The sequence below is a fragment of the Acipenser ruthenus genome, chromosome 6 (assembly GCF_902713425.1).
Source record: "Acipenser ruthenus chromosome 6, fAciRut3.2 maternal haplotype, whole genome shotgun sequence".
Taxonomy (NCBI): domain Eukaryota; kingdom Metazoa; phylum Chordata; class Actinopteri; order Acipenseriformes; family Acipenseridae; genus Acipenser; species Acipenser ruthenus.
The window spans coordinates 27,655,389-27,727,477 of record NC_081194.1 but is presented as its reverse complement, the minus strand read 5'-3'; the positions used below and the strand labels follow the sequence as shown (position 1 = coordinate 27,727,477).

Here is a 72,089-nt window from a genome sequence, read left to right as displayed (position 1 = left end):
GTGTGAGAAGGAGAGCGGGTCGGGAGAGGGAACGAGTGAATGGCTGGCTCCGGGGATCAACCACAGTGCGGTCTCCCCAGCGCATCAGCATGACAACCGTCTGGATTGAGCTAAGTAGGGTACATCTCTGGGGTCTTTAAGTGGGCACCTTCCATCCTCTGTGTTTCGTCGACTAGCCCACGACACCTCAAGAGGGCTCGACGGTGATTCTGGCATCCCAGAATCACCCCCCTCCGTCCCCCACTCAACTCAGCCAAGCTTACTTACCTGTACATCAGCGTTTCTTTCTATTGTGCTTGAGATCCCCAGCCAGAATCTTTCCGTCTCAACCACAGCCAGTTGCTACTCCTCTCTGCTGCTTCAGATAAGTTCTTCACTGTGCGATGCAACTCTTGGCCACTGAATCCGACGTCTCAGAGAAACCGGGTTGTAGAGTGTGCCACAAATCCTCGACAACCCACCTCCACTGGGTAAACCCAGACTCTCCATCCTCGCTGTTCCGCTTCAGTGGCTAGTTGAGCATACCGCAGTTTCTTCTCATCTACAGCATCCTCCCATGGCACTGTTAACTCTACCAGGTGAATAAGGCGTGCTGATCCAGACCACAAGACAATATCTGGTCGAAGGTTAGTGGTGGCAATCTGAGGTGGAAAAATAAGCCGTTGACCAACATCTGCCAGCATTTTCCAGTCTCTAGCAGCTTCCAGTTGTCCTGGGCGAGGATTGGTTTTAACACCTTTTCTTGGTGGTTGCTCTCCTGGGCGGAGGAATGTTGTCTTTTGTGTGTAATGTTTTGATGGAACAGGTGGCAACTTATTGGTCATGTTACGCTTGTCTTCCAATGCTAAGGCCAAACATCGCAGCACCTGGTCATGGCGCCAAGTAAACCGTCCTTGGCTAAGAGCCACTTTACATCCTGTCAAAATGTGCCTTAATGTTGCAGGTGATGAACACAAAGGACATGAGGGATCCTCTCCTACCCAGAGGTTTAGGTTCTGTGGTGATGGGAGAACATCATATGTTGACCTGATGAGGAAACTGATCCTGCTCTGTTCCATTGACCATAGGTCTTGCCAGCCAATCTTGCGTTGTTCCACACTCTCCCATCTCATGCATTCTCCCTGCTTGGTCTGGGAAATGGCCTTTATACACCTCATCCTCTCCTCCTGCTTTTGCACCTCATTGACTAGCATCTTCCTCTGTTGAACTGGGGCTGCCTTGTGCCATGTAGGAGGAGCTGAACTGAGACCAAGACACACTCTTCCATGCTGAACTTGCTCCACAGCTTTCTTTGCCTCCCACTTTCTTCCAGTTTTCAGCACAGGTGCTGCCTCCATTATGCATTTGTCACGTGACTCTACTAATGTCATTTCCAGTCTGACCTTGGCGCACTTAAACTCCTCGGTTAGAGCGGATGCTGGTAGCTGCAGTATTCCTTTACCATAAAGTCCCACTCTACTGAGGCAGCGTGGAACTGCCAACCATTTCCTGATGTATGAACTGATTAAGGCTTACAGCTTCTCTACTGTTGTCAAAGAAACCTCGTACACAGTCAGTTGCCACAGCAACCTCAGCAGTAGACCAAACTGAAAGCACCAGAGTTTTAGTTTGCCTGGTAAAGCGCTGCTGTCTATGCTCTTCAACCCTTCCACTGCTTGTTGTCTAACTTCTCCCACACGAACTGTGTCCTTTAGATCCCTGTCGTACCATCTCCCCAGACTCTTCACTGGCTTCTCAGACACTGTTGGTATTGCCTCACCATTAATGAAGAATGTTTTATCTACTACTTTACCTTTAATTATAGAGATGCTCCTTGATTTAGTGGGCTTGAATTGCATTCGTGCCCATTCAATGTTAATTGTTAATTTGCCCAATAACCGATTAGTGCAGGCTATTGTTGTAGTCATGGTTGTCATGTCATCCATATATGCTCGAATTGGTGGTAGTCGCATTCCAGAAGCCAAGCGCTCTCCTCCCACTACCCATTTCCAGTGGAGAAATGGTGCATCCTGCCATTATTCCAACTTCTAGGCATTGCCATGTAGTGCTGAATTCTGAAGTTGAAAAACTAAATTGCAAATTTCCAAAGTAGGCTTTCACTAAATTTAGGTCTAATATTTATTTAGTTATAAAATGAATGCTGAATAAGATGTCTGTGTTATAAAGTGCCAGCGCAGCTTTCATTCAATTCTGATACTGTATCAAAAGGGAGAGACAGAAATGGAAGTTGCCTTTCAATTCGAAGACCGCCAAATTGAATACTTTTGGGATATGCCTGCTTGTCAGGTATTCGCTGAGCATTTTATATCAAAGCTGCAGATAGGCCCCTCCGCGGATTGACGTCCTCGATCTTGCCTCACCAGGGTAATAAATAGTCACTGTGCGAAGATCCCAGTCTCTTTTGCCTTTCACAGACAGGTAGGTAAAGTGAGTATTACTCTAACCTTTTCCAGTTGTGATTGGCTCTTTGGATCTCCTGCTTCGAAGTTTTAGTTCCCTTGCAATTAATTGCTGGAAGTAGGCTTGCCACTTCCCAGCCTACATTAGAGTGACATGAAGACTGGACTCCCGCGGTACGGGAAAAAATGGTGTTAAATTTTGCGGGATGGGATGGTACAGGAGTGAAGCTCATGGGAATGGGCGGGACCGGGAAATAAAAATAAATAAACTTCTCAGGACGGGTAAGAACGGGATTTAAGCTTCCGGGAATGGGAAGGAACGGGACTACTCTGCCACCAGCAGACAGGAAGAGTGTTTTTTGCTCTTTAACCCTTAGCAGTCCATTTATTCTGCGCGTCTCAGGCGCGTCAGGTCCAATTTATTTTCATACGCGCAGTTTATTTTAGACTCACTGTTTAAATGTATTTTTTTCACCGTAAAACAAGTTTAAAAGGCACTGCATATCAACAGGACACTCAGTACTGCATCTCCAGCTCCGCCCCACCCCACCCCTTGTTTGCTGTATTTTTCACATACCTCTTCATAGTCGTGCATACTGATAAATCTCCTGATCACTCGTTTTATCACCAAACTCCTCAATAATTTGATCCAAGTCATTATTTTATTACTATAACATCTCAAAAAGCTCTGCAAATGTCCATGATATTCTTTGAGCGCTGGATGCAGAAGCAGCTATCTTGTTTGTTTATGTCTGTGTTATTGCTGTGGTGCTGGGGCTATGTGTATTGCTCAGATCCGCCCCTTTTTTCAGCTTCTCTCGGCTCCTATCGGTCTCATTCGGCCATTGAATGGTTTTCTTTGCTTTTTCCAGAGAAAAAACGACTAGAGACCTGTGTTTTACATCTTTTTGATGATCGGAAAGGGAAAATTGTAATGTCGGACCTGGTCTCACATAGGATCGCAAAGGGTTAAAGTCGTAAAAAAACCTGGACCTTGGAACTTGACTGTTACCATAAACATACAAAATAATATTAACAGGTCTCACTTGAACATATAATCACATTAATTTTACCAAATTATGTTTAATCGCGCTACAATGAATCAAATAATACCCGGAGTCACGACCCTCCAACGAGTCCAGCCTCGCTCTACAGCCGCTGTTGACTCGTGGGCTCTGGGTAGCCTCAGTACGCCAACTCGGTGTGTGCGGCCTAGCGCCCATACAGGCCACCAATTACTTTTGATTTTACTGTCAGTAAAAAAAAAAGACAACACTCCAGCTTGCTTTCGAGTGTCTCTTTTCTACTGCATTGCAGTTTTAAAAATAAATAAATAACCGCACGCTTCCTCCATTAGGCCTTGGCCTTACTGTTGAGCAGACCACGTGCATCACCACTCATCCATAAGGTGTGTTAGTGTGTAAAAAGAAAAAGAACAGGTGTGTTTCCTTTTTCTTTCTTCTGTTTCTCTCCTTTCTTCAGGTTTGTGACTACACTACCCCGCTGCCAGCATGATTGCATGGTGCTTTATGCACTGGTTGAGGGCTCCACGCTGTCCGGACACCATCTTGGGTGCTCCACTCCACTGCAAGCTTCGCGCTGCACTGGTTGTGTGACTGCACTGCAACTGTCTGCAGGCTACACTCCACACTGTTGCAAGCTACGCGCTGTTCCTGGTTGTTTGACTGCAAGCAGCCCAGACACAGACACGCAGCCCAGTACCTTGGTGCTTTGCCCTCGGTACTTGGTGCTCGGTGCCCCCGTGCCCCGACGCTCCACAACCTTGGTGCTTCGGCATCCTCGGTACCTCAAGGGCTACATGCCTCGGCGTCTCGACGGCTCAAGATTTTTCAAGCCTGTGCAACGGCGCCTTTGGTGGCACGCTGACCCAGAGCCTCGGTACTGCAGCGAGAGGAGGTTCCAGATGGTCACACTTCGCCACATCCTCCAGTCTTTCCGGCTGGTCGACTGGTTTACAACAGTGGACCTGAAGGATGCGTATTTTCACGTTCCTATCCGTCCAACGCACAGTAAATATCTCTGCTTCGCCTTTCAGGGGAGCATCTTCGAGTTCTCTGTGCTGCCATTCGGCCTCTCCTTAGCCCCCCGCATGTTTTCAAAGTGCATGGATGCCATCCTAGCTCCTTTGCGGCTGCAAGGGATCAGGGTGATGAACTACCTGGACGACTGGTTGATTTGTTCCCAGTCCCAGGAAGGAGCAGTGGCCCACACAGCGATTGTGACGGAGTATCTGTTGAGGCTGGGTCTCACCCTCAACGATGCAAAAAGCCAATTAACACCGGTGCAGAGTACGGTTTATTTGGGTCTCCGCCTGGATTCCCTTACAATGCGAGCCTGCATGTCGGACACTATTCGCAACTGCCTGGCCCTGTTTCAACCAGGGTCCACAGTGCAATTAGTGTTGTGCCAGAAACTACTGGGTCTGATGGCCGCAGCGTCCTCAGCTATTCAACTGGGGTTACTTCACATGCGCCCACTTCAGCCGGGCTTGCTTGCCCCTTTTCTCGTTCAAGACACTGGTGGTCTTGTTTTATTTTGTGTACTCCAGGTTTACGAACCCAGCTCCCGCTGTCGTTTCTCCTAGAAGGGCAAGAGTGAAGGAACTGCAAAGAATCATTTTTATTGGTCGATTGACCCCCCAAGATCTGCCTCCCGACCACTCAGAGAGAGAGAGACGCGACACACCCTCACTCAACCTCTCTGCGTCATTGCCATGATTGGCAGGCAGATCCCACGGGGCTCCCGACCACCCCCTGCAGGATCATGCATGCGCCTGATAGCCAGCACAGGTCTCCCCTATCACAGGTACCGATGCTGAAGCTTTAGAGCGTTCATGTTAAACTGCAGCGGTGTGTTAAGCAGTTTGTACATTGCAGTTCAGCAGACACAACTTGCAAATATTGTTACACAGTTACCGATATCTGATTTGTAGAAGACATAAAAAAAGAATCCTCCCTTGGCATAATTAGGAATTCTGCTCAAAATAAAAAAAATAACACATTCAGAACAAAAATGATTAGGGTAATGGTAAATATTACTAATACAATCCTATATATAGGCTACAAATGTAAGAATACATTTTATTTTATTATATTGAAAAAAAATGCTGGTAAATTTTGTGGACACTAAAAAACACCAATAAACCTTTTGATAGGAAATATCATCTATGTATTGTCTTCTCTGTATTGTCCATCAACATTATATCTACAATTTCTACATACTGTAGAATAGTGTTCCCTGAAATTTGAATTTGAACAATGTAGAAGCAACAGATTTAATTCTACATTTTCTAGGAACATGTAGACTCGTGTCCCGTTGGCTTTAGGTTATTATCATAACCCTGGTTCCCTGAAATAGAAATGTAACCATAAACCTTCAAGGTCACTGCGTTCATTATTGCAGCAAGTCTTGAAGGAAAAATGATGACGATGTCAATGTTAGCTGTCCTTTTATGCCCTCAGGGGTGGGCCGACTGTGTCACTGGCACTATGTACAGCTTTGATATTTCTATTCAGGTTAGACAGTATTAGAGGATTAATACCCATGAGGTAATGGTTGCATTTCTATTTCAGGGAACCAGGGTTATGATAATAACCTAATGTTTTCTTCTGTTGAATATCTTTTTGCTTATTTTATTTAATACTTCAATTTGGAATATAGACAGAAATTACTATAGACAGAAATTACTGCTGCTTATTTCACAACCACTTCCAAACCTTTGATGGTTAACTTTTACTACCTCAAATATTGATTGATATCCACCTTGCTTATCTTTTTAAAGACCCAAGGTAACAAACTGCTGTTTCTAGCAAGAAGTGCCCAGGAAGTGTCTGTCTTACAGTAAGTGCTTTTAATGGACTGTGGCAGGATAGCAGCAAGGGAACACTCAGACACAGAAAATGCAGTGAAACAAAAATATTTTGATTGACAAAAAGCCACAAAATAAAAAAGCACGAGGGCCAAACAAAAGGTATAAACACCAAACAAAGGCTTTCAAACAAAACACGGAACAAAATAAATCAAATTAAACAAGTATTTCTACAGACAACACTTACTCTGTGTCTCTTTGAGCAAAACCACTCCAAACTACACTCCCAACAAAGGGTTACAGCTGTCTTTTATGGTCTGTGGCTAGCCACATTCTCACATGTATTTTGCAGGGAGGAATTTAACCCCGTCCCTGCCGATCCAAACCAAACAAGAATTTTAATAAAACATACTGAAAACAACAAAATAATAACAACACAAATGATAGGGGCGAGCTGGCACCCCATTACATGGACCATCAAGCAAAAGGGTTTTACATATTAGCACTTAGCATCACGTGAGAAAATGGTTGAAAATTCCAATTCCAATACAGCATCATAGTGAATTGGTACCGTCTTTCACTGGACATGAACATAGATTTGAGAGATCCCTGAATGGCTCACGTGGTAAAGTCATGAGCTTGTAGTGTGCAATGTGACTTACACAGTCAGGGGAGCGCAGATTTGTATCAATCCCTGCTTGCCTGGAGAGCTTGTCTTTGTCCAGAAGACCTTCATTTCACCTGCACTGTCCTGGCAGGGAACAAAATTGGACACACTAAATTGGGGAGAAAAATAAATAATATATTTTGTGAATAATTTAATTATATGTAGCTGCTTTTATAGTGTCTCTTTATACCACATGTTATATTTTTTATCAGAGGTTATTTTTATTGGTTAGTGCTTGTGAAAGTTGAGAGAAATGGCACTCTATATAATGTGGCACTCCCCATGGGATTGCTGTGAGTGCGCTTCAATATCTATCCACCAGAACCACTTCCTGCATTTTCCTTAAAAGTCCCCCATCCAAATACATGGAAACTGTGCAGACTGTGTAAGGCTAGAACACCTCTGAGTAAGAAAAAACATTGCCCTAGCCACTTCTTACATACCAGGCAGTGACAACATTGATGGATCACCTCAGCAGAGAAATGAAATGCCACGAATGAAGAATGATCCCCAAAGAATGGGGCCTTCCAGAGATAGATCTATTTGCCTCACAGGAAAACACTCAACTACAAAGGTTCTGCGCAAGATTCCCTCAGGGGATTCAGTAACAGTAGATGGTCTAGCAAGATCTTCAAAAATAACAATTAAACAAAGCATTCCAAAAATAAAACTAGACAAAGCAGAGATGATTCTCATCGCTCCTTACTTGTCGAAGAGCTTTTGGTTTACAGATCTCATCACTAGCCATTCAAGCACAAATTCACCTACCAGTTCAACAGGATCTTCTGTCTCAGGAGCAGGGAATGCTTTGCCACACAACCCACCTTACTTCAAGCTAAAAGCGTGGAGATTGAGCGGAAAATTTCTCATGTCTAGGACTATATGCACCTGTTGTAAATGTCCTTATGGCTTCCACCTCGACCTGTTGTGCCCTTATGGAATCTTTCCTTGGTTCTAAGACGCCTATCAAAAACACCTTTTGAGCCACTATTGGTGAGTTTTAGGCTGTCGTCATAGACTGGCCTTATACCCAAATCCTTTAATACAGTGTAATCTACAGGACAAACATAACTTTCTTCAATGCTGCTACTTGGTCTTCTTTTCATACTTTTTTAAAAGCACTACATTCTTGATGTGACAAATTCCTTTGCTAACATTGTTTTGTGTTCTGTTTAATTACTAACTGAACTGTATGTAACTTCCTCCACCTTGCTATATTTTGTATAGGACTTCATGCATGGAGTTTATTTCCATCTAGTAGAAGGCAGGATTTACCTGTAAATAGATTTCTTCCAGATGCATAAACATGCCAATCTTTTGCATCCTCCTCTTTCTCCCTTTTTGTCTAATATTGAAAAAATGGACAATGGCACTGTGAAAGAGACAGAATGATTCTTGGTGATAAAACTCTCTCCCAACCTGTGAGGGTGCTGTGTAAAGGTAACAGAGTGCCCTGGACTGGATGGCCAAGCAATTCTTTCCCAGGGGTTAGAAGGAAGTTGGTCATCTAGAAAGGGGGCAGAGCTACGATACACTAAATCATTGATCCGGAAGGGAAACGACGTGGCACCTGCGGATTGGAGGAGCCGTTGCAAAAGGGGGCGTAGTGAAGTGATCTTCTCCTTTGTATAGTTAAATACTGAACCGGAAGGAAAACCCGTATTGTTGTTGTGTGTGTTTTGTTTGTTTTGTTTGTTATTATTAAATGGCTAACATGATCTGGAGCTGTCGCCAAAGGCCAGCACTTACCTGGACAACACTTCAGTATTGCTTCACGAATAACTGTATTTACACCACGACTTGAGTTTATGTTTTGTGTTACTTGTGGGTGTTTAGGAACGGGACTATTCATATTTAGGGGCCGCTGTATTGCCTGTTAGCATTGTTATTGTTTTCTGTATTTGTGTCATCAGACCATTGGATTTGCAAATAAAATTTCATTGCACCTGGATTATTGTTGTCTGTCTGTTCATTGATCACTGCTGCATTCCTGCACCTGCACACTATTAACCAGGCACTTAAATTGATGAGGCATGTCCCTGCCAAACAACATGGGTTTTAATGGGGAATTACTCTGGTTAAAATGGACTCGCTTATAATGTATATACCATTTATTACCTACAGTTTTCCTGTTCCACAGGCAAATCTTTTGTGTTTAATACGTACAGTTTAATACATACAGTACCGTTTAATACGTACAGTTTTCCTGTTCCACAGGTAGATATTTTGCTCAAATAAGGTACATCCAGGGCAGTAAATGACCGTCATGGTGGCGTTTGTGACGTCAGGCAGGAAAACAGTTGCTGTTTACTTTTACTCTTCTATGTTTTTGTTGGCACAGTCGTTGCACAGTTTAAACATATACAATTTTAATTACATTCAGCGAAAATATCAATTCGTAAAATGGTACTACTTATTACATTGTACGGGCCACAGGGGCGTCTTTTGTAAAAAAATAATAAAGTCCCGTTCTTTGGCAGTTAAGCTTTCTTGTATTGTTGATATTTACCGGTATTTGTGTATTTATTTGACAGAGACAACTAACATTTTTTTATCATTCATGACAGAGAGTAAATGTTTAAGGTACTTATGTTTGCAGTTACATACAGAATTTCGAATTGTGTTTACAACATACTTCGTTTATAAAGTACTGATTTCCATTGTCCCTTGGAGTCCGTCATAAGTGGAGTGCACCATCATTAAGGCATCTTTAACCCATAAAAGATTTCAAAATAATGCAATGCTTTAATTAGTAGGAAATACACATTTTTAAAATAACTATTTTACCCTATTGACAGGAACAGACATGAGTATTTTGTGCTTATGCATATCCTCTAGTTGCACAATTAAATCTAGAAAGGCTGAATGTTGACATTTTTGTTTATTTGACTTGGCTTAGAATTCGGACTGAGCGTTTTAAATTTATGGATGCCATAATGAAACTGCCTCATGTTTAATGTATTTGAGTACTGTATTTTCATACGCACAGTCTGTGACAATGGCCTTCATAGATATAGGTTTCATTTTTTGTTTATAATTACTTGTGGCTGCTGTGGGACTGCACGTTTTCTAGAAGCCAGCAGGTTGACTTATCTATAACTAGCTCACAGGCAGATATAGTGATATAAGGCGCTTTTTATGGAATCCAAGATAATTCCATGACTTGAATTTGAAATCATGAAGACACACTGGATATCAACAATAAATGACTGATATGAAAAATTTGATTTTTGAAATCACATGTATTATTTGTAATGTAACTAACTGTGAAGCAAGGCTTGTTTTAATTATTTTTCTGTGTAGTTTATTGCTAGTTTTATACTGTTAAAGTTATTATTAATCTCTGCGAATATACATTTGCCATTGCTTCCATTGCTTTCAAGTGAGCTCTATATGTTAAAACAGAATGTCATAGCCCATAAACCTCAAACCTCAATAGTTTTGTTTTTTTTAACAAAACTAATACTGTTAATATAAAGACATTATTTCTCCAACTTGTCAAGGTCTTTATACTAAAATGCAATGTGTACCTTATTTTTTGGATGGAAAATAAATCTGTTGATGTTACGAAACTGTTAACAAAGAACATTTTCTTTTGCCAAAAATTGCACTTTGGAGTAAGACCTTGATAAAGTCAGATCAGCTGATTGTTCTTCCCCTTAGGACAAGGTCAGCCAATTTTACTATCTTTGCAACATTCACCTTTTAATAAATGCTTATTCTCATTCAAAATATGGACCCCTATGCACTGATCGTGTTCATGTCAGTGGTTCTCATACTTTTGATATTTTCAGTGTTGTGGAAACGCCTCAAGCAAAATCTGAGATGGCTGTAATATTATTTGTTTTATGATAAAGACCTAACATTTCGAGATAAAAGCTAGCCCTTTCCTACCACTTTTTTTTTACAAAGCTGACCGTGTCCTAGCCTTGTATCTCAGGAACCCTTTGAGGTGGCAACTTCATATTTGCAGGGTTCTATGAACCTTGCATGCTATATTTGAGTTACTGTCTTGATGTTTGGTACACAGCTTTATTTTTTAATTTTCTTACTTAGATTCTATTATCAGTGTTGTTCATTAGAAATTAACATGTTCACTGCCATTGGTTTTACTCTTTAGATATATAAATGATTCAGTCTTTTTCACATTTCTATTTTACTTCATGTTTACAAACCATATGACAAACCCCTTAGATTATGCTTCCGTGAATGTTTTGTTTTTGTTCACAAAAAAAAAACATCATAATGATATTGTTTTTATTATTGTACTGCAATTGAGTAAGCAAGATATACAAAACTGAGTTGTTCTGCTTGTGATGTGGTTGTTTTTCAACCTACCTGAAACCTTTCTTGTGCCCCCCCTCCTCCCCCAGGTTTGAGAACCTTGGCTTTACATGGTGAACATGATAACTGGCTTGAATTTATTTAACTGTTATCATAGACTGCAGCCACCTAGTAACCTTTTGTATTTGGGTGTGACCATTTAAACTGCTGATTTTATCAAATGTTTTACGTAATTTTCTTACTGCAACAGTTCAGTTTGTGATGACTCTGCCTGAATACATATTTACAATTCCAAAGGGGTGTCAAAATCAATTATGTTTTAAAAATATCTGTAATTGAACTATTTTTAATAGGCTATATTAAGAAGTTACATAACACTGACCCAGCAGCAATTTTGCAAGATAAGACTTAATTATTAATTAAACTTACTAAATAGACCCTGTCTGCATTGTGTTTAAATTGTTCAGATTCCTTTAGGGGCGTGGTGGTTTGAAACCTGTAAGTCTGTTCTCCAGAATGGTTCTCACTTGTGAGACTTCATGACAGTGTGACAACCCTACATATGAGTCTTTAATATGGAAGTCTATCACAGCCCATCTTGACTAAAAGTCACTCACACAAAAGTGTGTGCTACCATAGGGTATGCTAAAGCACAAATATAGGTACAGAGATAACAACAATTCCTATCTAATATGTATTACTATCACCTCATAATCTGACGTTTTATCATACCTATATTTATTATATTATTGATGTCATTTTTTATATACCTGTTAGTGAGCAAAATACATTTGAGAATGCCTTTTGCACTTTTTTTCACTGCTGTACTTCCAGGCATGAAGGAATGCAGTCAACATTGAAAATACACAAGTTGTGTCTGTGAGTTTAGGTTCTTGCAAATTGAAAAACATTTACAAATGTTTCATGTTTTAAACTGTTACTCTTCTTGAGAACATTTAAATATATATTGCTCAAGAATAATAACAATAATAATAATAATAAAAAACCTTGAAACATTATAAATGCCTGCAATTTTTTACAAGCACTCAAACTCCCAGTAACCTGCTGCTTTTCCTATGATGTATGTGTTTTCAAAGTTGACAGCGCTCTTTCATGCAAGCTCTAAATATATGTAACAGTGACTAATCTTCTCAGACCATATAGAAGTTGTGTGTTTTACTCAGGATCATTGTAACATCTAAATGTGTGTTTTATGTATGTCATTCCACCAGGCCTTACAATTGTAGAAATGTCAGTGAGCAGATAAAGACCCTGAACTATGATCACAGTCCACTGATTCAGCAACTCTCATTGCCTAAATAGGACACTGGCCAACAAACAATAAAAAAGAAATAGTCAGCAGATGTATAGCTTTACTGTACTGCTCATGTGATCTCTGCTAAACTTTCTTTCCTATTGTCATGAGGCAGCTGAATGATGTTGTTTTTTTTTTTGTTAAACTGAAACTAAATATAATGTAATAATACTGTACTTGAAATTGCTTTTTATGTGCAGTATACTGAAACAAACCCTCGGCAGAAATCACAAAAGCTGTTTTTTCTTTAGCTGTGTCTGTTAGGGGAATATGCCAATATTAAGTCAGTTAAGTCAGTGGTGGACAAATGGTAAATAATCAATGCGATCTCTGTGGAAAACAACAGTGGTGTATCATGATATAATTACAGCCCCAGGGGCAAGGTAAAGGTGAGACCCTATCGAGTGCCTGAAGCAAAAAGGATCAAAGTAAAGACAGAGGTTGAAAAAATGTTGGAGCTGGGTGTTATAGAATAATTGACTAGCGATCGGAATAGCCCTATATTGATGGACCTTAGAAAGTTAAACGAGGTGGCAAAGTTTGACGCGTACCCTATGCCCTGGGTGGATGAGCTAATAGAAAAATTGGGTAAACTAAATATTTGTCCACCATTAACTTAACCAAAGGATATTGACATATTCCCCTAATAGACGCAGCTAAAGAAAAAACAGCATTTGTGACTCTCGAGGGTTTGTTTCAGTATACTGTCTTGCCCTTTGGTCTACATGGTGCTCCTGCTACCTTTCAGAGGTTAATGGATACGATAATAAAACTGCACACACCATATGCATCAGCTATAGTCTATCAGATATAGTCATCTTAGTGAGGATTGGAAAAAGTTGAAGCTGTTTTAAATAGTCTTAGGGAAGTAGGGTTAACAGCTAACCCTGAAAAATGATACATTGGTCTAAAAGAGGCAAGGTATTTAGGGTACATGGTCGGGAATGGAGAAGTAAAACCCTAGCTAAATAAGGTGGAGGCTATTAGGAGTTGGGGCGTTCCTGGGCATAGTGGGTATTACCGGTGTTTTGTACCAGCGTTCACTACCATTGCAGCTTCTTTAACAGAACTGACTAGAGCAAAGGGGCCGAACATGGTAAAGTGGTCAGAAGAAGCAGAGAGGGCTTTGAAAACACTAGTAAGTATACTGTGTGGGGACCCTGTTTTAATTGTGCCTGATTTAAAAATAAAAAAGTTTGTTTTACAAACAGACGCTTCAGAGGTTGATCCAGGGGTGGTGCTTTCACAGATAATAGACAGGGAAGAGCACCCTGTTATTATACCCTGTTATCTGCACAAGAAACTGTTGCCAAGAGAACAAAGGTACACCACAAAGAGTGTCTGGCAGAAACTTTAAGGTATTACCTTCTAGGTAGAGAGTTTACACTGGTGACAGACCACACTCCCCTAAAGTGGATGAAGGTAAACAAAGAGAAAAATGCTAGAGTAACCCATTGGTTCTTATCTCTGTAACCATGCCGATATAACATTGAACATTGTACTGGGAAAAAAAATGGAAATGCAGACGGGTTATCCAGGATCCACTGCCTCAGTGGAGTATGCTCTAAACCATTAAATACTGATCTCTATTAGCTGACATATTTAATGGCATGTTGGGGTATATGTATGTTGACAGTTGATTCACTAATGCCTTGCTATTGGAGCTGTCAGACAAACAATAATGAATGCCTCCATCACGAACAAAAAGCAGGACATTTTCCATGATTAGATGTGGGGTTGTGTGCAATCAGTGTACTTGCCATCACAGTGAATCACAGCAGTTCACAGCACAGAAACACTGAAAAGACTTCTGGGTCACTTCACCAGTAAAATACACACACTGACTGATCAAATGAAAACACAGGAAGGGAGGAGAGGTTTGTGACTATCACAGCAGAAGCACATATCTAAAATGAATGGAAAAGCAGAGAACCCTGGATGGCTGCCCCATTACCAATTTGTAAAGGACGGAGCGGAAGGGAATGATGGGAATGCTGTTTTTTGGTGTATGGGGGGGGGGGGTTGCCTTTTTACAGTCACTGGTGTGTTTCAGCTGATGTGTTGGCATGGGTTAAAGTCCTCTTTCAGCCTGTGTTAAGCCTATCCTGTGCAGTTCTTTCTTATGTTTAGCAGTTTTTGAATAATGCACATCAGGTGCCTAAAATGGGACTAACACCTCCCACTGTGTTATTGTACACCAGCACGCTACATTTGGTGTGGCAAAGTGGGATTGAACACACCTCCTACAATCAAGTCTGTCCTACCAGAAAGAGCCAAAACCAACCACCTAAAGAGGGAGCCTTCAAGATAAGATGGAAGATGGGCCAGAAGATGGAGAAGTCCTGGTAGTCTGCAGGAAATTTGGAAGAGATCTAGAATGGACTGCCAGAGCCTGATGACATCGCGGTGGTGGAGAAGACTGTGGGAGGTGGAGGTGCTAGACGGTGTATTGACATTTGCTGTGAGACTGGGCGGGCCAGGACTACTGTTGTTCGTGGCCTGTATTATTGTTAATGTTTGGGATGTATCATTATAGTACGAGCTGCACATTTATTTATTTATTTATTTATTGCAATTATATAGTGCTTTTTATACAAAAGTATCGCAAAGCAACGTACACAAAAAAAGAACAAACCTCAATACATTTGTATAGCATGTCACACATACAACTGCCATAATCAGACCAGTTAAATATTTAAATAACAGTATACACATAATACAAAAGCATCAATTTTAAAGTTACATTAAAACCCACTAAGATAAGAAAGCCATTTTTATAAAAGTGCATTTTTATTCTTCACTTGAAAACTGTAACGGTCCCAGCTTCCCTGACAAACAAAGGCAGAGCATTCCATACTTTAGGAGCTCTACAAGAGAAAGCCCACTTCTAACATAAGTTAACTCTGAAGGCCCCAAGGACTTAGCATGTGATTACCATAATGTTTATTTTGATAAAGAGCATGTGAAGAGTCATTGAACAAAATACTGTATGTTCCATTCTGTAGAAACACTGGAACAATGGCTTTAATTCAAAGTGCCTGCTTCTACTTTGTAATCTTTGTCTAACACAGGAATTTTGGAAGATAATGTTTTATCTGCATGCAAAGTCAGGAACTTAATGCAGTACTTTCATTCTTCATGCAATTAAGTAAAACAATTCTCTGGAAAAATACCTTTCTACCATGACCTTAATATACAGTTTAATAACCACTACTTTTGGTTCAGCATCCAGGAATTAGAATGGCGTCTTTTTTTCAGCTTTTCCAACACTGACACACTTTGTGTGAGATTTTCTTAGAATGTTGTAAATGTTGGAGTGACGTCATTATCGCATCACAAATTAAATTTACATTGGCAACTTTTTTTACTCCTGTTTAACTCCCTAATTTTAGAGCTGTACAGCGGTGAGGAGAAACAATTCCTGACAATTTTGCCTACCTAAGCCGTGAGCCAGTTTAATGCTCGCTGTGGAATTCCCAGTGTAGAGTGACTCACCCTGCACACTACATGTCATTCTTTTACCAGGTGCAGTGTCACCCACAGACATTTCCGGGCCCTGGACAAGTTTAAGGGTGCGTTAAGTAACAGAGCAGTGATAATATTTCCACTCACTCGGATCACTGATGAAATCTGCTCTGTAGCTCTGTGAGGAACTGAGCATGTCATTAAGTGGGTTCTTTCACTGAGTGACTCACTTACTTAACTTAATGTAAAACATTAATGACTAACAGAAAAACAACTAATGAACCCAGTTAAAAAATATTATTTTACTTAAATAGTAAAAGAGTCTGTTTTCTAATACATGTAATTACATAGTACGTTACCACAGTAATTCACCACAACAACTAATTCCACCAATTCTGTCATCTATGCAGCTCGTGCAGCCTACATTCAATACATCCACATGTGACTTCACAAAAGACCACCACCTACTTTTCCCCTTGCTGCCTTCGTCTTCATTGTGAACAAGGGGCAGCGACAACCCAAAGCGACGGGCAAAGAGACGGCTGCGCGTTGCGTCCAGCGTGAACACCCCTAAGTCTGTTTTTTTGATTATTATTTATAAATAAATAATAATTAAAGGAGGAATTTTGTATCACTGACATGGTTGCAAGTCTTGGCATTAGCACCAATGAACAGTTGGCATGAAAATGAGCAATCTCTCAGATTCTTTTTTTGGCGTATTTCTTGAAACTATATAAAATTCTTTTTCATGTCATTATGTCTTTCTACTAAGCCTATCAGTAAGTTTTAAACAGCAGAAATTGTCAAAATTTGTTAAAATCCAACTAAATCTAATTGACTATCTAACATGAAATATTGTGCTACTATTATGTCTTCCGGTAGACTTTTACAATATCATTATGTAGTTTCTTTGATTACGTGATGTTCAATAAAATATCTAAATTATATAATATATATATATATGGCGGTGGTTGCAAGGAATCAAAAACACAAAATCAGATAACACTGCCAAAGAATGGGCCAATGTGGTCAGCCAGCACAGCCCTGGTTTTACGGGACACGCAAGCAAGATGTTTACATTGTGATGTAGGCATAGAATGTGATGTAGGCAGCAGTGTGGAGTAGTGGTTAGGGCTCTGGACTCTTGACCGGAGGGTTATGGGTTCAATCCCCGGTGGGGGACACTGCTGTTGTACCCTTGAGCAAGGTACTTTACCTAGATTGCTCCAGTAAAAACCCAACTGTATAAAAGGGTAATTGTATGTAAATATAATGTGAAACATTGTATAATGTGATATCTTGTAAGAATTGTAAGTCGTCCTGGATAAGGACGTCTGCTAAGAAATAAATAAATAATAGAATGACCGCCTCAATCTATTGAAAAGTCTGTTCTAGTCTAGACTTGGACAGTCACACTTTGGAGGTGGTTCCTCATTAAACATCAGTCATTTATTTTAGATAAAGTTAAACTGAGCACCATCATCCCTCTCTTAAAGTCTGTCAGATCTGCTCTCTTGCTCAGCATGACTGAAAATGACTTGCAACAGTGAGATGCAACTTCTATATATTTCAAAATACATGTCGGGGATTCCACTCGTATGCTGTTTTACTCCAGTTGTTCTAAAAGACCCCAATGGGTTCTGAACTATCTACTACAGGTAGTGGACAAAGAAATGGAAACACCTGGGTAAATGAGTGACACCAAGTATATTGAAAGCAAGGGCTTCCACACAGGTGTGGCTCATGCATTAATTTAGCAAATAACATCCCAACATGCTTAGGGTCATGTATAAAAATGCTGGACAGGCCTGGTTGCCTGTAATTATGGCTAGCATGGCTGCAAGAGGAGACCTCAGTGACTTTGAAAGAGGGGTGATTGTTGGGGTGCGCTTGGCAGGAGCTTCAGTGACCAAGAAAGCTCAACTTGCTGATGTTTCACGAACAACGGTGTCTAAGGTGATGTCGGCATGGATATCCGTGCATTAATTCAAAGGGCAAGGCAAAACAGGCGAGCAACTGCAGATCAATTGACTGCAAATTTCAACCTTGGGCACGAGCAGCCAGTTTCATCAAAAACAGTCCACCGAGAACTCCACAGAGCGGGATACCATAGTGGCCCAACGCCCTATTAAGTGACTTATTTTTTTTGTCCACTACCTGTATCTTAATAGCAACAGTGTATTGCAGCTGGTCCTTTATTGAAAGTTGATAAAGCATTTTTAATAGCATTATGAATACTATAACTTTTTGCTTTGAAGATTTTTACTGTACAATTCTTTTTAGATATTTCTATGTTTTAATGACTTTTTTTTTTAAGAGTGGTCTCGCCTTTCCCTTTAAAGCGAGTCCCAAATAGAAAAAGTGCTTTAAGCTTTATTTGTTCTTTTACTCACTCACTTGCCAAGCCTCTCTATACCACTAGGTGTCAACAAAGAACATATAGTAAATCACTTGTTAAAGGCCTTGAACAATGAAAGATTCAATCTATTGCAGTTCTCTGATTGACATTACAGCACTTATTTTACCATGTGCTGTTTGAACTAGGTAATATGTTATTGTTTGATACATGGGGCTAAATATGGGGTAGAGGATGTACAATTGTGTCACTGAAAAAAACTATTTCGCTCACAAATAGTCTTCTATGTATCCCATCTAAAAATCAATACCTTAAAAAATGGCATTTTTCTGCCCAAATATCTGGCCCTAGCATTAAACGCTATGATGTTTTGATTTTATTTCCCCACAAGTTACTGTCTTCATGAGTTGTAATGGCAAAGAGTTAAGGAGACGTCTGTAAGGTGGTTGACTGGTGTAAAATGTAAATAAACAAAGTGAGGCTTTGCACTGTCACAATTATCTACTCTTTAATTTACAAAGTAGATGAAGAGATTATTCTGTAGTATGGCTCAATGGAAGGATATGTTCCCTACACTACAACATAAAAACTGGAGTAAGAACAGCTAGCTTCGGGGGTCCCCAAGTGGCTCATCCAGTAAGAGCACAGCCGTGTGGTGTGCAGGGTGAGTCATACAGCGCAGGTTCGCACCCTGGCTGTGCGAAGTGGTCAGTCTTGGCTGGGAATGCCGAAGAGAGTGTTGCATTGGCTCTGGTGCTTCTGTGGTTAGGGAGAGAAAACCGGCATAGACTGTTTCTCCTCATCACTCTATAGCGAACCCTGCTGGCCAAGTGCCCAGTGAGCTCAGAGTGGACACCTGCAGGGCTGGCCTTTGTCCTCTAGAAGTGTGTAGCTCTCTGACATCCGGTCTCAAGTTCCTGTGTATAAAAGAGAAACTGGCTCAGTTATGGGATCGAAAGCCCACTGACCCTTCACTCACCATTCCAAATTGGGGAGAAAATCAGGGGTAAAATAATTGGGCACACTAAATAAAAAAAATAATAAAAAAACCAAAAAAAAAACAAACCAACTGAATAAAACCCTGCTATACACATTCTTGGATGGGATTGAGTCAAGACTTTCATTTAAAGAGAGGGAATAGCGTTTTACATAGAGAAAAGATGTGATGGTGTGAAGCCATGCTAGTGATTGAAATGTTAAGATTGATATATATTTTTTTCTGCTTCACTGTGTCTGTTTCCTGGAATTCGGCCACAACGGTATAATATGGATATATTGTTATGTGTTCTCATATTTGGAATTAAAAGGACAGAAAGATTATTTTAAAGTTAGCACAACTTGGAAGAAAGCAGACCATTTAAATTCAGTATTATTGTGTGTTTTAATTACACAGTTTTAAGCATATGGTGAATTGTAAAGTCAATTTTACAGCACTAGAAAGGAAAAAACACTAAGAACACCTTAAAAATGACTTAAATATTAGTTATATAACTTTAAGGACAAGCCTAGTTAGGCTTTTTGATATATATATTTTTTTCGGGGGTGTGGGGGTATTAATTATTTTTTGTATGACTTTTTGATATACAGCATTCTGTTATTTATAAAAAGATATCATACAAGCAAAGCAATTTATTGTTTTGGATGGTTGGTGTATTTCTATCATTGTACAGGTAAGTGTTTGATAGCATAGCAGTTCATTTTCATTAACCTGCAAATCAGCAATACAATCATAATTATGCAGCATCGTTAACGTGTGTCAAGGGTGTCTTCCTTGTTAATCAACTGTATGAATCTTTTCATTGTAATATGAATCTGTTTTTGTAATGTGCTCAAGAGTACATGGGTCATTACGTATTAGCACTGCATTTTTTTCAGGCTGCAAATCTGTTTTTGTTATCATTATAATGGCTTTGTAAAAATGCTTTAAAAAGTAAACAGGTGCTATAAAGAAGTATAGCTGGACCTTTTAACAACTGACAGCTGATTTGTGCACAGGCGATTTATTTTATGAAAATAAAATAGAATAATAGAATGACATTATGATTCTTCACATGGTTGTGACAGAGCAGAGGCTCTGTACATGAGTGCACTGGTGTGTGGGTGTGTGGATGTGTGAGAGTTTGGTGGCTGGCGGCCATCTTGGGGAAGGAAGCTGGAACCAAGATGGCCACCCTTGCACAGCCACGTGGCATGGTTCAATTGTTTGCTTAATTGTTTATTGATTAATTAATGTTTGAATGGAAAAGTGTGGAATGTTGCCAGGTGGTGATTGGATGATTGGAATCAATCACGCCCCTGGCCACGTGGTATAAAAGGGAACAAAGGAGTGTGTGTTTGGTGAGAGTGTGTTGAAGATAGTTCAGTGATGATGTGTTATGAGAGAGAGAGAGAGAGAGAGAGAGAGAGCGAGAGCTCTTTAATAAATCAATTATATAAATATAAACAGTGACATAGCCATCAAAACAAAAGGAGCAATATCAACACTACACATTTTCATAAATTAATACTTAATTCCTCACTAAGCTCACAAAGTGCATTGTTAATACATAATTTTCTTTTAAAATTCTCCAGGTCGCAGGTCATTTTATAAAACATAAAATCAATTTTAAGCCTAGTGACTATCAGCACCTTTAAAATACACAACACATTTTGAACTCCCTCCCCCCTCTCTTTGACTTGTGCGATTTTAAAAGAGCTAGTTTGGCTTGACCCACGATAAAGTTAGCCAAGCAATAGACATAATCCAAAAGCCGCCAATAAGTTTTTGAGCAGGTCAGACAAGGGAGTCAGCCTTGAACAATCACTAAATAAATGGTACACTGTGTCTTGTTCTGTACAGAATGGGCACTGATATATGATTTCAGGGTTGATTCTGCTCACAAACTTATTTGTGACAATGATACCATGCAGGATCCTCAACTGCAGGTCCCCAGAGCATTGTGGGTGGTTTGTACAACATTCTCCAAGCAGGGGAGACAGACTCAGGGAGAAGACAGGTGTGCCCTCCAGCTGGTGTCAGCCAGATCTTTTAGCTGGCTGAATAAACATACCTTCACACACACACCATACAGCTGCTTTTTTTCTTTAGACTGGAAACATACATTGTTCAAATTATTCAAAGTCAGCAGCTTCCCTGTCTCTTCACTCCCCTCACAGACCAAGGGAGTCACTGCTAGAGGATGAAACACTGGCTGCTCTTCAGGCAACTGCTGCTTTGCTAAAAAGAGACTTAAGAAATGCACAAGCCCATGAGAAAGTGAAGCTCTAAAATCTAGAAGAACCTGTTCTATAAAATGAACACAATGGAACCCACCCTGTATAGCTAAAACCTCTCCAGATTTCCACTTAAAACTATTCAAATATAGTAAGTGGGAAAACTTTGTCACCCCTGCTTGTGTAAAAGCAGAATAAAGGCTGTTGGAGGTTAAAAAAAAACTGACAGGGAAAAACTGAATAAAAAAATGAGGGCTTATCTAAAATCTAAAGATCACAGAGCGACTCTTCTGTTTGTATTGTTTTAAAAATGTTAAGATTGATATATTTTAAAAATGTACAATGTATTGTATACAATGTAACTGAGCTCTTAACCCTGGAGAAAATAAAACAGCAACCCCAACACTAACATTAGAGCCATGACTTCAAATTGCGTCTCCTCTTAACCAGTCTGATTCTCTGCATGTGTGTGCGTTTCTTGTAAGAACACAACACCATCCTGCTTCTGTTCAATAAACCCAGCCAGTAAGGATCTTTTCTGTACAGCCATTTATATTTAGGGATCCTATTTAAAAAATACCATAGAAGCTAAAAAGATTTTAAACCAAAACAGGCTGAAACCGACAGGAGTTGAAAGGACACTGCAGTGAAACTTAGCCATAGCCTCATTTTTTACACACTGTTGTAACAGACATCTAACACCACTAACAAACTTTTTTAAACTGAACCGTTTTTTCTGGTCGAACTCAGCAGTTGTAGATTTCCTTAGTACTACATTGCAGGAACGCAGAAACAATTTTAAATTATGGAAGTAATGTGTCACTTCTATCCCCCTTTTTCCCTTGGTCATGTCTAGAAAATTAGTGATTTGTTTCAAAGTGTAAAGCTTGGGTCAACCTGCTGACTAGCCGAGATGTCAGAGAGCGCCCCATCTTCTTTGCCGTCTTCTTCACAGCTGGATATCTCTTATTCTCCCATTGATTCCTGTTCAAATTCCTCAGCATCAAACACTTCCCCCTTCAGCTGGGAGCCAGACAGAGAAGAAGCGACAGCAACACCAGATTAAGCCCCAGCACTACCGCTTGGCCCTCTTCCTGACCAGGGATCCAACACAGACAGATTGAGACCCAGAGCTGCCATGAGAAACAGATAGTGTCCCATACTGACTCACCTTCACCACTTTCATGGATTTTAGCAAGAGTTGAGGGTCTATTTTTCTTTGCTTTTTTACAACTGCTGTAATCAAGTGATCGCTGGTGTCTTCATCTGCCTACTGACAGGGTCTGCTCATCAAGCAGCACCTGGCTCCCATTCTCGATAATAGGTCTCTTTTTTCAGGGTGCTGGCTTTGGTCTCTCCTGCCCATCCTCCTTACTCTCCAGCTCTTCCACCTGCGTTCTCTGAGCAATCTCGGTACTGATAACCTTGTCCGCACCGTCAGCTGGTTGTTTATTTTGGGGGCAGACCTGCTTCAGATGTCCATGCACTCCACATTTGAAACATCTCATAGTTTCAGAACTAATAACAATAATATACATTACATTTAATATCAGGGCATTCACAACCAAGCGGTATCACTTTTAACAACCTTAATTTTTACATATGCACAAAAAAATTACCTAAAACCCCATATTTACCCTCTGCTTAAGCCCAATACTGACAGTGATGCCCCACTGACACAGTGCAAACATGCAATAAATAACAATATATATACCAACCACATAACAATAAAAACCAACATAAAAACATTTCCTTTTTTTTTTTTACAGTTGACAATCAGGAGAGCAAAAAAATTCAAACCTCACAGGACTAGCAGCAGCTCATTATTATTTATAGCACACAAAGTCCCTTGAGCTCCCCACACCTGCTCAAAAGTGTCCAAGTCCTTGGTGAGAATGTAGTATTTGAAATTCAGGCAAATCCTGGACTCCACTAGTCTTGAACACAGAGAGCGCACTCTGTACTTCCACACGCCCAACCTGGGTCTTCCTGCTCTTAAGTATAGCCAGTTTGGCCTGCCCCACCAGGAAATTTGCCATTTGGCACTTATGCTTATAGCACTTTCTATACTGCACCCCGAATATAAAACACAGTGGGGGAGAAATCCAGGGTGAGATCATTGAATACTCTCCTGAGTGCAGAGAACAATAGCTTTAACCTGCAAAAGCGGTGGAAAAGTATGGGCACGTGTCTACCACATGGGGGTTCAAGGTGTGCGTGAAGGCATTAGTGGCAACAGCAGTATGGAGAGTTCTCCAGTGCAGGTCTCCAGATCTCTTGGGCAATGGGGGCTTGTAAAGACTACTCCAGGCAGGGCTGATACTGATGGGAGTGTCAGGGAGGGACTACAGCTGCTGGCGTTGCTGCACCTTCACACACATGATAAATGGCCTCCTTATCAGCTGTGGAGAGAGAAACACTGGACAACATGACAAATCTGTAGGTGGCTTGATATATCCGGAAGGGGGGGGATGGTGGAGCTCAGGGAGAGGGCGGGGGGGGGGGGGGGGGGGACTAATATTCATATTATCAGGTCAGTGATGCTTTGAGAAAACCTGGTTCAGCCTCTCTATAGCGCCACTGGGGAGCGCCAGAGAGGAACCTGGAAACGATTATTTCTGACCTGAATCTTATCCTCTTAGCCATGCTATCAGCGCTCACCCACTGAAAGTCTAAAAGTTCCCTTACTTTAGTGACTCCTGCACTAGCCAATGCAGAAATAAAAGCCTGGGAAATTAAAATTTAAATAAAAAAATATTCATTAAAGACCAGTGGCTCTTCTAAAAAACAAACAAAAAAAAAGAATAAAAAAAAAAATCAGGGTCTCTCCTTATTTGGAACCACTGCCCTATCCTGAACACTGTCCTATAAAACCCTGGGAGGAGGGACAGGTCCTGTTGTTCTGCAGCCCCCTTGGCACACCGCAGCCAACATTATCCAAGGCAGGGGGTAAGAAGGGTCCTGGGGTGCACAGCAGCCTCTGAGCCGCCTGTAAACGGAATGCCGCCAGCCTGCTGCTAATGTCGACAAGTCCCTGCCCTTGTATAACATGACCTTCCTAACCCAGTGCAAACCGTCCCAGAAGAAATCCAACAAGACTCTCTGGATCTGTGTGACAAGCTCCTGGGGGGGGGGGGGTCTGGGGGGATGAGGTGAAACTATGCCAGAACATATAGGCCGCCAAGCTATCAATGCTCTGACCTAGAAAGAGAGCTGGGGGAGCAACCAGCGCCACATCTGGACTTTCTCTAAAAGCGCAGTCCAGTTTTTCTGGGTCTCCTCCGTGTCACCCAAGAACACCCCTAGAACCCTGGGTCCGGAACGGGTCCACTGCAACCCAGCAGGGAGGGCAGGGGGGGCTCCCCCTCCCATGCCACCACCAGGTGCGCACTGCTCTTCGCCCCATTTTATCCTGGCTGAGGAAACCCTCTCAAAAATTTTATTTCTTAGCAGACGCCCTTATCCAGGGCGACTTACAAAATGTTACAAGATATCACATTATTTTTATCCAGGGCGACTTAGAATTGTTACAAGATATCACATTATTATTACATACAATTACCCATTTATACAGTTGGGTTATTACTGGAGCTATCTAGGTAAAGTACCTAGTCCAGAACCCTAACCGCTACTCCACACTCCACACTCCACATAAACTGCTCCTGACACTGGCAGAGGGCCTCTACATCCTGCTGGCCAGACACACAGACGATCACAACCTTAACTGCCTGCAAAGGGTGGGCGGGGATGGGCAGGCCGGTGAGCAGCTGCCTCAGCCTATTTAAAATGGGCAGCAGTGTGGAGTAGTGGTTAGGGCTCTGGACTCTTGCCCGGAGGGTCGTGGGTTCAATCCCAGGTGTGTGACACTGCTGCTGTACCCTAGATTGCTCCAGTAAAAACCCAACTGTATAAATGGGTAATTGTATGTCAAAATAATGTGTAAAAAATAAGGTAATTGTATGTAAAAATAATGTGATATCTTGTAAAAATTGAATAAGGGTGTCTGCTAAGAAATAAATAATAATAATAATAATAATAACAAGGGCTCTATGGAGAGGGAATAAAGCATTCCAGACAGGGGGAAGCCCTGCCTGATGCCTCTCTGGACAGGAAACGGTTCACTCAGGCCACCATTGATCTTCAGCACACTGAAAACACGACAGTACAGGAGCCGTATGTGGGCCCGAAAAACCAGGCCCATCCTCAAGGCCTCTAAGACCTTGAATAAATAATCACGATCAACCTGGTTGAAGGCCTTCTCTTAGTAGCTGCCATTATGTCCCTAATTAAAAAATGTTATCAAATATGAACCTGCCAGACACACAGTACGTCTGGTCGGGGTGTAATACCACTATCATCACCACTCTCAGCCAATTGGCGAGGGCCTTGGACAGAATTTTATAATCAATCGACAAGAGGGCCAAAGGTATAGAGGAGCAGCAGCCCATCCCCCAGTCTCTCCTGCAGCACCATGAGCAGCTCCGGCCCCAGCAGAGCCCAGAACTCTTTACAAAACTCTGTGTTGAAGCCATCAAGCTCCGGCGCCCTCCCATTGTTCCGCCCTTGCAGGGTGGCGGTGAACTCTTGTAGAGTCAGCTGGGATTCCAGTCCCCCTGCTTCCTCCTTTGTGATCTCCGCTGAGTACAGGCCTCTATAGAAACCTGCAGCATCTCCTCTGTGTTCTACCTCCATATAGACTCATTCAGACTGCCTGTGGTACCTTCAGTGTACTGCTGACAGAGGAGTCTGACTTGGGTCTTCCCAATGTCTCACCACTGCCTGAGAGTTAAAATGACACAGTTGTGCTCTCCACCCCTGCCAGAAATAACTAAAGCCGTGCTTAATATTTGCAGCAGTGTGGAATAGTGGTTAGGGCTCTGGACTCTTGACCGGAGGGTCGTGGGTTCAATCCCAGGTGGGGGGCACTGCTGCTGTACCCTTGAGCAAGGTACTTTACCTAGATTGATCCAGTAAATACCCAACTGAATAACTGGGTAATTGTATGTAAAAAATAATGTGATATCTGTATAATGTGAAAATAATGTATAATGTGATATCTTGTAACAACTGTAAGTCGCCCTGGATAAGGGCGTCTGCTAAGAAATAAAAAATAATAATAAATAATAATAATAACTATCCAGTAGCAGACGGTTGTATAAATGCCAGTAGGCACTGCGTGTCATACCAGAGGGGATAGAGCACAGCAGTGTGACCAGGCAGTGATTGGATAGACTACTGGGGGTGATCGTGCAGCCTCTGCATGAATTTAAATGATGTCTGGATGAATAAAATCTGTCCAACCTGGCCAAAGGACCCTGACCAGAGCCACCAACTGTGAACTGGGCTCCAAATGGTTTCTATCTAAATCACTGTCCATAGTACAGTTTCAATCCCCCCCATCGATCAGGGCCTCCTCTGTGTCACAGCCTGCCAGTGCATCACCAAGAGCATTAAACACTTCAGTTGTATCTTGGCTGTTTTTAGGAGCATATATATTTACAAAAACAAACTGCATGTTTCCCACCTTAACCTGCACCATCAACACTCTGCCTTTGACCAGCACTCTCCAAGGCCGAGCTTTCCTGGCCTCCCTCAGCCTACCCGATAGACTCCCCCTCCTGGGCTGTTGTTGCCACTTCTGCCTGCTGCTCAGTTTGGCTTTCACTTACCTGTACGGTTGTTTTTTTTTTCTCAGTGTAATAGAAATGTTACAGAAAAATAGAATTGGCTCGACATAATGTACTGGCATTTTGTACTCCTATAACCTTGCTCGCATAACCTTGTATGCTTTGCCTAAGATAAAGTTTGTTACAAGGAACCGCAAGATGCCTACACTGCATCTGCGGCTGTGAGATAAAAGGATGAGCCAGACGTGTCTTTTTACACGTATATACCCAAACCACCCATCCTTATGGGCAGCAGTGTGGAGTAGTGGTTAGGGCTCTGGACTCTTGACCGGCGGGTTGTGGGTTCAATTCCCAGTGGGGGACACTGCTGTTGTACCCTTGAGCAAGGTACTTTACCTAGATTGCTCCAGTAAAAACCCAACTGTATAAATGGGTAATTGTTTGTAAAAATAATGTGATATCTGTATAATGTGAAATAATGTATAATGTGATATCTTGTAACACTTGTAAGTTGCCCTGGATAAGGGCGTCTGCTAAGAAATAAATAATAATAATCCTTTTATCTGCTTGCTTAGTTTTATGCCACGTATGCATAGTTATAAGTTGTTTTTCTTATATGCTAATACCTGAATCATCATTGGCTAACCCTCTGCCTTGCTGACAGTTTTAAAGTATATAAGAAACTGATCTAACTCTGTATGTTGAAACACTGCTCGATAATTATCTAGCACTCTGTGTGTTGAGAGTGTTTTCAGTTTGCAAACTTAAGAAATAAAGGCCTGTGTGTTTGGAACTCGCAGTCTCTCTTCCTTTTATTTAGAATTCCACGACATCAGACAGGCATCTCTGAAGACCTATATGTTCATTTGAATACATTTCTTTTTCTTTTGGTAATTTTCACTGTCTCCTTTATCTAGTATTTCTTCAGCAATTGTATTACAGGCCTGAGCTACAATCTCTTCCTTCTCCTGTCCGTCTACCGGCTCGTCTTCATTTTTTTTCCACCATTATCAGAGTTGACTGCAGGCTCCGCTCCTTCTCCCTGGCCACCATTAGAGAGTGACATTAGGATGGGCTCTGCGGGATTCCCATGCTGAACTGAAGGCTGCAGGAACGGGTTGGAGCAAGACTGAAGGCTGCAGGAAGAGCAATACAGTACCAAACTTTAATTTGTCAGACAAGCTACAAGAACTTTAGATGTTGTAATATTAAACCAATCAATATGAGATGTTGTAAAATTGAACCAATCACATGCGTACTCAGACTTCTGGGTATCCATGTATTTACCAAGACAGACACTCATTTTAATTGACACACCCCATTTAGTGATGTCACTGGCCCACCCATTCAATTCAACCCCATTGCATCTTGCTATCGTTGATTGCAACTAACATTTACAGTGAAACTGTAAAATACCTAAACTAATTTTAAATATGTCAACCGCAGTAAATAATTGGATTAATTAAATTTATTGGGAGCTCAAGTTGGAGTGACACTCAAAAGACTGTGGCCCTTGAGTTTTTTCTTTTCTGTTATCAACACATTATGCATGATAAAACGGTTTGCAGTAGGGTTGTGTGGTTGTTGTTATTCTTGTAATAGGTAATATGGCAGCAGTGAATGAAATTTTAAAAATTCAACTGGGAACAGGATGAGAATGAAAAACACACACAAAAAAAGGGTAACCCGAAAAATATCCTGCCTGAAAGGTATGTCATACAGCAAGAGGTTAAAAGAAATCAGTCTCTTTTCTTAAATATCACGGGACGGGATAAGAAATGTTTTGACAAAACGGAATGGGACGGGAATGAAAACTAATTATATGGGATGGGAAAAGTTTTGGTGGGACAGGATGTAACAACTCATAAAATACGAAGTCATAAAAACAACATAATCATTCCCCGCTATCGTGTATTTTAGTACAAGACTAAGGTCTTGTTCTACATTTTTTAAAATCATAAATACCTGTCTTCGGAATGATATGATATGGAGCCCAGCGGCACCCTCCTTCCATGGCGGCTCAGCTCAGCAACCAGCAGATTGTTTTTTTAGGAAGGGAGGCACGTTTGAAGTCGTCACCCTTCTATTTAAAAAAAAAAATGCCTTATTCATTTTTGAAGCAGAGACAATGTTGTCATACCCAATACTGCTTCCCAGAGCTATCGCACAGTCCTCCTCTGAAACATCCTCCTGGCTCACTATTTTTAAACCGTGTCTCACCCACCTCCCCACAAACTCCCAGCATGCAGAGAGAGAGAGAGAGCCATGCAGAGGACCCCCTCAATCCGCATAGGGATGTGCAGTGGCTGTAGCGAGGTGCGGGAGGTTGTCAGCGGCTTTTGGGGGGGTGGGGGAGGTTGCATGAGGCGACCGGGATGATCACAGGCCCAGGGGGTTGGGGTTGTTTCTGGGGCTTGTACTCCATTACAATAAAAAAAGGCTGCTCCGGCACCACTACACCCCTGTCTCATGCCCTGCATATAGTGATACTTATTGTATAGTGAAATTAGTGTATCTCTATACACCTAATGATAAAGCAGGATAATATGAACATAAGCAGAAATAAAGAGAAAGCTAAATCGAATTAAAGTGTAGATACAAGATTGGTATGACAAGAGTTTATGTTGATAATTTATTTTGTTTGTTTATGTGTATTTGTTTGCTTTTGTCTGTTGAAGTACTGAAACTATTGCATGTTGTGTGAAACTGTGGTTAGGATGGCCAAAAGGTCAGTGTCAGTGTAAAACATGTGCTGACATCAGTGTTGTTTGAGGGGGCCTCCGAGTGCATTAATAAAAAACCAGAAAAAAGTCTGGTGTAGTACATTGGACTTGAGAGAGCAGCAGGAATAATTAAGGGTGTGGAGATGCTTCCTTCAGGCCAAACAGATAATTAAAGGTATTCTGTTGCTAGGTTATCTTCACTTACTGCAGCACTTATAATGAACTGAAGAGAAGCTGTGCAAGATTCAGAAGTGTGTTTACTGATAAAAACAGGGTTATTAACATGATTAGTGAATACATTAATGAACTGTGAAAAGGACAAGGGTCTCTAAAATGAGAATATTGCCTACAAGTGACCTTGAAAAATGAAATATTTAGTATGGAATTTTTCAGTTTTTATGATCCCTTTAACTATCATAGGGCAGTTTTGTCTGTTGCCATAATCTTACTTTACTTATCAGTCTCTGGATTTGAACCTCCTGGTATCAAGCCCTTTCTTTAACCACTGGACCACCAAGCCTCACAAGTTTTTTGTTCTGTCAAACACTACTTTTTCTGCTATAGTTATATATTCTACAGTAGATTGTGTACATCACAAATTAAGTTTTACATAGGGGTATGTGACGGAGCAAGGTCCCTCACCACCCAAAACCACCATCTTAGGGCAGCACCAAGTATGAATGTAGGAGGGGGTTTATCTTTGACATGTTTATTTTATTTTTGCTTGCTTTTGTTTGTATATATTCTCTCAAGCACTTAAGTACATATGATTGTTTGTATATGTATTTATTGGGTGATTTTACAGGCCTGTGTTCACTGTGGTTCTTAATTTATTTATTAGGTTATCTAATAAGAAAATGTAGACCCCCACACTTGGTTTAATCTTAGTAGACTATACTGCCAGCTTTGCTTAGGGGAGAAAAAAACCCAAAACTGTGACTGTGTTGAGTTGTATCAAACAGAGAGAGGTGAAGGGTGATATACATTTTATCTACTTGTTTTGAGCATTTTAACCTACCATAGGTTTTTATTGTTTTCTTTTAGCTTGTAAATAGTTTTGGACGTTCTTAGTGTGTTTGCAATAAATAGTTGTATCTGTTCATTATCGATAAACCTTGCACATTTGCACTAAATCCCACTGTTTCTGCCTGCCTTCCTGCTGGAACATCACAAGCCGTGGGTCGCAACTATCACAGGTAATTATTGCAAAATGATTCTGAAAGTACCTAAATTGCCCTGTGTTTTTACTGGGTTTTATATCTGGGATACAACTCTTTTGTGTTTCAGACTATGCCCTTTGTTGTGGTGATTTTCTTTACTTATACAACTTGACCAAATAACCCTGATCTAATTACAAGTACAGTCAATCCTTGAATAATACAAATTCACTCAACACTAATTTCCTGTTAGTGCGAATTATTTGGAACCCTCCTAGGGAAGAAAAATGTGAACAAAAGGAATCGTCCTAGTTTGAACAGCTGATTGTAAAGGATATTGGGAAATGTATTAACTTTTATCCAGATTAGTGCCTCTATTTTAGTGCTGTTTTGGGACTACTGATCCTATGATTCATTTTGAGTTGCCATAGTGCTCACACATCAATGCCATTTTCATGAAGTAGAGCAAAAACATGCACTACCCTTACAGACAAAAGTGGAGGTGCTGAAAACGGCAGATGATGCACCACCATATAAGAAAAAGAAAAGTTGCTGCAGATTTCAACATTCTCTCAAGCACTTAAACCATTCTGAAAAAACGGGATACAATACAGGCCTGTGAATAGCAAAACTGTGGATGCAAGTCGTCAGCTTGTCCGATTTTCTGAATACCCTAATCTTGAGGACGCCTTGCTTTTGTGGTTTAAAAATGCATGTGATCAGAATGGGAAATGCAGGTTTCAAGTGTATACTTTTTAAAAGTTCACTTACAACTGTGTGGCAGGGTGGAGGCCTGCCCCTGTAAATAAGGTATTTGTGTTTCATTTATAAGTGAAATATAGTTTGGTTTGAGTTGTAAATAAAAATGTGTAATGTTTGTAACCAATAATGAGTTGAATTTGTTTAACTTTGGATGGCAGGGCTGGGAGGTTAGACTTCCCTGCTTGCCTAATTGAAGGGAATGTGCAGCAGGTGGCCATGTGTGAATGGAACACTTGACAATCAATTAACCCTGGTCACCTGCCTTTAAAAGAGGCTGAAAAGCCAATTTCTTGGTTGTTCTGTTGTTTTGGTGTTTTGGGCTGTGCTTTGCTTTGCAAATGTGGAGGTGAAGGAGGAGAACCCTCACAACTGCATATGGAACCAGGGTGATCTGAAGGACCACTGCAGGTTTAACCAGGATCCTTAGGACCATAGGTAGGAATTAATTTAGGGGATTTATTAATTATTAATCTTACCAAAGTTTTTGTAGGTTATCCAGGGAGAAGGTTCCTGAAGCGGGACCTCCTTTTTAGTGGGAGTAGCGCTTGGCCACCTTTTTATATTCTAGTTTTTGTACAGTGTTTTGGATTTGCCATTATTATTATTATTTATTATTATTATTATTATTATTTATTTCTTAGCAGATGCCCTTATCCAGGGTGATTTACAATCATAAGCAAATACATTTCAAGTATCACAGTACAAGTAATAATACAATTAAGAGCAAGATGAATACAATGACTTTGGTTCAAGCCGGTACAAGTGTGATAAAATACAATTCACTAATACAGCAGATAAGTGTCAGTGATAGTTACATCAGGATATGATTAAATACAAAATACTACAGATTAAACACTTGGCAGATTACAGTACTCTGAAGTACAGGATTAAATGCAGTAAAGTAGGGGGCAGATAACAGCAAGTAAAGCACATTTAAGGAAGGGTCATAAGTGTCCCAGGGGAAAAACAGAGGAGTTCTATAGGTGCTGTCTGAAGAGGTGAGTCTTAAGGAGGCGCCGGAATGTGGTCAGGGACTGGGCAGTCCTGACATCTGAATGTTTGTTATTCATGACTGCATTGTGAATGTCCTCCCGCCCTAGGGCTGTCATTGCTGGTACCCTAGTGGCGGACACCAACACTGCAACTGCCTGTAAAATAAATAAAATCTGGACGTCTGAGCACCATTTCAAAGTCAAACTCTCTGTGTCTCATGTTTCTCTGCGGCTACCCATACAGTAACAGTACACCCATGTTAAACTGTATTTTCAATAAAATGCACCATACTTTAAAATGAATAATACTTTGTATTCTGTCAATGAAATTTGATTTCAGTGTTACTATAACTTCAATAAACTGACAGTATACATTTGGCTGAGAATACAAATTGCTGATACACATTTTTTTGCTGGTCCCTTGAAATTTGTATTAATGAGAATTGACTGTTTGGCAATGCCACCTGCTGTATATTTTAGGCATAATTGCTCACTGGAAAAAATATTTATACAATTAAGAATCTATTCAATTGCTATATCAGGACCCCCTTGTAAATGAGGCCCCGGTCTCAATGGGTAAATCTGCTGGATAAATAGCAGCATCTCCAAATATCACACTGTTAAAAACAATCAAACAATGCATGCCCTCCCTTTTAAAGGCAACAAACATCGTTGCATACTCTTTAGAATACATCTATGGATGAATAAGAACAGCACTTGCTTATTGAGATACTGTGTAGAATAAAAGATTAATGGTTAGTGTGTGTGGAAATTTAAAAATTTTGGACTTGTTTTCAGAGACTACTTGGGATTGTTATCTGATCATTGTCATTATCTAAATGGTGGTTGGTATTTAAGTCCCAAGCTATTTTTATCAATTCAACAGACCACAGTGTATTTTACTGGATGTAAAATTAGCAACAATGGCAAAGGTAAATGAAATGTATGGAAGGATGAAGTGCATTGTATACCTGCACATCTGTGGCTTTCAAAGAGCTTTCACAATCGAGATGAATACACAAATTAAATAAGACAGCAAAGGGCATTCAATTCATTGATTTTGTGGAACTACATACGGATATTCATGATACTGTAACAAACTTTGTTGGCTCCTTTAAAAACAGCCCAGAAGAGTTTTGTGTATACACAGCTTATTTTTTTGGATCCACCAGAATAAATTCATAGCAGAATCAGTATTTTCCAGATATGGAAGAAAACCAGTTAACTATGTTTTAACAACTTAATTCAATTAATAAATAAAATGAATAACTGACCGAGCAAATTGATATGAAACAAATCGTATCGAATGTATTTTTGTTGATTCATTTTGTATTTTCTGTTTCACTCATCACATCCTGGTGTCTTTATACAACTTAATACATTACATTATTTATACAGTCTCTAATCTAAGAGGAAGCATGCAAACTGGGTGTTCAGTGTGGAGAGAACGAGAGAGAAAGTTGGGAGTAAGCTTTGAAAACAAACAAATAAGTATAATTGCTATTCATGCTGGAGTTACACCAGCGTTATACTTGTTTTATTTAGTGTTTCTCCAGTGTTTGTTTTGTCTGTTTATTTGGCCAACGTGTCATTTGTTTTGTTTAAACCTTTTATTTTGTTCATTTACAATAGCGCACTCACTCACCAGTCTTGTCTGTGTCCTGTATTTCCTGGCCTGACGTCACCACCAGCCAGCCTGTTCACACACAACCCGTACAGGTACTTGTACTTGGAGGTGTCATGCCTGTACAGGTACTCATACTTGGATCATACTCATACTAAAACCAAAAGTGATCAGAAAGTGTATCTATGTGATTTGACAATTTTTAAGTAAAATTCTCTTTTTAGCTGCTGAATGTGGACAAGGTTTCTCGTGTATACTCGGAAAAACTGGCTTTGTTACGGATACACGTTTATAACTGTTGCTCGGCACACTACTGTTTGACATTTCTATTTTATTTTTAACGTTTCACATAAACTGGGTTGTCCTTTTTAACATGAACTGTTTTTGTTTTTTTTTGTTTTTTTTTTAAATACAAATAGCCCTAGGCCAGTTCAAAGGTAAATTAAAAATACAATAATTGCATGAATTATTATTTTTAACTATGTGTGGCACGCTGCAGAAAAAAAGCTCTTGACTCTCCCACCTCAGGGATTCAGTCTGGGAACTAAAATGTTTTCCCTCCAGGATCTAACCCAGTCATTATTTCTGCAATGTGAATAAGCACCTGATCTCAGCAGCTGCCAGGGCAGCCTGGAACACTCTAATCACCCTCTTGACTGCATTAACAGCAAAGCCAATCATTAATGTGAACATTCACATGCCAAGCTTTGAGATTGCCTTGATGGGCCTGCACTTGCGCAAAACATGTAAACAAACTTTTGTGTGGTGCAGGGAAAATAATCACTCCAAACAAGTATTGAATTTTAAAACTGGCTGGCTTTATACTTCCAGTCGCCTGCTACCAACCAAATGGTAAGGGGAGGGGGAGGAGGAGGGGAGGGACAATAGCTGGCGGGTTGCAGTCCTGAAATCAAAACAAAACAATAACAAATATGTCCACTTTCAAATCTGCGTCCCCTTTCAGTAGTGCAATTGCGGGTCATGGTTTGTGCAGGGGGTAAGTGTTCCAGGGGTGTGTGCTGACACCATGGCTTCAGCTTCTGTGTCAGTCCTTCTCTGCAATACACAACAAAACCAAACAGCAGTATTCCGAATGCATTAGCATTCAGCGTCGGGGGGCTGTACTCATGTAGCTGCGTCCCCTTTGTACTGCCAAACTCCACCCTATGATCAGTGCGGCGCCCCACTCTCTCCAATCGCTGCCTGCAACACAGCTGATCACAATAGAGTTGTTCCACAGACACACAGCTACAGCCTTTCCCCAAGATGCCCGACTTCCGGTTCCGTCCTACCATCGAGTTGGCCCATCCCTGTGAAGGCGTACCACCAACCTTACTTGGCGCCCTTCCTGGTTGGGAGGTAGATTTGCAGCTTGGATTCCTTCTCTTCTGTTCACAGTTCCCTATTAAAAGGATTTTGAGGGAACTGTATTAACTGATGGAATAAAAATGGAATATTTAAAAATAAATATATAATAACTTTGGTCAAAAGAAATAGAGAATTGATGTTAAGGTGGTAATATACAATCTGTGTAGTTTCCTCAGTGAAACAGAATGAACTCAGAGACTGTGTTATGAATCAATTATATGGTTTATTTCAGGTCCTGGTCAACTGCTGCCAGGATACCTAGCTTTAATACAGTGAGGAATGTCAAGAGTCAAGCCTGCAGTCACTCAACAGGGCTGAATGGCAGATATTTTCACTATAGTTAGTACTATAACCTGTGAACTTCCATGGTATACAGCATTCTGTTTGATTCTGTTCCATTTTATTTGCAGTTGCAGACAAAAGTGTTGACACCCTAAGCTTATTATGCTGTAATTCAAGGTGACAGTAACCACCTTTTTAACAAAACAAAAAGCTGAATACACAACTTCTAGTAATTTAACAAATAATCCTTATCAAAAAACAAACTTTTAGTATTTCATGTGTCCTCCGTTTGCTTTTATTACAGCTTTTAGACAAATAATAATTTTTAACCAGTATGTTACATCTGTACACTGCCAACTCTCTGCTTTCCTGTCCAACCACTCTCTGCTCGACCATCTCCAATCTGGCTTCCGCGCTGCTCACTCCACTGAAACCGCCCTCCTGTCTGTCACCAACTCACTAAAGTCTGCCCGAGCTGCCTCTCTCTCCTCTGTCCTAATTCTCCTTGACCTCTCTGCTGCCTTTGACACTGTCGATCACTCTATTCTACTATCCTCTCTCGCTGACCTGGGAATCTCTGGCACTGCTCTTGCCTGGTTCTCCTCCTACCTCTCCAACTGCACTTACCAGGTAACCTGGCGTGGAACAACCTCCACACCTCGCCCTCTCTCAACAGTCCCCCAAGGGTCAGTCTTGGGTCCTCTCCTGTTCTCTCTCTACACCCGCTCCCTGGGCCCCCTCATCGCATCCTATGGTTTCTCATACCATTTCTATGCCGATGATGCTCTGACTCCACCATCCCCTTACGTATCTCTACGTGTCTGTCTCCTATTTCCTCCTGGATGCACTCGCATCACCTCAAACCCAACCTCTCTAAATCTGACCTCCTTTTCTTTCCCTCCTCCTCCTCCCCTCCTCTGATCTCTCTATCTCTGTTCCTCTGGAATCTACCACACTCTCCCTCTTCCTCCGCTAAGAACCTCGGAGTCACCCTGGACCCCTGCCTCTCTTATTCCAAGCACATCTCCACTCTGGCACGCACTTGCCGATTCTTCCTGAGCAACATCCGAAGTATCCGACCCTTCCTCACCACCTACGCCACCCAGCTCCTGGTCCAGGCCTTGGTACTCTCCCGCCTAGACTACTGCAACTCCCTCCTGGCTGGCCTCCCTGCGTCCGCCACCTGTCCGCTCCAGCTCATCCAGAACTCCGCTGCTCGCCTGGTGTTCTCTCTGCCTCGCTTCTCCCATGCAACTCCACTACTCCGCTCACTCCACTGGCTCCCGATCACCGCTCGCATCCAGTTCAAGACTCTTGTACTAGCCTACAGATGCCTTGACCAGACTGCACCCAGCTACCTCCATACCAAAGTCACTGTATTTATCTTGCTCTTAATTGTATTATTACTTACACTGTAAATCGCCCTGGATAAGGGCGTCTGCTAAGAAATAAATAATAATAATAATACATCTTGTTGGTGAAATCTGGGCCATTCTGTCTTGCATATTTCCTTCAGCTCAGACAGATTGGATACACAATGCTTGGCTATAGCTATTTTCATTCAGTCCAAAGCATTTCTGTTGGATTGAGATCTGATGATTGCGAAGGCTATTCCAGAAATGTTATCTTCATTTTCTTCAAGAATTCCTGAATTGACTTAGCTGTATGTTTTAGTTCATTGTCATGTTGGAAGATAAACTGTCTGCCAATCAGCCTATGATCAGATGGTATCATTATAGTTTGTAGAATGTTTTGATACATGGCTGCATTCATTCGATCTACAATCACCTGGATGTCTCCAGTCCCTGGACCATAAAATGTTGTTGAAGAATGCTTCAGATTCATGTTTCAAATTTTAGACAGTTTGTTTAATGAATTTTAGAACATAAGAACACAAGAAAGTTTACAAACGAGAGGAGGCCATTCTTGCTCGTTTGGTTGTTAGTAGCTTATTGATCCCGGAATCTTATGAAGCAGCTTCTTGAAGGACCCCAGGGTGTCAGCTTCAACAACATTACTGGGGAGTTGGTTCCAGACCCTCATGTAAAAAAGTGCCTCCTATTTTCTGTTCTGTATGCCTCTTTATCTAATCTCCATTTGTAACCCCTGGTCCTTGTTTCTTTTTTTCAGGTTGAAAAAGTCCCTTGGGTCGACATTGTCAATACCTTTAGAATTCTGAATGCTTGAATCAGATAGTCGTCTTTATTCAAGACTGAACAGATTCAATTATTTAAGCCTGTCTGCATATGACATGCCTTTTTAAACCCAGAATAATTCTGGTCTCTCTTCTTTGCACTCTATCTAGAGGAGTAATATCCTTTTTGTAGCGAGGTGACAATATTCTAGATGAGGTCCTGAGGCATTGTAAAGTTTTAACATTACTTCCCTTGATTTCAATTCAACACGTTTCACTATATATCCGAGCATCTTGTTGGCCTTTCTTTTAAAGTGGTTTGTAGCAAGGTCAACTCTTCCGTGTTCATGTGCTTTCGTGCAGTTCTTTTCATGCACTATTATGCCTGATACTTCTAAATCTTTCTTTAGTCCATGGCTATTAATCTTGGATTTTTTTTTTTGCTGCTTGAGCGATTCTACCTGCAGTACCCGTCATTTTCTTTGGCCTGCTGGGGGCCACTTTGCCAAGCGTATACTACTCTTGGCGTATACTGTATTTTTATAGTATACAAGCTTATACTATAAAAATAGTGTTGGAATTGTAATATAGAGCCGCGTACTCTGTAGGTGGAACAGTTCTGTGCAGAAAAACAAGCTGTTGATGGTAAGCAGGAATGAAACAGACCTTCAGACAGTCTTACTTTATTATACCAAACCACTGTAAAAAAAAAAAAAAAATGTATTCAAGATTTTAAAACCCATGTTTGTCAACGCATGGAGGTTGGAGTTTCAAAAGGTCGTAAATGATAACTCCAGTGTTAATCAACAAATCTGCATGTAGCATTGATTTTGCGACTTTCAAGCGGTTGTTTCGTTATTAAATAATCGTGCTAATGTGATTTCTGAAATTATGTTGATTTACGAAATAATGTTAATATCTTAACGAGCAGTGCTTCTTGTGGCTATTTCTTTTGTTTTGTGTGGGAATTTAAAAGGAAATCTGTTTTAATTGTCAAGATTTATCAGGTGTTCATTTGCACTTGGAAAAGGAGGGTTTAATTAACAAAGAAGTATATTATTATTTTTATTATTTTTCGTAGCAGACACCCTTTCCCAGGGCAACTCACAGTTGTATACAAAAATATCAATAATTACAGTACAATTAAGAGTAAGATACAAAATACAATGACTTCATTCCTAATAAGAACAAATACAAGACACAGTATGATTTGATATCGGGCAGTTCAAGAGCAGATAAGTGTTGATAGTTTCATCAGGGTTAGATCCGAGTGCAAGTGTAATACAAGATAATATATATATATTGGGTTAAGTGCAGGATTAAATACAGTAAAATAGGGAGCAGATAAGTGAAAGTTAAAGTGCATTAAAGGCAGAGTGCTATATTGTCCAGAAGGGAAGAGCATCATGCATACATATGTGAACAGGAAGGGGTTCCATTCACTAAACGTGCAGGTGATTTATGATGTATCCTATAACATCTGGAACGTATGTGCAAATTTCCCTGGCTCCTGTCATGACTCTTACATTTTGACACAATCCACTGTGTTTAATCATTTCAGAGACCCAATACACCAGCTGGCCTATTAGTAGGTCAGTATTGTAAGACTACCTAGATAATTCAATATTTGTAGTTATGAAAATATTTTAGCCTTTTCTATACTTGTGGTTATGTATGAGATTTATTCACTTGTTTGAACCATTTGTAACATTACAGAACATTTGTTGTATTGCTAAAAGGATATACCGTTATTTGCACCCAGTGTAATGTTACTACCAAGAAATTATCAATGCAACTGTAGCCTGAACTCTGGATAAGTACATTATTTGTAGTGTTCCACATTTTCGGTGGAGCCGCCAGGGCCAGGGCTGTGAGGCAACAGATCATTGACATGGAATTTGCCTAAACGTATTTGTAATGTTGTCAGACTCCCCCCACACTTTATGTACAATGTACACTTTCACCTTTACATGTTTGTTTGCATATAAATTGTTCTTGTAATACTGTAAGTGTTCGATGGCTACTTCTAATCATGTTGAGTTTATTCATCCCAGAGGCAAGCCAAGAGTACCAGAGAAAATGCATGATTAGAGGAATTCACCAAACAATTAATTATAACCAAATTGTGTATTGGGTTAGGGAGTTCTATCATAATTTTAAAAGCTTAATAAATGTATAATGAAGTGTTACACACATGGTATACATGTATAATAACTAACAACTACTTATTTATAGCCTACAATCGTGCATACTAAAATACATGCAAAAGTTGATGTCAACATAAGAAAATAAATTCCAACCAAGCCTACATAGATGGCTTACCCCCACCCCATACAAAATTAAAAGGTATTTTTTCTTTTTAACCAAAAAAAATTGCAAAATACACATTAAAAGAGTTGTATATAGTAAGCTGTGGCAAAATATCTCTCCGAATGAGGGTAAATTCCTTTTTTTTTTTAATTCGTACTGTCTGATTTTTACCCACACACCAGATAATCGTTTAATCAGCATTTCATATGTGAAGTAGCTCTAAATAAATGTACATTCTGGATGACAAAATGCACAATTTTAAATGACGTTTACAAATTATACCAAAATAGATATTCCCATTATTTTTTATTTCCATTTGGCTGCTGCTCGCAGGTGGGAGAGCTATCTCCCTATACGCTAATAGTTTCCATAACAGTGAATTATGCTTCCGTTCATTTTTCTTGCTACTAAAGCTGTCATTACTATACCACAAGTTTGATACACTGTTATTTGAAAATTCCCCCCGGAGTGTATTATGAACAGCAATAACCAGCAAGCATGGCTCCTGCAATATGCTTTTTAAATAATCACACACATTAACAAAAAAAATAAAATCCTGGACTGACGTTTTTGTTTTGGTGGAAATCAAGTTACTATATTTTGCTTTATCAATCAGTTCAAGTGCCAGTCAGACTATTAAATTATAATTAGGGCTTCCGATAAACACCGGTAAAACCCCCGATACAAAAAAAAATTAATTCGGTGCATATCCAATAAACACCCGAAAAACACTGGAAATGGTTACTCAGTTTGTTGACTTGACCCCTTTCCCTGTGAAAAAATAAAATAAAATACAGTAACCTACTTCCTGATTTGTATCTCGCATTGATTCGTTCTGAATACTTTAAACCCACCCCAACTACTGAGTGGCAGCACATTTCTACATTTCTATTGGAGGATTGTAACAAACGTGCAAGGTTTAAAATGAGATTACAATTACTGAAGCGGAGGACTGTTCTTTCTCGCAAGATTTAAAGCTACATTACAGTTCCATAGGGAGTATTTACGTGCTTGTGGACCATAAAACAGAATTGCAAATTGTGGCAAAATGTAAAAAGAAATGCCTACACACACAGAAACCCCAGAAAAATATGCCTGTAACCATAAGGTTTTTGTTGTGGAAGACAGTAAAGGAAAAAAGGTACATGAAGTGTGCAAGTACTGTCAAGATACTACTATTGTGACATTAAAAAACGCTCAAGAATTTTGGAAAGTAACCGAAAAAACAATTTCATACAGTATATAAAAAGTGAAAGCCCCGAAAAATAACGATTTACATAAAACTCAAATAGCTAAAAATAAGCACCGAAAAATGAAATGAATAAAATCTGAAAAACAAGCCCTAATTACAATACAGTTTTTTCTGCGTATAGGAACACTTCCTAAAAGAACACTTCGCCTAAGGGAACACCCTTGTGGTGAAACTGAATTTTCCCATTGTAAATGCTCCGCCTAAAGGAACAAGAACTTTGCTTAAAAGAACACCTGGATCTCCCGAGTGGCGCATCCGGTAAAGGCACTCCACGTGGAGTGCAGGATGCGCCCTAGAGCCTGGATGTCGCCGGTTTTGAGTCCAAGTTATTCCACAGTCGACTGTGGACGGGAGCTCTCAGGGGGCGGCGAGCAATTGGCCGAGCGTCGCCCGGGGGGAGGTAGGGTTAGGTCGGCCAGAGTGTCCTCGGCTCACAGCGCACCAGCGACCCCTGTAGTCTGGCTGGGCGCCTGCGAGCTTGCCTGTAAGCTGCCCGAGAGCTGCGTTGTCCTCCGACACTGTAGCTCTTGGGTGGCTGCATGGTGAGTCTGCAGTGTGAAAAAAAGCGGTCGGCTGACGGCACACGCTTCAGAGGACAGCGTGTGTTCGTCTTCGCCCTCCCAAGTCAGCGCAGGGGTGGTAGCAGTGAGCTGAGCTTAAAAAAAATAATAATTGGCCATTCCAAATTGGGAGAAAATAATAAAAAATAATTGGCAACAACTAAATTTATTAAACAAAAAACAACAAAAAAAAACCTTTTTGGCACCAATAGCGATTCGTTGCTAACTGATTAAAAACTGCTGCAGTACTGTTTTCTAACCTGATAACTCATCATCAAACTCAAATTCAACTGGTTTATTTAATCTTTTCAAAATGGACTTGTCATCGCGAGAGTAATCTAGAGCTGTTGCTGCATTTGTGTTAAAATCAATTCTCGTATTCATAATTGCTGTTTGAGCTGCTGCTGCATTTTTACCATATGTAGGGGTGCTTTGCTAATTTAGTTTGTCAGTTAGTTTATTATTGTAGTTTATTAACATACACTTACCTATTGCTTTTCTCTTATTTATTCTGTTAATTTCATATGTTGATGCATGTGCACCATGACATAAGTAATAAATACATTTGTATTTATTGATTCATATTGTCTGGTGGTCAACTGTGTAAAAATGTATTACTTGTTATTAAAGAAAGCAATGATTTTGTAAGACGGTTAAACCATGAAGATAATGTATTTTTAGAAAAAAACTGAATATCTTTAAAACATTGCAAGTTTTAATAGTCAAGTCTCACTTTGAAAACGAGTGCCGTGTTGCTGCAAGGTCTGTTGCTCGGATATAGCTGTTCGTGAGCGCTATCGTTAGTAAGTTTAATTTGTGCGACACTTTTACTGCAGTGGAATTGGAAAGAGAAGGTTTGAGTTAATGATAGCAAAAATATTTTAAAATGGATATATTTATGACAAAAGTAGGCGGAAAGGGTGTTGGAGTAAAACACACCATCTGCTTCAAAGTGGTGAGGGCAGTGGAATACGTGAAAAAATCTGCAGTGAAGGGAGAACCGTTCAAGAGTGCTGGGAACTAGCTTTTGTTGTAATAGACCAGAAGGGGAAACCATTTTGCCTCATTTGTAGGGACACTTTCTCTGTTCCCAAACGATTTAATGTTCAATGACATCATGAAAGTCGTCATTCTGACTACAGAAGAAAGATTCCTTTGGGATCTGCCTGATGTGTTCGACAGCTTGTAATATTGAAGCGTGGCCTAGCTTCACAGCAGCGCGTGTTTAAAAGTGCTATTTTAAGGCCCTGTGAAAATCACTGATTTTTTTTTTTTTTTTTAATGCATGGCAGTGTCACGAGTAAAGTATCGTATTTAGTGGAATGTGCACAGAACTATTTTAGAAATTATGTGTACAGATTATTATATATTGTTTTAAATGCAACTATAGAGGTAAATGCACTGACATCATCAAAATGAACATCAAAGCTATTCAAGCACTTTACAATGGCTTGTGAAACAGTGTTGTAATTAACAGCCTGTACATAAAGTGAATCTGCAAGGACAGCTTTCAGTTCTATGCTTGTTCACCATTTAGGCCTTGCAAAACAAATACAGTGTGTAACGCATACTGATCTTGGGCATCAGTCGACTCGTCAGTGACCACTGACAAGCAACCAGACTGTTTTACCAATTCCATAATCTCCTGCTTGTGATACTCGGCAACTTTAGGTAAGTATTCACGTCTCAGCTGAACAGTAAACAATAAACAGTGACTTTGCCAACAGCTGCTTATCAACATGTGTTCACTACTTTAATATTGTACGGGACAGAGAAATATCAAATAGAATTGAACTGGAGGTCTGTTACATCGGTTCTCTTCCCGTCTTACCACATCCTGATACCCTGATCCGCATTGACATTCAATGTAAGCTCTAGTGTTAAACACACTTTCTCCTTCTCTCTAAAGATAGAGCTTACTGTGGCCAAATAGGCTTACGACGATCTCTATGGCAACTACAAATCATAATCAAGGAGTGAGGTCTTCATCAGTGAGCGATTCAACCTTCTCCCCTGACAATACAACAAAACCAGAGCAACAAGTAACAGGCAGGCAGAGCCTCTGCTTGTTTCTCAAATTGAAAAGTAGTTGGAGCAGAGAGAGCACAGCGGCAATATTCAGATTTCAAGTACTACAGTTCTGTAGCTTATTTATTTTAGTTCTTGTGACTAAATGTTTGTTTGTCAGGTGTGAAGACAACTGGGTCTGTACTAAGGAAACTGCAATCCAGGTAAACATTTTAATTTCATTTTTGTTATTGTAAAATTGAACATGGATTTCTTTGTTTGTTTGTTATTACATGTGTTTAATTGCACATTTTAAAACAAAAAATATTGGGAGTCCAAGCTGCAGTAATTTGTATTAAAGTCACATCTTACAGAAAACAAACCCTAATGTTATAAATAAAACACTTTTATTATAACATAAATCATTTAATGCACTGTCTGTTGGATTTACATATAAGAAGTAAAGAAAAAATGAAGCTGTTTGAAATCTGAAAAATGTATTTTGGCACTGGAGAATCAAACCTGTGTATTCATTAGGTGATCAGCATAGTAAACTTCAAAGGAGTATAACAGGAATACTGTAAGAAGGTACACTATTATGCCCTTATTAAGATTATGGTTTTCTTCTTGATTTATATTGTAAATCAATATTAGGATGTGTGCATCGTGCATTATTTATGTAGCCAAACTAAAGTTGCTATAGCATGTTTTATTAATGAATCGCATGCTTTTCACTTTGACGGTTTCTTAGTTTTAATTGCAGTTATTTTGGATATGAATATGGTATTTTGGGGAAATATAACCTGCACTATGTAAATGCACCTCCCTGTTTAACACCCATAACTGAGCTGTCTTGGGTTACATATCTTATATAATGTGCAACTCCTGTATAGCACATCTTTTATATCGCCCTATCAAAACACCTTATATAATATATAGAATGCTACATACTGCACACCTCATATAAAACACAAGCACAAAGATTCTCATTTCTAAAAGGTTGTTTTGAAAATGACAGTAATTGCGTCAAATAAAGTGACATGACGTGCATATGAGTCAAGGCATAAAAATATCACATCAAATAAGATTGTATTGCTTGAGCGAGAGAGCACTGAAATGCATTCAATCAATAATTTGAAAAATGGCAATGAATTACTGGTCCTAGACACAGCTGTGTAGAAAAGATTTTCAGGAACTGATACATTTATTGTTTTCAAGGCAGATCAAGTCAGTGCATTTCAAAACGTTAGAATAGAACAATTTATAGCATCAAATAAGAGACACAAAGCATATTATAGTTTCCTGGATTAAATATTTAGACTCAATTACAGCCTAGTTTCAGTCACTTTTAAGTAAACATTGTTTTCAGGTTTTCATTGCTTTTCAAAAGAAAAAGCGCCTGAGCATGCCTCATCCAAGTATAGTCATTTCTTGAGCAAAGACTCATTAGTAAATTGCAAGAAAACCTTGCCAAAATCATGACTGCTCGATTGTGTATCTTAGCAAATCTACCCATGAACATGTGATAAAAGAAATGATTCCATGCTGTGAATGTAGGTCAGGGTGATCTATTTCACGTCAAAATACCTGCATCAACTGTACTGTATTTTGACACATTATGTCTACACTGTACTTGACAGCCATGCTCACCCAGCTTGACTCGTAGAGATCAGAAGTGTGTATTCAGTGTTTTTTGACCATTGCATATTAAAATGAAAAAGTCTCAAACTAAAATATTTAAACATAGCCACAAAGGCTGAAATAATTGCTCTATCTAAGAAAGGACAGAAACAAAAACCTTTTGCTTACAATTTTTTTTTGCACCGGTCAACCATCTCAAAGACTCTTTAAAAACAGGAATGCAATTTTGAGTGCTTATCACAACGATCAAGTGGCTTATACTACTAAATGAATGTGTATAGAAAAGTATGAGGACTAGGAAAACTTAAATTGTGTTTAATTTGTATGAGGTTGTTTGGTTTGTTAGGTTATTGAGGAACTCCTGATAATGTCAACTCTGCGTATTGTCACAATTTATGCTCTGTCCCTTTTGAAGGGATAGTTTGACTGTGTATATAAATGTGCGTGTGCTTTAAAAATAACTAGATTAATTCAAAATCCTACACAGCACAAAGTGGCAGATAGAATGGGGAGTAGGGATGTGCTGGATGGAAGCACATTAGCAAGAAGTTCAAGGATCAAGCCTGTTTTGTCACATTTGTACTATTTCTGACCTTGGAAGCATGCCGTTTTCTACAGGCAGCTTCATATGGGCGGACATACTGCAATGATAAAGATTAAGTTCACACAATATGTCAAGCCCTGTCTTTAGTATATTTGTCTTTCATAAATACAACATGCATAATGGCACTGCATTTATACCATTTGGACATTAACATGAAATGAGTTTGGTGATCTCATCTTAACCGCTCTAAATCAAAAAACACCACACACTGGAACAAGGTGTCACGTTTAACAGTCTCTGCTTGAGAAGACCAGCACTATTTTTTCATTGAGGTGTGCTTGAAGAGCTACAAGCCTTGTTGCATTATCTCTCCAACATCCAAAAGAGATGTTACACACTGGGGTATTCTTAGTTGCAAAAGAACTGGACATTGTTCATTGTTCAAGATGTAATGCAAGCAATGTACAAAACCTGCCCTGTACCAGTCAGAAACCATACATGCTTTCCATGTAAACTCCCACCCCTTTTGTTTCCACACAGAAATGTTTGACAAACCATTGGGATACCATTAAAATACAAAGTTATTACCCTGAAGAAATCAGACCCAACTCGATGATATTGCATATTGGTCCTTGTATGGTTACAGAATGGAACTAATATTGTACAGTGATACTATAATGGATGACCAGTGTTTATTGGTGCATATCACTGTGATACCACTGGTATGTCAAAATAAGAAAATGACAATTCTGTGGTACAATTACCAATGACTCGTATCATTGTATCTGGCCTTATGCTAGCATTGCCCCTTAGAACAGAACCACTGTTTAGTAGTGCCACAGCCATTGAAGATCATTTTGGTGAGAGAAGGCTTATAGTTTAACAGCTAGTTCTGAGCAGCAGCCAACACAATTTGGATGCTATTCTGTTCCCTCCTTTTGAAACTTTACTTTTACTTCTTGTAGACCATGGCTCTGACATCGTGGTTCAGGTGGAACGAGCCCTACTACAGGCACACTCAGAGGAGCCCTGTGGACATGGTAACCGAGATGCTGATGCTGGAGCTCAGCTGGCAGATCAAACAGGCTGAGAAGCTGCAGCGGGAGCGAGACAACGAGTACCGCAGGATCAAAACCGGAGTCGATTACAGCTGGCTGGTCAGCTATCCCAAGAACAGTTATGACATCCCACCAGGGGAGAGACTGGAGCTGGAGAATGCCTGTGCCAAAATACACCCCTCTTACTGTGGCCCAGTGATACTAAGGTAACTCAAATTTGCTTTTGCCTTTTGTACAAAATAGGGTCCCCAGAAAACAATTTTGGGCTTTGGGCACAACTTAATTTCACCTGCCCAGTGCATCAGACTTCTTGTTGTTGAGCACTGAGCTTATCACACAGATACCATTAATACGTGCCTTTTGCTGAAGCCTGAATAAAGCTGCTTGTAGTAAGGGGGGCAATTAATGGAGTAGACTTAAGAATTGTTTCCAGAACAGGATCTGGGCTTAACTCTTTTCTTGAGCCTGGTTCAGCTAACCTCAGTGGCTGGTCGTAACTTCTCACAAACTCAAAGCTTCAGTCTGACGTTACTATCAAAAAGTCGAGGCTTTGGTTAAATCTATCTTATCTAAAACCAATACAAGCCGCATCATTATTAAAATACTGTGAGAATTTAGATGGGAATATATATATATATATATATATATATATATATATACAGACGTGCTCAAATTTGTTGGTACCCCTCCTGAAATAACTTGAAACTGACAAAAGTAATTGGCATCCACCATTGTTTATTCCATATTTAATAGAAATCAGACTTTGCTTTTGATTTTGTATTCAACATAATATTGTAAATAATAAAACAAATAAAAATGGCATGGACAAAAATGATGGGACCGCTAACCTAATATTTTGTTGCACAACCTTTAGAGGCAATCACTGCAATCAAACATTTTCTGTAGCTCTCAATGAGACTTCTGCACCTGTTAACGGGTAGTTTGGCCCACTCTTCCTGAGCAAACTGCTCCAGCTGTCTTAGGTTTGATGGGTGCCTTCTCCAGACTGCAAGTTTCAGCTCTTTCCATAGATGTTCGATAGGATTCAGATCAGGACTCATAGAAGGCCACTTCAGAATAGTCCAATGTTTTGTTCTTATCCATTCTTGGGTGCTTTTAGCTGTGTGTTTTGGGTCATTATCCTGTTGGAGGACCCATGACCTGCGACTGAGACAGAGCTTTCTGACACTGGGCAGTACGTTTCGCTCCAGAATGCCTTGATAGTCTTGAGATTTCATTGTGCCCTGCACAGATTCAAGGCACCCTGTGCCAGGCGCAGCAAAGCAGCCCCAAAACATAATCGTCTGTGAACATAGAGCTGATGTGACTTGCCAAAAAGCTCCAGTTTTGACTCATCTGTCCAAAGGACATTCTCCCAGAAGGATTGTGGTTTGTCAATATGCATTTTAGCAAATTCCAGTCTGGCTTTTTTATGTTTTTCTTTCAAAAGTGGAGTCCTCCTGGGTCTTCTTCCATGGAGCCCACTTTTGCTCAAAACGCGACGGATGGTGCGATCAGAAACTGACGTACCTTCACCTTGGAGTTCAGCTTGTATCTCTTTGGCAGTTATCCTTGGTTCTTTTTCTACCATTCGCACTATCCTTCTGTTCAATCTGGGGTCGATTTTCCTCTTGCGGCCGCGCCCAGGGAGGTTGGCTACAGTTCCATGGACCTTAAACTTCTTAATAATATTTGCAACTGTTGTCACAGGAACATCAAGCTGCTTGGAGATGGTCTTGTAGCCTTTACCTTTACCATGCTTGTCTATTATTTTCTTTCTGATCTCCTCAGACAACTCTCTCCTTTGCTTTCTCTGGTCCATGTTCAGTGTGGTGCACACAATGATACCAAATAGCACAGTGACTACTTTTCTCCATTTAAATAGGCTGAATGACTGATTACAAGATTGGAGACATGTGTGATACTAATTAAAGGAACAAATTAGTTTGAAATATCACTATAATCCATTTATTTATTATCTTTTCTAAGGGGTACCAAGAAATGTGTCCAGGCCATTTTATAATATCTTTGTAGAATAAGCAATAATTAATCTCTTTTCACAGCTTCTTTGCTTTATTCTATGACATACCAAAGGCATGCAAGTATACATGATAAAATAGCTTTTAATTTCATCACTTTTCAGGAGGAATGAAGCATTATTTCAATGAGCTGTAAGGGTACCAACAAATTTGAACACGTCTGTATATACAGTGCCTTGCAAAAGTATTCAGACCCCTGACCAATTCTTTCATATTACTGAATTACAAATGGTACATTGAAATTTCGTTCTGTTTGATATTTTATTTTAAAACACTGAAACTCAAAATCAATTATTGTAAGGTGACATTGGTTTTATGTTGGGAAATATTTTTAAGAAAAATAGAAAACTAAAATATCTTGCTTGAATATATAGTTAGGTAGATTTAGGTAGATCTAATGTAGATTTAATGATATTTATTTTAATTAAGGGTTTAAATTACAGTATGTGTCAATAATTTATTGATTAAATACTATAACAATGTGTTTTTCAAAAGGCAGAGAAAGCCTTTGCTCATTTTACATTTCATTCTCTAGAAAATACTAGGGCCTCAAAATTCTAGAATTTTGATATATGTATATATATATATATATATATATATATATATATATATATATATATATATATATATATATATATATATATATATATGAATAATAAAGCTGGGATTTCTGTGACTTTAAAAATCATATTTGGAAATTGAATAAAAGTTAAAAAAATATATCAGAAAATTACCAGCTGTATGGAGAGATGCCAAAATGAACCAATTTAAAACAAATAAACAACAAATAGCTCTAAAATTACTGAGGGCTGTTTTGACTTTGCCATTTGGGTACCTTGTTAAGTGCCACAGGTTACATATCATTGTCATGGATGAAACATTTGACTGCGTTATGCACATGCTTGTTGCACTTTATATAATTCTCTGTTTTGTCCATCGGGAATGTGAATACATTTAAATTCAATTACTATGCTGCCGCAGCACTTAACCAAACCCAGTTGCTGGCTGCGTCATCACTGTGATGGTCTAATTGAGCATGCACCATGGTTTACTAAAGCACAATGCACAAAATAGCAATACTATACAAAACCAATAGCAACTGTAAAGCAAAACAAAACCATTTTAACCCTTTTAAACAACATGTTTATAAACTGCCTTTCTATAAAAGTTACCATTGAAATGCTGTAGTCCCTTAGTACAAAACCCTTACATTGGGATTGTGGTATGAATGGTCATTTTGGGATCTAAAAGTGTCTAATTCTGTTTAATTTATTTTCTACTATGTATGTATTCCACGGCCTGTATAAGAACATTGGAAGTCAAGGTCTGCATAAAAGACTAATAGCAGCAGGAGTTGATTGTCTATTTAAAGACTGAAGTGAACTGTCATAGAAGTTAAGTGGCTTTAGGTCTGTCTCTTGTAATCAATTGTCTAGCAGGCTTAGCTCTCCTGTTTGACAGGGTTGGGTAACAGGAAAAGCTGATGGACAGATGCTTGGAAGAATACGGATGACCATCTTATGAAAAAAAAAACTTATTTTGTTCTTGCAGGCTCCGTATTCTGTTTTTATTTCCTTCATTTATATTAAAATAATAAAAAAACATGAGTAGATAAATGGCTTCTGCAGTTCAGGTAAATCTATCTTAACATTGTATCAATGCTGCTGTGTGATGTTAGGGTTTGCTCACCAGCTGGTTATTTTTTATTACTTATACCAATCATCTGTGAGACATATAAAACTTAAGTTGTTTTGTGGTGTACTGGTGCAAAATGACAGCTGCATTCCACCCCAGTGATGGCTGTATTTCAGCATATTTTCATTGTATTGTATTGTATTGTATTGTATTGTATTGTATTAGGACTGAAGTATCCTCCCTTCATAAAAACTTCCTGTCACTCCCTCACAATGTAAATTGGCATCTCCCTGCAATTACTTGCAGCCATAAGGTGTTAAGGTCTGTTATAGCTTTTTTTTTCTTCTTGTATAACATTTTAGATGAAACATAAAACAACCTTTCTAAATACATGTATGTACAGTAAATACAAAAGGTTAAAATGTCAATAAAAACTACATTTTCGTTACTAATAATGATAATGTTCATACTGATATACTTTGTATTTATATGAGTCATTGATGACATATGCTACCCGTATAAACAGCTTAATCACTAAATCACCAACCAGTCTAGGAGTTATAAAAATGCAGGCCAGTTTCACAAAAGGATAAGACTTTGAGACAGATGGTACTGCAGTAGCTAGATTAGTGATACTATTTACAGAACAACTTGTGATATTCTCTTTAACAGGGTGGCACAGTCTGTCTTCAAATGTTATTGTAATAAATTCTACTAAAGTAGGCTTAACAGCTTGGCTGCCTACATTGAGCAGAACTGAAACTGTAAAAGTTTGTGGCTGGTTTATTCAGATTGGATTTGTGTGATGCTAGGGACAATTATTATTGCCTAGGAGTTTGTTTTTCAAGTTTTGTCTGATTGTTACTGATGAATAACCTTAGTCCAATTTTAAGGGTAATAATTAAAAGCTTCTAGCAGAAGGATTATTTGCATGGGTTGTACAAGGAAATTGAAACCTGTGATATGAAGCACACACTTGGTTAATTTGTAATTGAAGTGATATATTCCATCAAAAAGCTACTTCTCCCTGTTAGTTCAAGTCACAGCGCGCAAAGCCGCAGATGTAAATTAGAAGGCTGTGTGGTCCAGTGGTTAAAAAAACGGGCTTGTAACCAGGAGGTCCCCAGTTCAAATCCCACCTCAGCCACTGACTCATTGTGTGACCCTAAGCAAGTCGCTTAACCTCCTTGTGCTCTGTTTTTCGGGTGAGACGTAGTTGTAAGTGACTGCAGCTGATGCATAGTTTACACACCCTAGTCTCTGTAAGTCGCCTTGGATAAAGGCATCTGCTAAATAAACAAATAATAATGTGACAGACTTTAATAGTAGTCTGATTTTTAGCTATGCATTTTGCAGGAGCCTATGTATCGAAGAGCCATACTGAAGAGCAGAGCTTACAGAGAAATTAGAGGCAGTAATCACTGAGGAAAATTGAATCAGTGTTGGGTCTTTTCAGGTTGGCAGGCGTTCCTAATTTTATTGTGGGCCATTTTACTTAAGATAAAAGGTACATTTCTATTTAGACATCTAATATTCATTTTAACAAGAGTCCCTGAAGAATCAGCAGATCTTCCCATGTTACTTTATTAACTTTCTATTCTCTACGGAAACAAAAGTGAATTTGTCACATTGATAGGTTTAATAGTTTTGAAAACAGAAAAAAATCAAAGGGGTGGGGGTGGGGAGGATACTTAAGAACCTTAACCTTAGCAGAATTACATTATTCTCACATGCCTTAGTTTGGTTGTCAGGTGGAAATATACACTTTACTTCACCCTAACGCTTCACTTCTTACACCAGTTCTATAGATCATGCAGTAGAACATTCGGAATTTCATCGATATTTCGGGGGCATAGACCAGCCTTATTGTTGAGATGGTTGAGTGGGACAGTTTTGTCAAGGCAGCACCATGGGTAGGTTTACAAGCTGAATATTGTGTTTGATTTTATCTCAGGTTCCGGCAGCTTGTGACAGAGTATGAGCCTGAAGTCCAGGAGGTGTCACAGCTCTTCCGCACTGTTCTTCAGGATTCTATGGAAAAGCTGAAGGAAGAAGAAGAGGCTAAGAGGCTGGCCAGGCAGTGGAACAGTAAGCGGTCAATGAGCCTGTCCTTAATGACCGTCAAACCCAGAGTGAGGATATACCCTTTCAGCAGTGACATCATCAAGACAGTTTCTGAGGATGTGGAGAGGGGCACAAGTGAGCCGAACAAGAGAGTATGGAGCATGCCGGAATTTAGGCACTCAAAGGGGTTTTGATGGGCATAGCCATATCTGCTTTATGGCATGTTTGATAGCCCTTTAAAATCCCTTTGCCTACCTCTGTAGCTTTAGTACTTTGTCCAGTACCTTAAATTATATTTGATATATTTTGTCTATGAGCAACTTCTTAAGAACCACGGTGTTAAATGGGGACTAAATGCATAGTGGTTAGACTAGGAAATTAGTAAAAACATTGATTGGTTTGATCTGTGCTTTTGCTGTTTATTGACAGTGATTTACAATGGTCTTTAAATGTTTAACCCGTTATTTGTAATTTACCTTGCTTGTCTTTACATTCCACTATGCTATGTTTTGTCATGTAATACTGCAGTGAACTATGATGTGTGAAAACCTTACGAAAGCTAATGAGAGACTTTTTTAAAACATATTTTAAAAGGGCTAGAAAGTGACTTTAAGAAGTGGTCTTTTTTTTTTTTGCTGTATATATCAACCTCGGAGTGAACAGAGCTCAGTCCTAAATCAGGTAAAACATACTTATCCAAAGATAACAATAGGGCTTTGTAAACCTATTTAATAATGTGTTATACATTTATGTATTTGTAATCTGATAGATAAGGAATGTAGTTAATAGATACTGGTTTGTGAATTAGGTACACATTAGTGACAAGTGGATAACAATACCTTGCTTTATAAGAAGACAAAGTAAGGCACATATGGTTTCAATGTGATCAATTGATTTATGTAAATACGACAAAGATCCTACATTTCTTCTACAGTAGGTCCTTAATATCTCAGCGTCAGACATTTTACAATTTTGTATTTAAACATGAAGTACACTTGTTATTTTGCTTGGTTAAAGATGCTTATGGTTAAAAAATGAGAGCTGTATTCATAAAAGGTGTTTACCAGGTGACTTTATACATGGCTACGAGTAAACATGCTTGCAAATTGGAGTTAAACGTGTCCGGCTAAAAGGGCTTTTAACGAAACTTTAACCAGCATTAAAAAAATGATTTAAACATCCTTTTAACTGAATGCGTAAATGTAAATTGCAGATACAAGTGGCTAGGCTTGCAGTCAAGTGTAATCAATTGCACTGCACACTGGTGGTTTAGCCAATGGTGTAAACGGTTTTGCAGAAATGCAACTTAAATGTAAAAGCAATGTTGAATGGAAATGTAAAGGGGCTATCCTGTTCCATTCAGCACATTTTACATTTCCGATCAAGATAATATATTTTAATACTGTACTGTAGCAGGTAATAAGCAGGATAATGTAAACAATGGTTATCAAATTCAATTATGTGATCCTGGGGACTTAAAAGGGTTTTGAAATGGGTGCGTTTGCACTTCATTGCCGCTGATAAAAGGTTAGTATACTATTAAATTGTCAAAAAACCCAAACAACAAAAATCTAAAAAACAATATTATAATAGTACATTTGAAGTGATTATTTAAAATGTACAACAGACTTAAGCATGTGCAGATATAAATATGCTTTATGAATATGCAATTAAAAATAACCACAAAATTTAAGATCAAAATGCTTTATGAATATGGCTGAGTCTGGAAAAGTGGGGGTTATTGAAAACATTTGAGATTTAAACATTGCTAAATGTATGTACTTCTAGACAAAACATGTTTGCCCTTTTTTTGATAAACAATGAGAATCCTGGTTCACTTCAGTCTTAGCTTTCTTGGGACTTTGGTAAAAATGTAAACCTGTCTGTAATAAACATGATGTTACAGTAACATGCATATGATGTACGTTTAATTACAATTTAAATTATTTATTTATTTGCTGTAATTTTTTCCCCAAATCTCCATCAAAATTGCCAAAAACACAGATCGACAAAGCTTCCATGACCTCTATAACTTAAAACCTGAAAATTCATTTTCATTGAGCTGCACTGGTATTGATGGCTCACTGTGGAGTACTGGAAGGATAGATATTATAGAAGAAACAAATGTAATTAGCATAAAAAATGCTGAACAAATGGATGGCATCATAATGATAAACAGTAAACCCTAATTAACCATGCGCAAGAAAGAAAACCATGGACCTCTCAGAACTACATTTCCCATCATCCTCCTGCTCACTGGTAAATCCATCTAAGTTATATATGCGAGGGGGTTGATGGGAAATGTAGTTCTGAGAGGTCCATGCTGGTACATGGACGCTATCTTGAGGCTGGGAATGCAATTTAGAAGATTAAAAAAAGTTGTCAAAATGTTAAAAAAAAAATAATTAAACAACACACACCTTATGGAAACAGTAGCAACACATGGGAACATGTAACACAATAAAATAAAAAGGTCCTTATGTCGCCTTTAAGTCATTAGGTTAGCGAGACTACAGTAAAAACTATAAAGAACAAATATACGACCCAACCATCAAAAGGTTTTGCAGCTATACATCACAGAATGTTAACAATATAAAGAAAACTCTCGATTCCGTCATTTTAATAGTTTCCATTTATTTTAATACAAAACTTGCATCCACTTTTACAACAAAGGAAATTAATATCAAAACACTTTCTATTAACTTGGCGATAATTAACAAGAATACGCTAATGATCTGTTTAAGGTTAAGATGGGTAATACAATAACATCATGGCAAGTGTTCTCTGCGTGTCACAGTGCATCACTGGACTTTGTTGTTTTCACCTGTGTTCATCACACACCTGTTTCTGCTGCCTCTGATTAAGAATTGCTACGGATTCATCTTCCCTGCCGGTGTGAATGCCAGCATGTGCATTAATCTTTTAAAAACATCAGGAAAGGCCACTGGCTGTTCTGGGGTGCTTCTGTGTTGTTATTTTATTAGTTAGTTGTGTGTTTTAAATGTTTGTAATTCTTCATTTGCTTTATGTCTGCCCTGTCTCTCCATATCCTTATTTTCCTTTTTCCTTCTTATACTATCAAGATGGCTGTCACTGTAGCAATGTGCGCATGTGAATGTTAGTTTAATTTAAGTTAATGCTATTTAAAAAAAAAAAAAAAGAAAAAGTATATAATAATTGGAAGAAGATTTATTTTATTTGATCTAAATATGTGTATTTTTTGTATAGTATATAGTCATTATAGAATTGTTGAGGTATGGATGCTTCTGATCCCAGATTGGGTGTGTGCTGAGATTGTCTTTTGGAGTGATGTTGTTTTTGGGGATGTGCGGCTGCTGCTTTCTTGGGTTATTTATCTGATGCTCGATCATATTCCCCTTCTGTAAATGTTACTTTATTTGTATTTTTTTGGGGGGTTTTTGTGTTTGTCCAGGGACTGTCAATGAAAATTAGCTCATAGCTAACTCTGGGTGCAATGCCTCTGATGACATGTCATAAATGTTAAAAATTGTATATTGTCCCTGTCAAATAAATGCATAAACATACAAAATAACTGGGTAATATTAAATAACAATCATAACTACTGCCTCATTAACTGAAACAATGTTTTGCAGAGCAAGTCTCTTTGTTATGGAACTCGTATTATTTATTTATTTACATTTTAAATGTACTGAACTTTCACTCTTCTCAACATCATTTCTTTTTAGCCAGCAGGTTGTCTTGTTTAGGAACAATCAGGTTGACCTCTTACTGAACATGCAATATAGTAAGTGGAATGGGAACCAGTCTGAGATACTATAGTGTTCCATGCCAACGTCAAGATTAAAAAAAAAAAAAAAAAGACTGGATTTAACATAAGACTGGATAAAACTGCATTAGCCCAAATGTTACTCTACTTGAGTTTATCCTCAGAATTTATGGCTAAAAAGAGAAAATTCATGTTCTAAGCCGATTCCACATCAGATCTGTCTGTCATTAACAATCCACCATACGTAAATACTGTACGTAAAAAAGCTGACGATTGAGCGCAAACGTATTTGTACAATCAGCACAAAGATCACTGTTTTAAACAAATCTACTATCTCAATACATCACTTAGTGTGCAATGGATTTAAATCTTAGACCGTACTGGACAAAGCAAAGTGGACAGGGAAAACCTAACAAAAGTCAGATATTTACTGCATGGAAAATTGAAATTTTATATCCTTGGTCAACAGTTTCTTTAGTTATAGTTGAAAGAAGTCTGTTGTATAAATTATTTATGATTCTCTGCAGTAGTATAGTTACTGGTATACTAGACAATTAGCTTAGTGCACATTTATTGATGGATTGTATCATTAGAAAAAGAGTTCGCTGTAGCTTTGATGTGCACTAATACACAATACCAGGGCGGTATGCAATATGTTAGTCCTTATACTCGACATAAGACAGCAGCTTACTAGCTGCTGAGCACTCTAATCAATAAATGGCCTTTGGCAGATCTAGGAATTGTCAGGTACCAACACAGGTAATTCAGTGAACAAAGTGCACTGGGCTTCCTTTAGTGTTTATTTTCCTTGTTATGGATTTAGACAAAGTAACCTCACAACATGAGGTACACGTGTTCTTTGAAAAATTAAGAATTTGTAATATTTTGTGTCTACTACAGTAACAAGTGAAAATACACAATGTATCAATTTCCAAAATAAAAGCTTGGAAGAGGTCACATGGGTTGTCATGGCAACAATGTGTTGTTGGGCTTACTACTCAGAAATCCCCTTTTACTGAGTAACCGATCAGAAGCTACAGTTTGTACATTACACCTTACGAAACATGTTAACAGGGGTTTTTTTTTCTATTACTGTGTAAACCCTGTCGCCAGAGAATCCAGTTGCTTTTGAAATATGACCAGAATAATGAATTTCCATCCATGTAACACACAAAAAATGACTGATAAGCAAATTACAGCTTACATTTTTCCATGTGTATGCAATGCCTGAAAATACATACTTATTCTATTGTTCAGAAGGGCAAAGACTATTCTGTTCCCTGAGTAGTTCTATTGTCACATCAACACTTCAAATGTCCAGAGGGGAAAAAAGAAGGAAAAAAAAAAACTTCAGGAAAACATTAACATAGTTCCATTTTTCACAAGGTAGAATTCAGGAAATCCAGCAGTTCAGCACGATTTTTATCCCTCTAAAAAGGACAGAGAAATAGTATATTTTAGACAACCTTTATAATCTACAGAGGAAGTAGATCTTAATGGAACAGTTATCAGTGATTAAAAACTGTGCCAGTTTATAAATTAAGAAAAGGGCTGTGGTCTCTAAAACATTCAAGGTCCAGACATGATCAGCATTTTCCGAAAGACAGTCTTTAAAGAAACATTTTAAACAAAATATATTTGGTACTTTCTCACTCAGACCTTGCTGATAATCCCACTTATTTGTCTCCAAAGTAGTTTTAGTTGTATGCCTACTCACCCTAGAAACCTACCTGCCACTTTAAGCCAAACAGACTACCGATGTTTTGTTTATAAATAAAAATAAAAAAAAAACAAAAAAAAAACTTGAAGCTCTGTTAAAGCTCAGGAAACAACAGAGTAAATACAAGGGACATGTGTAAAACTAGGGACAGCAACCTCAAAGATTAATGATTTAAAACAATGGACATGTATTCACTCTAACCAAGACAACTCTTTTGCTCTTCAGTGACACCTACCGGTAAGATGGCTTATACAAATAATACTAGATTAATTGTTTACAGCAATCGTATCCAAGGAGGTACATCTCAAGAACTATCATGAGGCACAGAACTTTTGTTGTAACCCCTTCATAGTTTCCAAGATGTTTAACTGTACAATAACACATACTACACAAAATGTGTGTTTTGTATTTCTATTTCACATTCACCTGTTTGTCCTTTTTTGATTTCTTAACCTTCATTTTAATCTTCTTTCCAGTGATCATACTGTATTTGTCACCCTTCTTCTTCTCGTTCAAAAACTGAAAATTAGAACAATATAGAACAAATCACAGCCACAATGACTGCTATGTTTAAAATCTAAGCACTTCTACTAATTTGGCTGCATTTCCCATTTAAATGAAATTATATAAAGTCTAAATCCATCATATCATGCAGCATTTTAGAAACATATCTGTATGTATTTCTGTTGCCTAGATCAAAGGTTCCCAAGACTTAGGACCCACGCTCAGTGAATCCAATTTTCACTGCAAACAACATTTTGACAGTAAATGAATGAGAGAGAGAAAAGAAACCTCTCCATAATTACTGTGCTCAGTTGTACACTGTATGACTGCACAGTGAACATAAACATGCCTGTAAAGGTAAACGGGAGCAGTATGGTTTATTTATTTATGTAGGGAGAAGAAAATATATCAAGAACTTCTACAGAAAAATAGAAATTTTTAGAAATCCTGCATTTATTTATTTTTTTATTAAAAAAGATACGTTATAATTATAAAGTGCATTCATCCTTTGATGCATTATTTGCAGTGCCCTGCTTATTAACTCTTACAGGACTCTGAAACGTCGACAATGGTGCTACGCAGAACTTCAGTTATGAAACACCTTGGGAACGGAGGTTGTTCAGAAGTCTGAAACATCCGTAACTCTGAAAAATGACGTTTCAATGGTTTTAATAATTGTGTACACCTGCTATCTATAGCCTAAACATGGTTAATAATACAATGATACAACACAGTAACACATTGTTGTGGTCTGAAAGGCTTTAAAACCATACTATACATGGGAAAATGCTAAATTGAACTTACCATTCAAATTGTAACTGTAGCAAAAACACAGATTTAAATGCCTAGGAAAACCTGGGTTAACATAGTGTTTGTTTTTATTTTATTTTAAACAAAATGCATTTGTGAAGCTTGTTCAGACTCATTTGGCTTTGACTAAAATGCTTCTTGTTAAAATTTGCCTTTTTTAATATCACTGACAATTTCCCAAATACTGTATTCCATTGCTGAGGATGATACAGCTGTCAAGTTTTTAAAAATATTCGTAATGTTTTCTTTCAATTGAAAGTGTAACATGTTTGTGTTTCCCAGTTCTTACTATTTCAGTACATTAACCTTACAGTTTTTTAGGCATGTAGGCATGGTTAAGTGACATTTAAAATTCAACTAAAAGTAGGATGTTCAGTTAATTCTGAGATTCTACTGTATTTGGATTTATTTATTTATTTACAGAATGAAGCTGTTTTTTTATGCACAATAAAACTTGAGCTCAGTTATTGCCACTGACGGAGGGGAATATAGTTGTCTTCTAACAATCACCCCCTTCGTTGTACTGCATAACAGTGCATTCTGTTAGCACAGGCACGAGCAGACGTCGTGGTTACATTCAAAATACCCCAACACACCTTACAGCAGTGTTGATGTAAATTAACTGATCCCCCGGGCTGGTAAAAATGACTTTGTCAAGTTCATTTCTGAGAGAACATTTTTGTATGTGCTACGACAACTGAAAAAAATCTCCCTAGGGCCACCGGGCCCCCAGATTGGAAACCCCTGGCCTATATTGTAACATTTTTTTTTCCCCTCTGTAAAGCTGCATGTATGTATGTATGTATTTTCTTTCCCATGAACCAAATACATATCAACCTTATGATTCTTTGCCCATTCACATATATCTTGTTTTGTCAGTATATAAAATAGCACTGCAGCTTTAATTGTACCTGAAATGGCATCACAGCATACTTTATTGTCAACCATATCTCCAGAAGCGGACTATAAATACCTTTGAAATCTGAACAGGCCCCGAACTGTCATGCTTGACTTTCCTTTCCTTCTTTTTCTTGTGTTTCTTCTCTTTTTTTACTTTCTGTACACAGAGCGCAGTAAGTGGAAAATAGACAATACATAAATACATATACACAAACACAATCCAATATAGGCATCAAGCTGCATGAATTTAAGAATCTGAATGCAGTGCTATTAATCACACTTCATGAAAATAATACTTGCAGTATATTATTGTTATTATTAGAGGAACTGTTTCCTGGCAACTCTATAGCCCAGCTTTGCAAACAAAAAGCTATTTCATGAAGAGTGTTTGTTTCATAATCAAGAATCGTTAATATCGCTGCACTATAGATTACAATTAAATAAAAGATCACTGTTAAAGTTCTACAAGAACTTGGATACAGAATTACTAAAAAGGAAAAGGAACGAAGGCTTACCTTTTTGTGATGCTTTTCCTTCTTTTTTTTCTTTGTTTTAGACTTGCTATGTGAGTCTGAATAAAAACAAACTCAACATTAAAAACAAAGTACGAACACATTCCCAAGATCCCTTCCTTGATTTTTCAGGGTTCTCCCCAGGCCTTTTCAGCCAGACGGGCAGCACGGCTAAGTGGCTGTTGCCGCCCAGCTGAAAAACGCAGAGCCGTCCGTCTTGCAGATGCTGCTGTGCCTTTAACGATAAGGACTGATTGTGCTACTAGCAGACTAGACCGCTTGTATGTGCTGGGTAAAAAAAATAAAATCTTCTATGCCGTTTTCATAAAACAAACACATTCCAGTTAATTGTAGAACTGAAGGTATATACTGAATGTCCCCAGTGGTACAAGTGCTTTACGAAACAAGGAAAAATCATGAGTAAAAACAAAATCAGAGTTTCCCGGGATTCTCTTCTATAAATCCCGGGAGCGGAATTACCACACGGGATCCCGGAATTGCAACCACTACATGGCGCGCATACTAGCTAACTCGTGACATCACGCTTTATTGAACAGATTTCTCAAGAAAAGGGCTGTGGTCTCTAAAACATTCAAGGTCCAGACATGATCAGCATTTTCAGAAAGACAGTCTTTAAAGAAACATGTGCTTTGAAAACATGCACATTTTAAACAAAATATATTTGGTACTTTCTCACTCAGACCTTGCTGATAATCCCACTTATTTGTCTCCAAAGTAGTTTTAGTTGTATGCCTACTCACCCTAGAAACCTACCTGCCACTTTAAGCCAAACAGACTACCGATGTTTTGTTTATAAATAAAAAAAAAAAAAAAAAAAAAAAAAAAACTTGAAGCTCTGTTAAAGCTCAGGAAACAACAGAGTAAATACAAGGGACATGTGTAAAACTAGGGACAGCAACCTCAAAGATTAATGATTTAAAACAATGGACATGTATTCACTCTAACCAAGACAACTCTTTTGCTCTTCAGTGACACCTACCGGTAATATGGCTTATACAAATAATACTATAACCTTACTTGTTTAGAACAATCGTATCCAAAGAGATATATCTCAAGAACTATCATGCGGCACAGAAGTTTTGTTGTAACCCCTTCATAGTTTCCAAGATGTTTAACTGTACAATAACACATACTATACAAAATGTGTGTTTTGTATTTCAGAGTTTCCTTAATATAATAAGAGAATCCCGGGATTCCCTTTTAGCTGTGTAGAAATAAAAGTAAACACAGATCACTGAACTTTTCCTATACGTTTACTGCACAGCGTTTAGGTTTTTTTTTTTTTTTTTTGCTTTTTTTCACAGCTGAAGGGCTTTCCTTATGTATGTATGTATGTATAGAACTTCAAAAGTACAGCCTGTCACTTCTACACAGCTCCAAATCTCCGTCGACAGTGAGGTATTTTGGTTTTCCTCAATCAACTTTAAAGCTTTTTCATCTCCCTTTTAATTTCGTTCTGCTTGCTATATCTATCCATTTCTTTCTTATTTCGGCTACTGTTCTTTGCTCCTCCCCAACAGTGTTTACTGCATCAGTGATCATCTGCACCTCTTTTTTCTGCGTAACTTAAACTTCCAGAAAACTTGCCGAAAAGAACAAATCTGTCTTGACCAGCCATTTTTTTTTTTTTTTTTAATGCTTTCCTTTGCAACCCTGCCATTGTGTATTTACCTAATCGGTCAGTGTGCCTTAAAACGGATTACCGAGTTAGTGATTTCACTCATCGCAGATCACAAGCGACAGCGAAGTGCTTTGTAAAACGCATGCAGCGATGACCTCTGGAACGTCGAAACCTCGTTGCAACTACAGATTTTTATGAAACGGGCCCCGGGATTGAAAACTACAACACAAACCTGTTGGACTGGTTTCACAGACCCGGATTACTACTAATCTTGCCCAACCTGATGCTATACTAGGTGAGGCAGTACACAATTAGTTGGTTCTTTTTTGTGAGTTTATAAGTTGCCAGATGTGCTGGATTGTAAAAATACAGAAATATCCCAATAGCCCAATATCCACATTAAAGTAAACAAAAACTAAAAATCCAAATGACATTTAAAGCATTAACTTGTATATTTTGGCTACTACTTCTGCAATATGATTATAATTAATTTGATGCATACCTTCAGACTCCTTCACCTTCTCTCTGTGTGTAGCCTCAAGGATACACATCAATTCATCAGTTTTCAGAAGTATCTAATTTGGCTTTACTTCATTGTAAAAAGTCTTGCTTAAAGTACTGGCACTCACCACTGCTGCTGCTTGATCTGCTTGTATTGCTTGAGGATGAAGATCTTGATGAAGACGAGGTACTAGAAGACCTGGAAGATGAGGTAGACGATGTGGAGGAAGATCTGCTTCTACTACGTCTTCTCTTCCTTTTCTCTTTGCCTTTAAAGTGAAAGCAAAAATCAAGAGCAACAATGTTATTCTTTTTTACAAGCTTAAGTTTGACATAATATGGGTACCAAAAGTTGCAGATATCAGACTGTTCCAAGATTTAATGGATCTATCCTAACATCCAGACGTTTGATCATCAAAAAGTATTAGGCTGAACAACAGTTTAGACTTCCTGACCAAGCCAATGTAACAAACGTTCTAGCAGAGGAGCAGCTACTTGTATACCCATGGAGGGGTCCTCTTCTACGGAGCACAGAGCTTCGGGTGGGGCGCCACACAGAGTGATGAAGGAGGAAGGGGACACCCACCTAGCCAGATTAGCCGAATCAACCTTAGCGATCAATGGGGAGTTAGAGGTCACAGCTAGTTTGCCCTTACATACATTATAATGAAGTTTAGACTCACATCTGCAAAGATTTTAGGAAGTGTTCACCAAATGCAAAACTACATTCAATACAAATTCAAATTAATACATAGAATGTATTTCACACCCAGTAGACTTTTCAGAAAAAATAAGATAATTGCTGAAGATGTAATGGACCAGAAGGTAACCTCACATACATGTTTGTCACTTATTGTCCTAAGGTTCAATCTTTTTGGAAAGAAATAACTAAGATAATAAATAATAATTTTCCATTACAATTATCCCGTAAAATGATCTTAATTGGTAACTTTACTGATTTAAACTGATCAGTATGCAATAAAACTAATTCTTTTTTTGTGGTTGCCAAAACATTATCTTGGTAAATTGGAAAGAGACATATCCTCCTTTATTTGCTCTCTGGATTAAGGCAATATTATAAAATATCAGCTTTGAGAAATCCACATTCAAAATGGACTAACGCTGCACATGTTATAACAAATATATCTACTTCCTATTAAATATTGCATTTATAAAACTAATTTAATTATTACATGCAATATTGTATTGAATGTTTTACAATTTCAGAATGTATTAGATATAAGAATCTAACCAAGTATTTATTGTAGGACTGCAATGAAGGGTACATTTTGACCTTCGAAGGTTCGGAACACATTACCAAAGGAAAGTTCGAACCTTCGATGGTACTAACTTGCATAAGTTACTGGTGACGTCACCATAGCTACTTGTTTATATTTGATTGAAAATCCTATCATTTTACAGGTAAGTCATATAAATTGAATAAAACATTCATATGTAGTTTAAAAAATACATTATATAGAACAGTAATCATGTTTTTATAATTTAAATAAAAATAAAAATACACAATGTTTATCTATATGTAATTGATGCTGCTTGCGAGTAAGCTTGCATTGCAGCAGCACTAACTGCAGTGGACTTAGGCAAAACAGTCACCGTTCCAAGCAGGATATCAGTCACAGTCACATTTTACTACTACTAAAAATACTACTACTACTTATAATATGAACTTATGATTGTAAAGTGACCCCAGAGTGGATGTGTCTCCATGATACATCAACAGTCGCTTGCACAGTTTGCATTCAACTTTCTTTTTGGTCGTCTGGTCATTTAACAAAAAAACTCCCAAACAGCAGAGTGATTTTGAGACATTTCTTTCAATACAGCTTACGCTATACAGCGCTTTGCTGTCCAGATGTTGAATGAAGAAATTTGACTCTGTTTAACACGAGCTGGAGGGGGGAGGGACTGACGGTGCTCAGTTTTTTCAAAATTAAAATTGTTAGTGTTGTTGTATATGTTATATGTTTCATACTTATCCTACCATAGCACTTCTCTTACACTGTCTAGGTATGCAGTACATATTTTACTGAAGCACTACAACCGCTATAGGTACCCCCCAGTGCTTTGGCGTACTACCTGCTCCATACACGGCAGCGATTTGGTTGGATTTTAATACAACTTTTGTTTTTGTAATACACATTATACAAATAAAAAGATCGAATTTTGCATATGTGTGACATTTTATGTGTGATTTGTAGTATTCAAACAATTTCTGTTAACAAAATGAAAAAAATAATTAATTGCCATATTTATTATATCAAAACACGTATGAACTGCTGTGTTTATGAATTATATCTCTCTATATATATATATATATAATTATATATCTATATATATATATATATATATATATATATATATATATATATATATATATATATGATATAGATATATAATTTCGTAATAATTGTTAAATTACATTAATGGAATGGACCTCTGCAGTTTTTTTGTTTTTAGGAGCAAACATGCATTACTGGTAATAAACATACAATATGTTATCTCTGAAACAGTTTACAGTAATAAGGTCTTACATTTTCTTTGAAAACCTTGGTTTATTTATGAACCTAGAAACATGCCTACCATACCAATCCGTTTTAAAAGTTCAATAAAAAAATAAAACTAAATAAAAACTAGTAAACACGTAATATTTGACACCCCTTGCAATAAGTGGCTTTGGGGTTAAATTTAGCAGCTGTATACAATTCTGACAAGATGCACACACCCACATTAAATAGTAATAATATTTTGATAGATTCACACAACACATAGACATGGATTGGACCACTTTTATCATGGCGTGTTTATGCTCATGCACAAATTACCTTGTGGATCATACATGTGTAGCGCAGTTCACAAAGAAAGGCTTTTTTTGGATAGACACAGATTACTTTAAGATGATCATATCATACATTACAAATTACTTTGGGAAGCATGTATAACATGACTATATGGTTCTGTGTTCAGCGGGACAGTTTGGGCCAGTTCAGGCCTTTCAACTCACAACCCAATGCATTCTGGTAAGTGTAGTCCTGCTTCTCTTAAAGGAAAGAATGTTACCTGAGACAGGTAAAAAGTACCAGAATGCATTGGGTTGCGAGTTGAAAAGCCTGAACTGTCCCGCTCAACACAGAGCCATATGGTCACCTTAATTATGTACACTTCAACCTTCACAGTCCTCAAAACTGAACAATGACTTAGGTCAGCATACTGCGTATTTGAAATGCATGTAAATCATTTTTTGGTAAATATTTTTTGTTTTAAATTCTGATCTAGTATAGCACGCATCCTGACCTCTGCCTCCAACTGTCTTCTCCTCTGCAACGACCGGAGTGTGACTTCTTCTCCCTTTGTGGCAGTCATCCATGGCTGAAAGAAAACAGAGCACAATAATGAAGTCGTTTGGAATAGTAAATAGTTAAAAACTGCCGCCATTTCATTTTCATTTGGTTGTAGGGTCATTATGATCAGACAGTACCCCATTTAGCACAAAAGTGTGCGCGCTACAGATGGCAGGGGATTCTTTTTCTTCTGAAGGCACGTACATACTTCAGTTTAAAGCAAATAAAGACAGTGTAGTTGTATTAAATGTTCCATTTTTACAGTACGCAAAATATAGTATAGGTAGACATTTACTAACAAAAGCTTCGACTACCGGAATCGTGTTTTATGAAGAAAACTATATACTTACTGTACACACGGCTTAAACTGCACTTTCTCCACTAATAATGACGTGAAAAAACACTTAAAGGTTAAATACATACACTGCCGTGAACTCCGCTGCCTTATTATTTTAATCATTACAAACTAAAACTTGATTTTCTCGCAAAGCGTTTACCGCAAACATATCCTGAGCTAGTATAGCTGATTCGCTTTAGCTCTTACCTATAATATATAGATAGACAGCCTTTCAATTTTAAACATCTGCTAAATCCGGCAGATGTAAGCTTTATTTACTTTTTTTTATTTTTGTATATATATAATGTGTTAGGAAGAATCAGTCGTACAACATTGACAGTAGCTACACATCTTAACTGCTGCTGGACACGAACACACTGCCATTTTGTTCTGTCCCACAATGCCTTACTCTCTTAAGGGGGACTTTTTTATTTGAATGTTTAAGGAGGACTCGCACACATGTGCTTTAGTGTCGTGACTAACAAACATGTTACATTTCACAATAAAATACAATTATTCTGTGGCTGTTTACTACATTAATTCATAGTTCCGTCTTCTGCGTAGGCTACACTATTTTATAAAGTCCAACTTGTTTGCATCCGGTTTGATTACATTCTCAGGGGTAGTTTTAATAAAGGATGCTGTTTATAAATGACTGATCCAATACAAATAAATATATACATAAATAAATAAATACATTTAAATATTACTACTACTACTACTACTACTAATAATAATAATAATAATTAGAGGTCCTCAGTTTTTAAAATATATTGTAGCTTCCTGGGCAATGTTCTGTGTCTGCTGGACTTTTACATGTATTGTATTGTAAGGGTGCCACTACGCCACCTAGAATGGGGAGAGACGTGAGGGATGGATCCGGTTGGTCGGTCTGGGTGGAGTGGGCGGTAGCAGTACAGAGGGGTATAAGTACCACCTGCGCGGGAGAATGGGTGTAGAGTTCGAGTGCTGAGCATTATAATTAACCGATCTGTCAGAATTCTTGTGAGAGTCCGCCAGAGAAATTTGGTCTGTGTGCGACTGAGAGAAACTGAAACGGGAGTGACTTGGAGCGAAAGCCTGATGGAGTGCGGGAGCTTCAGAAAGTGCAAGTGAGGTTCAGTAGGTGACGGAAGGAATAGGGTCTTTTTATTGCTTTTATGGCGTGGTCTTGGCACAAACAGGGACAGTGTTATTATAATTAATAAATGATTATTAATTAAAAAATGACGAGGCACTTGCCCATGCTCCCCCCCAACCACTAATGTTTTTCTAACTGAAGAAAAAAGATAAGAGGACATTATGTAGCTACCCAGTCAGTTCAGGTTGGCAGGACTTTTGTTTTGGCTTGTTTGTTGTCTTGGTTCGTCTGGTCCTGTGCCTTCACGTTATCTGTATTATTCTGTGGGAGGTACCATACACTAGTTTCTGTAGTGTGGGTGTGCGTGTGTGTGTGAGCCGCTGTTGTATGTGGACCATGTCATCTAGAGCCCTCCCATTAGAGTAGTGGTCCGCTGTCTTTGTGTGTTGGGACTGACAGAGAGCTGGAGCTGGTGTGTGTGGGATAGAGCGAGCGAAAAAGTGAGCGAGTTTTAGGCTAAAGACAGGAGGAAGGATTTATTGTTTTGTAGTGTGGTCCTTACCAAAATACGGACCCTGTTTAATTAATAAAGTAGTTTGTTAGCCCCTGAATCCTGTCTACGTCTCCTGCTTTGAGCCTCAAGACCAGGGTTGTTCCAATATGTAGCTTTTTCTTTGCAACATTCAGTTTTAAATCCTAATCTATCAAACAAATAACAGTGATGTCATTATCCAAATACTGAGAAGACAAGTGTTTGCATACATAAAGTTTTGTGTGATATTAATTATAAAATCAACAATAAAATTAGCGGGTTGACAAGACGGAGAGAGTTTAGCTGCGTAAGCACATCATAACCAATGAGGGTTGCAGCCCAAGCTTTTCGGCTGATTAGTAGATTTCATAGGCTGTTTGGCCGTGTTCTGATCTATACTCATGAATATTGTAGCACTTTTTTTTACATCTCCACCCCTTGTCACATCCTCTCCTCCCTTATCACAGACCCTTAAATTAACTCTTAAACTGCCTCATTGAGGGTCCTAACATGCTACACTGCCCCCCCCCCCCCCCCCATAAAATACACTCGCCCTGAGTGTGTTAACATCAAACCCCAAACTTTTGGTTTATTTCCCTCCCTTGCAGTCCACTCTAACTATGTACACTTTAGTGATAGCTTCTCTTCCTAGGAAGTTGCGCAGCCACTGTTTGCTCTTTTTCTTAACCAATCTCTTGCCATCTTCAGTGTCCTGAGACACCCTACCCCCTATCCCCCGATCACTGGTGTCAGTGTCCAAGACAAGCAGGCACCCTGGTATGGGGTATCCTAGCACTGAGGCAGTAAACAGCTTTAGCTACTACTTTATGGTCCAAAAGGCTTCCTCACACACTGACGACCAATGAAACAGCTGTCGTTTCTCCATTAAGCGGTACAGGTGGCTGGCTACACTGGAGAACCCTGCCACAGAACGCTGGTAGTAAGAAGTCAACCCGAGGAAACTGACTAATGTTGTGAGGACGGGGCCACTGAGAAACTGCTGTCACCTTCTCTGGGTCCGTTGATATCCCAGCCCCACTCACAATGTGTCCTAATGGAGTCTTTTGCTGGAACAGCTGGCATTTCTTTTGGCTGTAGTTTTAGGTTGGCTTGCTGTAGACTCCCCAGTATGATCCTCAGTCTACAGCTACTTGCCAAAGGTGTCCATGTGAACCAGCACATCATCTAGATACACTGAGCACTCTACCCTGGGAAGGCCACTCAGTACTCTCTCCATTAAGCACTCAAATGTGGCCGATGCATTGCAGAGACTGAAGAGCATAACAGTAAACTGCCACAACCCTTGACCAGTGGTGAAAGCAGTCTTAGCTCGGAACTCTGGATCAAGTTGTGCCTGCCAATAGCCACTTTTTAGATCAATGGAAGAAAACCACTGAGATCCAGCGAGTGAGTCTAACATGTCGTCAGTCCGCGGGATTGGATACGAGTCTTTGCAGTCACATCATGTCGCTGGCTGCTAAGGGGATGCCTGTTTTGGTCCCTGCTGGGCCCTCCCTGATTATGCCCACTTGAAACTTTCGGCCGGTGGGGCCCATGGTTGGGCAGTCAATTTTTGTCCAGGTGACTCTTGGAATTCCTCAATTAGTCTAGACCGAGGATCAGGTCATCATGGATGGTCGCCACCCACGTGTCCTGTCTAAATTCAACCTCAGCTATCGTAATTTTCAACAGTGCTTGACCCAGCAGTCCGCAACTTTCCTCGGGCTGGCCGCAAGTACTTCCTCCATGCTTTCCCCCCACAGTCTATCACATCAGGCTGGACAATAGTCCCTTGCAGTATATGTCTTCAATAGCGCAACCGACATACAGGTGATCGCGTCGCCCCATTTGGGCCACTCTGGGCCCTTTCGGATACTTCTGTTTCCTGAGTTTCTTGCTCGGGGGAGCCAGATTATTGTATTGCTGACGTAACGCTGGTTGCATAGGGAGCACTGGACTGAGACAGTTGTGTATGTCAGCTTAAAGGTTCAAGCAATGTGTTGGCGACCTTCACGCAACGCTTGCCTGGATGTTTTGGGGCCACTGTAAGGATGTGTTTTTGGGTTCCTGAGCCAGGTTCCGCCCCATGATCCTGGCTCTGCCTAGTTTCCCTGTGGCCCTGTAGGCACACCCTCTCATTTCTTGAGGCAGCTCCTCGCAAAATGGTCGGGGAGGCCACACACCCAACACACTGTCTGCCTATTCTCCCTTGGTATCCTATCCCTCTCTTTAAGCACCTCTGCCATTTGTCCCATTGCTCTGACCATGGTCATCTTGGTTTCCTCATCAGCACTTTGCGGGTTAAATCCTTGGTTCAAGCCCTAGTTACTTACTGGTCGGCTGTAGGGTACCTGGGGTCATCTGGTTTACAAAAGGCACATATAGAGAGCAGGTAAGCTGTGGAGCATAGCTAGTAGCAGTGTCTATCTGCATTGCCCTGGCATTATTCTGTGCTAACTGACAATTAACTGCCTGCAATTGATTCAGAATGGGTTGAAAGATATTCTGCATCATTTGCTGGTTGCTAGCCATCAAACTAGCATTTTCAGGCTATGTTATTTGCTATGCTCAGCTGGCAGTTGAGTGTAGCGTGAGTTGCTTTATTGTTGCAATTTTCAGGTAGTGTTCTGGTTAGAGAGCCAGGAAAAATCGTCATCCCAGCACCCTCCCTCTTTGCTGCTGGAGGCCACGCCCCTTCTGATGTCATGTCACTCAATTGATGTCGATAGGAAGCCACTATGCCCCCGTCACGTAATCCAAGTGTTCTGACACATTTTCAGACAAATACACAATCTCAATTTTCATGGCTGCGGTTAGGGACTCATCTAGTGTGTTTGGTTCACGGAGTCTCACTTGCACAAATCTGCATTATTTAGTCCATTCACAAATCGCTTAACTGCCAGTAGTTCAAGCATTTCGTTATTTACACCAGGCTGAGCCAGTCTGCACAAACGCTGTACTTCATTAGCAAATGCTGGGAGCTTATCCTCTGTCGCTTGTGCTTTACTTTCAAACTGTAGTCTGGCCACTTCAGCTTATTTTTCTTTCCTGAACCGCAGCGACAGGGCATTGCAATGTGCTGAATAATCACATTTGTCTTCATTATCAAGAGAAGCGAGAACTGCTCGGGCATCTT

The 72,089-nt window shown here is 39.1% G+C and overlaps 2 protein-coding genes across 6 annotated transcripts; one reads left to right on the top strand and one right to left on the bottom strand.

Moving 5' to 3' along the window:
* The first annotated feature begins 30,820 nt into the window (after positions 1-30,820).
* LOC117411448 (protein RD3) lies at positions 30,821-57,179 on the top strand. Of its 2 annotated transcripts, none has more exons than XM_059025298.1 (3): positions 30,821-31,074; positions 47,477-47,775; positions 53,198-57,179. In XM_059025298.1, exons 2-3 carry the CDS (start codon positions 47,480-47,482, stop codon positions 53,499-53,501), a joined length of 600 nt encoding a protein of 199 aa, XP_058881281.1. In that variant the 5' UTR covers positions 30,821-31,074; positions 47,477-47,479; the 3' UTR covers positions 53,502-57,179. The 2 variants fall into 2 exon arrangements, with proteins under 2 accessions (XP_058881281.1, XP_033874895.1); XM_034019004.3 differs by lacking the exon at positions 30,821-31,074 and adding an exon at positions 44,304-44,550.
* LOC117411449 (ADP-ribosylation factor-like protein 6-interacting protein 4) lies at positions 35,210-67,747 on the bottom strand. Of its 4 annotated transcripts, none has more exons than XM_034019005.3 (7): positions 67,354-67,746; positions 66,957-67,031; positions 63,773-63,913; positions 61,505-61,560; positions 61,063-61,146; positions 59,202-59,294; positions 56,723-58,485 (listed from the first exon to the last, which is right to left on the bottom strand). In XM_034019005.3, the coding sequence occupies exons 2-7, from the start codon at positions 67,027-67,029 to the stop codon at positions 58,435-58,437; spliced, it is 498 nt and encodes a 165-aa protein (XP_033874896.1). In that variant the 5' UTR covers positions 67,030-67,031; positions 67,354-67,746; the 3' UTR covers positions 56,723-58,434. The 4 variants fall into 4 exon arrangements, with proteins under 4 accessions (XP_058881282.1, XP_033874896.1, XP_034777673.1 ...); XM_034921782.2 differs by having other exon boundaries at positions 67,548-67,746; XM_059025299.1 differs by lacking the exons at positions 56,723-58,485; positions 59,202-59,294 and adding an exon at positions 35,210-35,815 and having other exon boundaries at positions 67,548-67,747.
* Between the last annotated feature and the right edge of the window lie 4,342 nt (positions 67,748-72,089).

Coding starts and splice junctions, on each gene's coding strand:
- LOC117411448 (XM_059025298.1), top strand. CDS start 47,480: ATGGCTCTGACATCGTGGTTCAGGTGGAACGAGCCCTACTACAGGCAC. Junction 47,776..53,197: donor TGTGGCCCAGTGATACTAAG/GTAACTCAAATT, acceptor ATTTTATCTCAG/GTTCCGGCAGCTTGTGACAG.
- LOC117411449 (XM_034019005.3), bottom strand. CDS start 67,029: ATGGATGACTGCCACAAAGGGAGAAGAAGTCACACTCCGGTCGTTGCA. Junction 61,147..61,504: donor AGGAAAAGCATCACAAAAAG/GTAAGCCTTCGT, acceptor CTCTGTGTACAG/AAAGTAAAAAAAGAGAAGAA. Junction 59,295..61,062: donor GGCCTGTTCAGATTTCAAAG/GTATTTATAGTC, acceptor TCTAATTTTCAG/TTTTTGAACGAGAAGAAGAA.